The sequence below is a fragment of the Myotis nattereri genome, assembly GCF_964212035.1.
Source record: "Myotis nattereri genome assembly, chromosome: 4".
Taxonomy (NCBI): Eukaryota; Metazoa; Chordata; class Mammalia; order Chiroptera; family Vespertilionidae; genus Myotis; species Myotis nattereri.
The window spans coordinates 3,152,896-3,224,984 of record NC_138079.1 but is presented as its reverse complement, the minus strand read 5'-3'; positions in this window follow the sequence as shown (position 1 = coordinate 3,224,984).

Here is a 72,089-nt window from a genome sequence, read left to right as displayed (position 1 = left end):
ACCAACATTGATAGTTAATCTCAGTGCCATACCATAGGGAGAGATTCATTACTGTGCCCTTTCTCAGGAATTGGATTGACAGGAATGGGGAGGGCAATGTGAAATTGGCAAATTTTAAAATCTGCATCGCTTGTAGCCTTGCCCTAATGAATTTTCAGTCTAATCGGGGCCAGAGTATTTAAACGGGAAAGAGTTAATAACAACCCCAAGTGATGTGTTACACAGCTAAATGTATGATCATGCAAAGTGATTTACAGTAGGATGTCTGTATGTGAAAGGTGCCCATACTTCATCTTTGAACGAATGGGCCCTAGAGGAGGCATCTAGACACATTAGCTAAAGTGACTCCCTCCTGCATTGTCAGGATAAGCAATGTCTAGGAAACTGGATAAATAATGTTTGAAATAGATTGGCACCAGAAGACCCTGGACATCACAGGATTCATTTTCTAAGGATGCATTTCCCATATTTCTCAAAAGTGACAGAGATAAATAGCAGAAGATAGTTGCATAGGATAGAAGCATAAAGTCAAATGCATGTCCTCTCCTTCATGATCCCGGCCTGTGCTCCACCCTCCACAATGCTGGGGTGCCCTCTCCCCTCACCCCCATCTGTTGAAATTCATCCCATCCAGCTCAAATAATAAGTCTTCAAATAAGTCTACCCCAGTCCTCATTTTGACATGACCTCTTTCTCCTCTGGAGGCCACTTATACTTTGTGCTTCTCAAATGGCTCTTATCTTGTCTATTTTGTGTCAAAGTTACTTGCTCACCTACCACTACATAAGTTGAAAGTGTCAAACCTCCTTTTCCCAGCTTCCCTTGCAGCTAAGGCTTTGGCATGTGACAAGCACCTAGCCAATCAGATGTCCTCGCTCTAGATTTTGAGTCAATTAGTCACAAAAAGAAGCAGGAACAGGAGACAATCCACTCTGGGGGTTGGGAAATGGCAGCGGAGGCAGCAGGAACATTGATTTCCAGGGGCAGCATGTTCAGGGGTGGAGATGAGGGTCTGCAGCCAGCGATGTTGGCAGGGCACCCCACATGTTCTGTGCCCAGCAGCAGTGTCTGTTGTCTCCTCACTGTTGTAGCCCCAGTTTTGTGATGTGGTCTGGCTCTAGCACTGGCTTTCCTTAGCTTCCAAGCCCCTTCCACCTTCCAGGTCTCCAGGCTTTCTCCCCACTGCTTGAAAAGTCCCCAGCAAAGCTTCAAGACATTTCTCAACTGCTTCAATCAGCCAGAGGTACTTTCTGTTACTTTCTACTAAGAGCTTTGGCAGGAACATTCACTTAAGCTATTGTTTGCTTGTTCTGCTCTTAGTAAAGAAGGGAACTGTTAACTATTACCTGATGTATGATAACTTCTATAACCACAAGGATCACTGCTATGCTGATTAGCTGTCATTAATGGAAAACTCCATGGGATGTTTGGACAAGAAGGGGATATTTGTTGGAATCAATATACCCATAAATCTACATTATACCTAGCTTGTCTCATGTTTGTGATGCCTCTACATCTAAAAAAAAAAAAAAGAGAGAGGGGGAGGAGCCCTAGCTGGTTTGTCTCAGTGGATAGAGTGTCAGCCTGCGGACTGAAGGGTCCCAGGTTCGACTCTGGTCAAGGGCACATGCCAGGATTGTGGGCTTAATCCCCAGTAGGGGGCATGCAGGAGGCAGCCGATCAATGATTCTCTCTCATCATTGATGTTTCTATCTCTCTCTCTCCCTCTCCCTCTCCCTTCCTCTCTGAAATCAGTAAAAATATATTTTTAAAAAGGGGGGAAATGGTTAAATGATTGTTAAGCCAGCTACTATGATTAGAGTTGGAGAAGAAAGTATGTCATCTTCCTTACTCAAAGTTTGATAATATGGGTGACTTTTTTCTCTTTAGCAAGATTACGCTGAATCTCTTGACACACCAAATTTGTGTATTAAAGCAAGATATTTGCAAATAGTTTGTTGAAAGGATAACTGCCATACCTCACAACAGTGTTTATACCAATAACTTCATGTGTTACATTCATGATAGTATAGCCAAACATTATATCACTATTCTTTTTTTTTAATATAAGCTATCTGTCTTGATCCTTAAAGCCAGCATATAACGTAGTAATTTGTGAATCACAAGTTCAGAAGTCATTGCATTCTCACTTTTAAAAGAGTGTATTTTTAGGTTTAGTAATTAGCTCTAAGTCACCCAAACTAGCTAGTGAAAAGCCAGGACTAGACGGTGGTCTCTTGACCCTGAGCAAGTTGCTCTATCAGATTTAAAGGATTGAAATAAACTCATCAGTCAATCAATGTGTCGGCCAAGTATTTTTTTAAGCCTCTGTGGGGTCCCTAACATTGTCCTAACCCCTGCCACTTGAGATATAGGAAAACCATTTAACATGGTCACTGTTTCTAAATACCTTACTCTTCATATTATCCCCAATGTAAAGAGCCCAAGCACAACATAAAGTAGAGAGAAGAGGGAGAGAAAGAAGAGGAAAAATATCTCATTTCTGTAGAAAAAGTAAGGCTAGAGGTGACTATGGGCAGGTCCCATTCATGTCCTCAGGTGTGTGATCCACAAAACTGAGCTGCAGCAGTGAAGGAGCCCAGACTAAGCAGCATTAGGAATTTAGGAAGATCGGTTTCCACCCCTCTTTTACGATTGTCTTCTCCTTTGGTAGCCTTTTTGTTCTCATCTCCCTCATCTTAGCGCCTAATACTCCCTAGGAGTTCCCTTTCCATCAGACCTTGGGAAACCATTCTCCAACCTTATTTACAGCGAGCTGTTAATGATTGATAATGGTGTAATATGCTACCTGTCCCAGCAGAGCCTTCAAAGCCTTAATGAAGAAGATGAATTACATGGGACCACGAGGCATCTTGTTAGCTAATGAAGGGAATAAGTCGGGGACGAGGATCTTTCATCAGCTTTTAAATTAATACCACTACACTTAGGGTCAACTTTTTTAGCACTTATTTTTTTCACTCATATGGAAAGATCTATTATGTTAAAGATATAGTTCACTTTCCTCTTAGAAAACTGTGGAAGATTACCTTACGGATTAAATGAAGATAATGTTGAAAAGACACTAATAGTAATTAGCAGCAAAAACTAGGGAAAAGTACAATGTGGTGGAAGATAATAGCTGGAGTGTACAGTGAGTTGATGGTGGCCTTTCTCCCAAAATATACATCTGTGTCCTCACCTCAGAACCTGGGGACGTGACCTTACTTGGTAAAAGGCTCTTTTCAGTTGCAATCCAGTCTAGATTTAGATGGGCCCTAAATCCAATGACTGGCATCCTCCTAAGAGACACCCAGAGGACATATACCAGCAAAAGGAAGCCCGTGTGCAGCAGAGCAGAAACTGCAGCCACGTACCCACAAGCCAGAGAAAGCCTGAGACTAGCTCAAGGTGGAAGAGGTGAGAATGTTCTCTCCCCTGAACCCCTGAGAGGGAGCAAAGCTCTGCTGACATCCGTCCTCCAGAGCTCAACAAGAATACAAGTCCCTTGTTTTAAGCCACCAAGCCTGTGGTAACGGATATGGCAGCCTAGGAAATGAGCACAGAATAGAGTCTGGACTCACACACCCCTGTCTGTCACTACTTCTATCTACCATATATGGATCTTTTAACCTTGGTGTCTAGTTCTTCTCCCAGCCTCAGATTTCTTAACTGCTCAATCACAGGGCTGTTCTTCCTCATAGACCAAGTTTTCTTTTAGCCCTAACAATTCTAATGTTCTCCTTGTATACAGTGTTTGATATTTTAATAAGTCCTTTTCCATAAGTGCCCTGTGAGGAATGTGAGGCTCTAGAGAAGAGGGCACTGGGGCACAGAGGAAGTCATCGCTGCATTCAGTTATTCATCCAAAACCTTTCTTGGCACCTCTGCTATGTCCAGGCACTTTCTTGTGTGTGATGGCTATGAAGATAAAGTTAGTTGACCAAAGTTGTTAGCTGGCATAGTAGAGACTCATTAATTATTCCCAGCAATATATCTTCTCTTACTTCCTGGAGGGCACCTGAGGGGGAAATTAAAAATTACCTTTCCTGGCCCCAGAAGTAGCTATGTAGAAAAACCAATTTGTAGGCAATGGGTAGGAAGAAGGGGTAAATATCCCCCAAAGAAGAAAGAAGGTCCTTCTTCAGCCTTTTTCTAAATTCATAGAGTTTTTTTTTCTCAGCAAATGTAATGCCATCAACTATTCAGAACTCTGCCTGCAAGTCACCATCTTTTTAAAAATATATATATTTTATTGATTTTTTACAGAGGGGAAGCGAGAGGGATGGACAGGTAGAATCATCTATGAGAAACACCGATCAGCTGCCTCCTGCACCCCCCCCCCCCCCACACACACACACTGGGGATGTGCCCACAACCAAGGTACATGCCCTTGACCAGAATCAAACCTGGGACCCTTCAGTCCAAAGGCCAATGCTCTATCCACTGAGCCAAACCAGTCAGGGCAAGTCACCATCTTTTGATGATAACATATTTTTTTCTAAAATATGAAGTGAATTATTTAAAAATTGGTATGTCTGTTGACCACATATGCAATAAAGATCTCCATCAGTAGATAATATGTCTTTTTCCTCTCAGCATATACATTAGTTTCCTAACCACTCATTGAATATAGGATACTGGTCATACATGTTTCTCATATATTTCAGAGATCTTAGAGGGGAAAATCTCAACTGGTCAATGAAAAGCCTTTTATTTGTCACATGTAATAGACGTCACTTCACTTCTGGTCTTGGACATATCTCTATATTTCTCTTTTTTTTTAATATATTTTATTGATTTTTTACAGAGAGGAAGGGAGAGAGATAGAGAGCCAGAAACATCAATGAGAGAGAAACATCGATCAGCAGCCTCCTGCACATCTCCCACCGGGGATGTGCCCGCAACCCAGGTACATGCCCTTGACCGGAATCGAACCTGGGACCTTTCAGTCCGCAGGCCGACGCTCTATCCACTGAGCCAAACCGGTTTTGGCTCTATATTTCTCTTAAGTCTATCAAACAATGCTTGTTTTCTACTGCTCTTCCTGCATTTTAGCGTTCTGGTCTCTTATACCTGCTAATGTTCTTTCAACTACTTTTATAAGACCCATTCAGAATGCTTTTAATTAGAGTTTGATATTAGCAGTCCTAATTTTTCTTCATCCTTCTTCTCTCTTGAACAAATATATCTTTATTAACATTTCCTGTTTCATTGTGCCTATTGTCTCTGCACTGACCAATTTTAGTCAATTAGCTTCAACCACATATTACTTAAAATTATGGTGCTCAGGATTGAAAGGAAAACAAAGATAAATCAGGAATAAATCTTGTCTGTAAGAGCTTATGATCAGTTCCTTAGGTACAAATATTTGAGACAAATCATCCACACATAACTCTAACACAAGTGAGAGAGTTCCGAGTACCATAACTCCTTCCAAATCAAATGCTGGGAGGGTTGGACAACCACACAGACCTCCCAGGCAGCAGCCCCCTTCAATGGAGACGGTCAGTGGATTAATAATAAAAACTGTGTGCCCAAAACTCTTGCAGCAGACAGCCCCGAGGTCATCAGATGGAGAAACACTGTCTCTCGCTGCTTGTTTCCTCCTTGGACAGTGAGGCCCACTGACGAATGATTTGCTTTATCATCCTTTGGCTGGTTGATGGGGAGATACCCCAAATCAGGCCACGCCATTTCTTCATAGGCTGGACTCTCACTCTCTCCTTCCTCATCCACCGCGTAATCTCCTGGTTCAAATTCTGTAGTCGGCAGCAACGCTCTCTTTGAATAAGAAAGCAAGAGTGTCAGATCAGTGGAAGTGCATTTCAGAGCCTTGAATGAAACGGCTGGAGCTCTGACAGATGAACTTAGATACAATTGCTCTTAATGAATAACGTATACCTTTAAGGGAATGTGGCCTGAGGTAGTTTTTTTTCTCAAGTCTATGTTGCTCTGGAGGAGAGGCAATGCCCTCCTAAGTAAATTTCTACAAGCGGCATAAATGTTTATTTTTCAGGACCTTGGCACTTTGCAAATACATACGCAAGTCTAAGGTGCAGTCCCAAATGCTAAATAAAAGGCGAGAAGCTCATAAGCAGATTCAGGAATCCCAGCAGAGGCAAAGCTGTCAAAAGGGGGATGAACAGAAGCCAAAGCTGCCGTAACATTTTCCTCCCTGTCTGTGGTTTACACTGAGTACACAGTCCACATTTTTTTTTTTATGGAAATTATAAAGGCTCCAGGGTGTGTAACATCCTGAGGTTCTATTGGATCAAACTGACTATTTTTAGGTCAAGATTGGTATACCTGTTAGTAACAAACGAGCACGACTCTCTTCCCCAGTACTGCTTTTAAATACATAAATTTTACTCAAATCCTGAAGTAGGTAAACTTATGAAACCTTTGGTCTTGTCTTGTGAGAATCATATGAAATTGAATGAAAACGCTCATCACGAATGACAGTAACCAAGCTGGGTTGCAAGGAGAGATGACATATTGCAGAGAAAGACATAAAATGATCATTGAAATGCTTTCTAATGTTTATTTGTTGTATATTTTATTAATAATTTTCATTCAGGTAATTTTTTTTCTGCATGGGGTCAACAAGTGACTATCCATCAAAAGGACATTCTTAGAATCTTGAAGGTCAGAAGGATGCCTGAAGCAGATTGACCTTGACAGTTGACCTTGGCATACAGGGTCATGTAGCTCTTCAATGGAGGGGAGTCAGAAAGCTTTTCTTTCATGGTACGCGAGAGCCATGTTCAGAACAAGCACACCAAAGCATTGATAAACGAGGAATAAAAAAAAAAATAAACGATTTATTTGTGGAGGAGGAGCTTGACTGTCATTAGGAATGATTAAATGGGTCTCAAAATAATTATTCCTTGGTAGTGTTTCCTGGTTGTTTAAAATGAAAAACAGGAAAGTGATCACTAGCTTCTGTGGCATTTAGTTCTCAATCACATAGTATCTTATGACTAGAGGCCCGGTGCACAAAAATTTGTGCATTGGCGGGGGGGGGGGGGGGGGGGGCGGTCCCTCAGCCTGGCCTGTGCCTTCTTGCAGTCTGGGACCCCTCAGAGGATGTCCACCTGCTGCCTTAGGCCAGCTTCCTGAGGGATCGGGCCCAAGCTGGCAGTCAGACATCCCTCTGACAGCCCGGCAGCCCTCGGGGGATGTCCACTTGCCAGCAGGGAGCAGGCCTAAGCTGCAATCAGACATCCTTAGCGCTGCTGAGGAGGCAGGAGAGGCTCCCGCCACCAACGCTGTGCTGGCAGCCATCAGCCTGGCTTGTGGCTGAGCAGAGCTCCCCCTGTGGGAGTGCACTGACCACCAGGGGGCAGCTCCTGCATTGAGCATCTGCCCCCTGTTGGTTAGTGTGTGTCATAGTGACCAGTCATTCCCAGTCATTCTGCTGTTAGGGTCAGTTTGCCTATTACCCTTTTATTATAAAGAATAGAGGCCTGGTGCATGGGTGGGGGCCTACTATTTTGCCCTGAAGGGTGTCCTGGATCAGGGTCGGGGTCCCCACTGGGGTGCCTGGCCAGCCTGGGTGAGGGGCTGAGGGCCATTTTCAGGCTGCCAATACCCCCTTCAGGGTCAGGGTCCCCACTGGGGTGCCTGGCCAGCCTGGGTGAGGGGCTGATGGCTGTTTTCAGACTGACCAAGCCCTCCGGCGACTGACGCTCCCAGCCTTTCCTTTTTGTGTGTGTGTGTTTTTTTTTTATTCGCTCCAGCTCCATGGCCATGGCGACTGGAAGCAGGTATCTGGGGTTTATTTACCTTCTGTAATTGAAACTTTGTTGCCTTGAGAAGAGGCAGCAGCCGGCCGGGAAGCTTGGCTTCCTCCATCATTGGGGCAACAAAGCTTCCTGCTTGCTCCAGCTCCGTGGCTGCCAGCTGCCATCTTGGTTGGGTTAATTTGCATATAGTCGCTCTGAATGGCTGGTGGGTGTGGCTTAAGGCATAGCAAAGGTATGGTCAATTTGCATGTTTGTCTTTTATTAATGTAGATAGTAATATTTCAGTTCAGTTACCTCACGAGATTAGAAATCATTCATCGAACACATCTCATAAAACATTGACTGTGACATGATTTGCCATCTTCTTTCCAAAATGCGTCTTATCTCTTCTGGTCTCTCGGTGGGAGGCATCACTGTCCACAAAGGAACCTGGTGAGTTAGCCACCTGGAAACCATCCCTGCCACACCCCCAGCGCACCACCTGTCACGTGGCTCACCATCAGACTCACACAGCTCTGAGTGCTGCTGTGGCAGGCGCTGTTCCAGGTGATGGGTGTGGAGCCGTGACCAAAAACAGCGTCTCTGTTCTCACGGAGCTTGCATTCTGGAAAGAGAGGATAATATGCCACATGTATACACTCAGCAGAGAGAGGAGCCAGGAAGAAAGATAAATAGGAAAAGGGACCCATCCCCTTTGCCTTGGTTCAGAGAACCTCGTCCCCTCGCAGAGCAGGGCGACAGCAGTTCCATCATGTCTACCCGTGCTGGTGTCTCACAGCCTCTCTAACACAATGTCAGACCTCTTCAGTTCCCTCCGTAAATCCTCAAAGCTTCTCATCTTGAAGACAAAGCCTTCACTCCCTCCCACAGCACCCTGGCCCTCGGCATCTCGCCCTGCCTCTGTCTCCAGCCACAGAGCCTTGTCTCCCGCCTCTGTCTCGAGTGTAACCTCCGACTATGATTTGCAGCCCCTGCAGTAACTGCCAGGGGTTTTGTGCTGCGTCTCTCACTCGCGGCATTAATAATCGCAGCTAATGCGTTCGAGTGTTTACCGCTCCTTGCTGAGCCCACCACCCAGGAGGCAGGCCTCCTTCCTCACCTGCCTGCTACCTCTTTATTCCGGGGCACTCTTACCCGGGAAGGCTCCTGTGATTCCCCCCCCCCCTCCTGCCCTATTAAATGCGTGTCAATTTTATAATCTCCCATAGTGCCTACTTGCTTCTCTCTGCCACTCTATTTGCATATGGTAATGCTCCTTTTGGTCAGTCTTTTCTGCCCGCTGGGAACCCCTTGAGAGAAAGCACCAGCTTCCTCTGCTCTGTCTACTCAGTCGCTGCCTAGCAGGTGCTTGGTCCATACTAAGTATGCAAGACACTTTTGTTAAATGCATGAGAGGATGGATGAATGAGTCAGTGACATTCTAAGATCCCTAATCTCAGCCTGGAGGAAGTAATGAAACACAGAGGTACTGAGCAGGGGGAGGGGGCAGGCCAAGGAGGAGGAAAGCGTTCAGGAATCCTGAGAAGCCAGAAGTAATAGCAGTACCCATGAAAGCCATGCAGTAAAATCAGGAGAAGTAAAAGCTGTGGTGCGAAGCCGTCAGTAGCGCTCCGGTTATTGATGAATAAAAGCATAACTCAGGGAAAGCACTTTACAAATAAGATAATAAATATCCGAGTGATTGCTTGAAAGGTAGAAACATTTAGAGGATGGCACCATATATAAGGCAATCCCTGTGACAGATGCTGAAGGTATTTGTGTGGGAGAAAAACCCAGCCTGCAGTGCAATGGAAGGTGGGGACCGAACCAGGTTTATTTATTTTTTTTAAATATGTTCTTATTGATTATTTTTCGAGAGAGAGGAAGGAAAAGGGAGAGAGATAGAAACGTCAATGATGAGAGAGAATCATGGATCGGCTGCCTCCTGCAGGTCCCCTACTGGGGATCGAGCCCACAACCCGGGCTGTGCCCTGACCGGGAATGGAACTGTGACCTCCTGACGCTCAAGCACTGAGCCACATGGCCGGGCTGAACCGGATGTAGAGGTGGCCGGGCACACAGGCTGAGCCCCAAGGGTGGTTTAGGCCGCAGGGACGACTCTCGACTCTCGTGAGGGATTAAAGGGAGCAGCCAGCAGGAGTTGCAGTTAGGAACCCAAACCAACCCTTTAGTGGCAACTGGCTGCAAACAAGCGTTTCCACTGGAATATTGTCGCGAGGGCCGACCTGCAGGCACGCAGGCTTCCCAGGGACGGCCGAGCAGAGCCGCCGCGGGCTCCCAGGCCGCAGGGGAGAGGATCAGCGCAGTGGCAGGTGCTGCAGACAGTAGCACTGAGTTTCCTGAAACAAAGCTTTTATCATTGGGGGCAGTGAGCACACAGTATGATACGCAGGTGATGCAGCATAGAACTGTACACCTGAAACCTAGTAATTTTATTAACCGATGTCACCCCAATACATTCGACTAAAAACACCTTTGTAATACGACCATGAATGCCTCAGTTTGTATTGCAAGTCTGTTAGGCTTTGTAACCCAAAAACTCTTTTGGCTAAGGTAACACAGATAAAAATGTCTAAGGCTGACATGGTGTAATTTCATATTCATGCAATTCTCTTAGATAATCGTTAGCTCCTAGTTAGGCTCCGGGAATATACGGGTGAAGGGAGCCTGTTAGAAGGACTGGCTCTAAGTCCAGGCCCCACAGCAGAGGGGGCAGTGAGCTGTGGTTTTCCTTCAAGGGGGAGCTAGATAGCACTGGACATGCGCTCCAGCTACTGTCATAAACTCGATGAACCCCAGACACTCAACTGAGGGACACAGAACAAATGATTACAGAGTAACCTCAGCGCCACGCCAGTGATTTAAATGTCCAAACCAAGAGCGCGAGTGAATGCTATTGACAGATGAACACATAAAGAACAGTATGGCGGTCATTGTTAAGAATTAGGCTAGTGGTTACCTTTGGAGGAATGAGGGAGATTCGATAATGGAGAGGATTTAAATTCCAGGGAATAGAAAGGTGCTGGTTACACTCCACCTTAAACCCGGTGGGTGAATAGTATTTATTTGAACTTTCTCTAACTATACATTATATCCATATTGCATGTAATGCATATAATATATAGTGTCTCTAACTACACATTACATCACTATCTTTATATATGGGTGATAGAGCCCATCATTTTTTAAAATGATAACACTTGGTACCTGAGGAACGATTCTGCGTCGGTGGGTGTGTACGTGCGTCAGTGGGTGTGTACGTGCATCAGTGGGTGTGTACGTGCGTCGGTAGGTGTGTACGTGCGTCGGTGGGTGTGTACGTGCGTCAGAAGTGTCACAATGCATGTGACGTCCTCCAAGTCTCCGCCGCACCTGGAGGGCTAAGCGACCTGTCACCAAGCTCACAGCTCATTGCAGGCGCCTGGCAATTGGTACCAATCATCGCAGCCGACTGCCCCCCACCCCAGCAATCTGCGCCAATTGTTAGCACCGGGGAAGCCAGCCACTGGCCCGCGACCAGGCTGCGTTAATTTATATGAAAATGCTGCCTTCCAAAGACAGATTGGGGAATGAAGGCACTAATAAAAAGACACATCAGATACGCCAAAAGGAATTTTGAATACTTTGAAGCCAGCGTTTTCATTTTAAAAACAAACCTTTCTTCAGAGTGATTGGCAATCAAAAGCCTGTTTGAGTGCACATGATTTCTGGCAGTTGTATAATTCATAAATAGACCAATGGCTTATGAAACACGGTGAAAAAAAATGTACCCCCAAGGAGGTATCACCCATGCCAAGTCTACTGCTGAGATCATAAACCAGTGACAATAGGGGTTAATAATAGAAATGGGGGTAGTCCTCTACTTATAATAGAATGAACAGCACTGCTATAATTACAATTTTCTTTTTTTTTCTCCTGTTACAGAGAAATGAATCAATATCCAAGTAGAGAGAGGATGAAAATGTCTGCCATAATTTGTGCTGCTCTTCAAAAAAATTGGCTTCTTAGGTCTGCAAGTCAATTGTATCACTCAAAACGATTACATGGCTATTTATCAAATTGTGTAAATTAAAATTTGTTTTGACCTATCGCAGGCTCTTTTATGTGATTCTTGCTAGAGACTGAATAATCATGCGCCATTTCCTCTCCTTCTCCAAGTTCCGTTCAAAAGGAATCAATATGTTATTCCAGTGGCTGCTCCGGGGCGTCAGCGCTTCACGCGAGCTTTGGCTAAGTTATGCCGACACCAAGATGATTCTGTGCAGACGCTCCTGGCCTGGCTTGTGATTCCTTCGGTCCAGGGGGAACATCTGATTAATGATTGCAAGAACTCAGCTATGTCCCAGGGACTATGATCACTCCCAAGAAAAATAAGAGCCAGTCTGATTGGACTCCCATAGAACTGAGAAAATGAGTAAAACAGGGTGTACACAGTGAAAAATACATGTTTTCCACATGCCTTGGACTTGAAAAAACTAGGGATGTGGTCTAAGTTAAAAACAATAGCAGCTCAAAATGCTGTGCGATGTTCTGTTTCTTCTTGTCCTCGCTTTATCGTCCTGCTCATCTGCGTCTGCGGGAGGAACCTGGCCCGAACGCTGGCCCAGATGGTGCACTAAATGCACCTTTTTGAGAGACCAGTTATATTTGTAAATCAACTTCCACACCTCCATAACGAATTTGATGAAATCAACTTTGAAAATAAAATGAAAAGTTGAAGAAAGACATGAATTCTGGCGTTTGGTGTACTTCTTGTTTTTCCTTCAAGGAGTACGCCATCCCCTTCTTCCGAGGAAGCACCACTTTCTCCGGGGCATAACGCTGATGGTTAGTCCTTGATCTGATTAGCTGAGTTCCTCTTTCGTGTATTAATGTTGTTAGATTTCTGTCCTATGGTTCCCTGGTCATCCTCCTCTTCCTCCTTCTCTGGTTCTATTCACTGTTGGCCACTGACTGTGCTCCCAGGAGCCTGTCTCCCCCTCAACAGCTCCAGGAGCGTAAGCATCAACTCAGTTTCTCTGGAGCTCATGCCCCTCGTTCCTGAGAGCCTCAGGCAAAGGCATGTTTGGAGATCACTGTGAAAACGCTCAAAAGGCCCTAAAATTCCACCTACTCACAAACAGTGCCATCACTGCATGGCTAACAGTACAGAGGGAAGACAGACCAGGCTCTGGAGCACCAGGTAATCTAAGTGGCTCCTGTGTCTCAGCTCTAACCTTCTCATAACCCAGGAAATACATAAATACATCCTCTTTCTCTGCTTACTTCACAGATGTGGAAACTGAGCGCCCCCCCCCCAAACCCCGCCCCACCCCAGAAGCCCAGAATTTTCCCCAAGGGCATGGGGTCTCCAGAGCATGCTCATTTGGCCGCTCTGCCTCTACAAATACTTGTTTATTCGTTTATTAAGACATTCAGTTCAGTGAATGAGAAGAGCCAATGCACGTTTCCCAAACTTCAATACAACTGGCTTTCTTTCTTCCAAACTGCTTGTCCACGTTCAATAACTAACAGCCTTAGCTGCCACATCCTGGTGACGGAGTCATTTCTCCGGATCACGTCCCCTTTCCCTGCTGGCGGCATTCCGTTTGACTGTCCAGCGTGGCATCTGGTGACACATCCTTCTGACGGTTTACCAGAAATTTACTATCTTCCCGCCCTCAAGCTGGACTCTGGAAAGCGTCAGCTGCGTTCTCCTCGGCCTCACTCTTAAGGAATTTCCTCGTGAATAAACGTGGAGGAAGCTGCGAGGCCGCCATGTGGATGCGCCTGTTCTTACCCCTGCCCCTGGAGAAGGGAAGGGTTTCCTTAGCCCATTGTTTTCTACGCCAAAACGCTGTTATTTAATCCTTCTTAAAACAGTGGATATTTCTTTTTTTTTTATTCCTGCTCCCAGAAGTAAATCTATTTGTTAACTTAGTTACAGACTCTTACTCTCTGTATATGTTTATCTAGAACTTTACACTACTTCTTGCATTTATGTGGCTAGATTAAGATTCTTATACTATTAAGAGTATCCTAATTAATACTATGCATATTCTGTTGTGCATAATATCTTGTAATTAATTTTTATGAGATTGAGCCTTATCATACTCTTTACATTTTAGGGTTCTATAGGCAGGTATTGTATCTTCCTAATTTGTATGTATTCTTTGTGCTAAGTGCTATAGAATGTGGATAGTACAGATTGAAGAAGCATTAACAAGAGATCAAATCAATCTCTCTGTTTAACATAAGCAGAAGCTGAGGTGTGAGCTCTAAATGAGAAATCTGGGTTAATAGCATTATTTCCAGTCACATAATTTTAAACATTCACATCATTGAGAACTCAGAATGTCCAAGACTCTTAGAAGACATGGCACTGCATGCCACAGCCGTCACTGGCTGGTCATCGCCCACCATTTGCAGCTAAAGAAACTGCAGCCAAGTTTCACGGCTCGCCCTTGATCACATCAAGTGGCCAAGCTGGGATGCAGAAATATTGTGTCTGGCTCCATAGCCTGGGGCAGCCACTTTCCTTCATCACACTCCCTCTCCAATATACCCGCACATCCACGGCACTAGCAGGCTCCATGGTGTGAGGACCACGCCATATAAGACCCCAGCATTTGCAGCAATCAGCCCTTTCAAGCCACTCCATGAAGCCCAACCAAAATTTAATCCTTTAATTGAGTAATAATAAAAAGAAGAAGAAGAAGAAGTGAGTTATTTCTAATATACTTACCTGTCTTGCAAAACCTCAACTGTGGAAAGTCCCTGCCAGCAGCCCTCTCTGTGCCTGCATGGGAGCAGCTGGCTGGTGCTGGAGAAGTCCCCCTGGTGACACTGGCTGGTTTCCTTTTAGAACTCAAAGATCCAACTGACACTCAGTCATGCACATCCCTCACACGAGGTGTCTATGGTAGGCCTACGTTTCCCTCTCCCTAGAAGCACTACTATACACTCTCCTCTCCACAGACATTCCTCACCCCTAATCTATTCCTATTATCAGGTGAGGGCCTCGTTTCATAGTTTATTAAGAAAATAGAAGCCATTTGATAGGAGATGCCTCCTGTTTTCTCTGCCAAATCTGAAATCCCTCCTACATGGACATCTGCTTTCCCGCTCTGATTGCGCCCAAAGCAAATTCTTTTCTGCTGGGTCTCGTTCCTTCTTGTCACAGCCCTTAGGACTCTTGCTCCCGTGATTATGCCCTCTCTTCCCTTTGACAAAATCATTTCCATCAGCATATGGACATCGTCTAGAATCTCCCAGCATCAATAACAATGCATCCTGTTTCCTCACCTAATAATCCCATTTCTCTGTACCCCTTCAAAGTTAAGCTTCTAGGGGAACTGTATACATTAGCTGTGGACATGTCTTCACCTCCCACACCTCGACCAACTACAGAGTGGTTTTCACCCCATAATTTTCCTGAAACTGTTCTTATCAAGACCACAATGACATCCGAGGGCCTACTTCAATACACCGCTTTCTGATTTATGTTACTTGAACTTGCAGCAATCTTTGCCAAAGTCAACCACTCCCTCCTTGAAATACTGCCCTCTTTTAACTTGCACAGTGCTTTCCTGGTTTTCCTCAACTCAGTGGTCGCTCTATTTCTTATGCTTTTTTCCCCTGTTCCTTTTACCTCTAAATTCTTTAATTCTTGTCCGTGCTCCTTATGGCATCTTACTATTTTTTTCTGCCCCTTATTCTTGGAGATTTGACCCCTTTTTATGAATTTAGGTATATCTTCATGCTAATGACTCTTATAATTGATGGTGGCTGCACATTTCTCCTTTAAGGAAGATTCTAATGAAAGAAAGAATGAAATTTTAGTGCTTGGTAGATGGGTTGAGAAAGAATGTGAGATAAATGAACACTTATTTACAGCGCCTCACATTATACCTCCAAAGGCCCGTTCATGATGGAAGCAGGACCAGCTCTGCTCCGTAGAACTGCCCTCTTGGACCAGACTCTAAGCTGACTCTACCCCCTGCTAGTGCTGTGACCTTACTGAAATTACATAACTTATGTACATCGAGATAATGAAATAAAATATAAATTTTATAGTATAATACCTTCGTTTGAAATATCAATACATCACTATTTTTTGTTTCTATTGTAATAATTTTTTTAATGACAATCTTGTACCTGGACAAAATTAGTATCTTACACCTAAAGAATTAAAACTGGAAATAATGAAAGCATACACTAACTCATAAAAACATATATTTATAATTGCCAGATATAAGATTCCCCCTTATATAGGTAGCTTTCCTTTGGAGATACAGCAGTAGCAGGCTTCTTCAGATCGCGTATACAATGGTCTTTGGTTCAATAAACTGTTCCTAAAAGCATGTTATTCCCTAGTTGCAAATAAAAGAGGAGCATAAAATAGAAATAACTTTAAACAAAATGCAGAAGTTTATTATGGGAACTGCAGCACTGATTTTATTTGCAAATGCACTATTTTTTTTTTCCTTAAAGAATTTCCATACAGGGTTTCCTTAAAGCAGTGTTTCTCAACCTTCCTAATGCTGCGACCCTTTACTACAGTTCCTCATGTTGTGGTGACCCCCAATTTCATTGTTACAAATTGAACATAATTAAAGCATAGTGATTAATCACAAAAACAATATGTGATTATATATGTGTCTTCCGATGGTCTTAGGCGATCCCTGTGAGAGGGTTGTTTGACTCCCAAAGGGGTCGCGACCCATAGGTTGAGAACCGCTACCTTAAAGGATTCCATGAAGGAACTTCCCCAGCAGCCCCCCAACAGCAGAAAGGTTTGAGTCTCTGTGGTAAAAGGTCATTAATGTCACTAACTACTGGATGCCCCAGCCTCTCCTCTTTAAGAACATGCTCTCCCCCCCCCCCCTTTTATTTTTACATCTAGAAATAACCCTAAAATAAGGTACTAGGTCTTGGGTTTTGTTAATTCAGAAGACAATCTTAAACATAGTCTTTTTGTTCTGAATATTCATACTCTGGTATGAAAATCATTTGATTAGTGAAAAATAAGTTTACTTTGTGATATTGCTATGCTACCATTACGGGGATATGCAAATATGGTAATTATGGCATAATGAGCTATTTACTTGAAAGATGGTTCAGTCATTTGCTGTTTTGTTTTTTGTCTTAGTGGATTTGTTGTTTTATTTGTCTTAGTTTGTGTATATTGGTATGAGTTGAGTGGATTTGTTGCCTTATTTTAGCCAACTATTAAACCGTGACATATTTAGTAAACGATTCCTTGGGAGTCAATCCACACAATAGTGCAATTAGTTGAGGTGCGTGAGAGGAGAAGACCATTCTCAGATTCAAGAAATGTGTAGGCGAATGACCACGCAGCGAGGTGAATGAGGCAGGCTGTGCGATGCTTCCTGAAGAGACTAAGGTAGCAATGATCGCAAAATGACACCTGCGAAACGAACACAACCATCACTTGTTGAGGCCACAGTTACCCTTGAGAGGAAGGGTGTTCATTAGGGTAAGTACAGCTTACAGTTGCCACGCCCCTCGCTTGGAGCACAGCTCCAAGTAGAGCAATATGAATTGGCACCCAGGCAGAGAAGAGTTATATTTGAAAATATATAATTTCCCACAAACATGGAAGCGGGGGTGGGGATGAAAATAAGAGAGGAGGTCAAAGATTGGAGAGACACTTGACGCCATCCAATCAGCCAATTTTCACTAGGAAAAGCATTAATTTAAATTTCAATATGGGCTTAGGAGATACTTAAAGGACAATCCAGTTAGGCATTGGGTAGCTAAGGTCTAAGGCAGATTTTTGACAATCTGTGTCTAAGAAAAAGACATGAGTAATGTATCTGTCATCATTTCTTTGGTGTTTGTTTAGTCACATTCACACAAGGGCAAAAGTATCCCTCTTGATTTAGAATCTTTTTTCCAAAGTCATTTATTTTTTCATAAAGTATCTTTGCACTAAAAGTTAGCTACAATTGAAAAAGACATATTAAATGTATCATAATTCTAGAAAATATTATTTATCTTTTTCTGACTTCCTTAAAAATGGGATCTACCATACAAGGAAAAATAGAAACACAAGGAAAACATTATAACTATATTTAACCAGGAATGATATATCGCTTTATTTTCAGTAACAGATTCAATCTTCCTTTTCCCCAGAATAAAAATTCATCTTTTTCATTTTTATGACCCTGCACAGTATTGATTTTAGAGTATTTTAAAATAATATATAATATTAGTGGATGTTTTTATTTTTTATATCTGAAATTATGTCTTTAAATACAAGGCACAGATTATTTATTAAAGGTGTAGTTTTCATTAGTGTGGATATTACTATTTTGGAACATTGATTTTGAAGTCATAATTTTTAGTTGTTCTAAAGTAAGAACATTTTTAATAAAATAGCCTATTGCTAATGCTTTGTATAGTGTGTTGATTAATCAATTAATGTGCCCAATCCATAAAATCTAAAATTTCTAAAAGTATAATTTTAGAGTAAATTACATAATCAAATTTTTTGTTTCATCCAGAAAAATGTCTAGCAAAGAAGTCTAGTAAAGGGGAAAGAAGACTGGATTTTGCTTCTTTGTCTAACCCCATCTCTTACCAACAATTGAAATACTAGTATATAGACATACTAACCAATGTAATAGCAGATTATCCGATAAACCAGAATGACAACCTGTGCATGTACAGGTGGAGCCAAAGACGCACCATCGGCAGAAAATGAGCATCCCTCCTGTGTGGGAGGGTGGGCCATGGTCCGCCTCAGAGCTTCCTGCCCTTCTTCTGAATTTGGAATGAAGGCAAACAGGGTCGGTCACTTCAATGTCCGTTTTCAGAAAGCCACCGTGACCTGCTATTTCCTTTCCTGTGGGAATTCTGCTCTTTAAACATGGAATTCTGCTCTTTAAACATCACAAGCTAATCAAGATCTGAGGTCACGTTCCATGAGCATCGCCTGTGCTCTCCGACAGAAGCATTTCTGGATTCCTTGCCCCTGGAATCCGCAGCTATTGCTTTGCCTAGATCCTCTTCCTCATGGTGAAATATAATCTCCGAGATTACAAACTCTTGTATGTCTTTATATTTACAGACCTTGTTTGTTGATGTCACTCAGAGGGACATGCCATCTTATGAGTAAGCTTTATTAAACTCACCAAGTAGGGTGCTTTGCTATGGCTCATGCCATCCCTGAGGTGTTATTGTGAACGTAGAACAGATATTAGGGAATAAATGAGAAGTAAAGTCTAAGCTAGGTGATGAGGCAATAAGAGGACATCCAGTCATTTAAAATTATTGTTAATTGAGCCCAGCCGGTGTAGCTCAGCGGTTGAGCATCAACCCAGGAACCAAGAGGCCACCAGTTCAATTCCAGTCAGGGCACATACCCAGGTTGCAGGCTTGATCCCCTGTGGGAGGCATGCAGGAGGCAGCCGATCAGTGATTCTCTATCATTGTTGATGTTTCTATCTCTCTCTCTCCCTTCCTTTCTGAAATCATAAGAAAAAGTTGCATACTGTCAAGATCTTTTTGATCTTGACAGACACAAACAAAGCAATTAATAAAGTCCGATATCAATCCTGTAAACTATTACTAATTTACTTTCAATTTTTAGTAGAAGCTTAAACTAGATAAAAGGTATCTGACCCAGAGACTTCACTTGACTTCACAATTATGGCAAAATTTTGAAGGTATCTCCATTAAAGTCAGAAATAGGAAGAGAAGAGCTATAAAATGGCTGCTCTTCATCATGAAAAGATGGTTCTAATAAAAAATTCAGAGAAGATGAGGAAATTAGATATATAAGATTTGGATAGGAAGAAGCAAAGCTGTTATTACATGCTGATACTGTAATTTTCTATCATAGAACATCTAAAATGATCTATAAGCTAATAAAACAAGATTAGTTTAAGTCAACAGAACCCAAGCTGTTTTTACATAACAGCAGCAACCAATAGAAAAATGCAATAAAAAGAATTTGCTATTCAGAATAGCAACGAAACCTCTGTTATCCCTTGGATTAAATAAAACAAAAGAGGCCTAATATATTGAGAAAATGGCAAAATGTTATTGAAGGAAATAAAATAGATCTGAACAAACAGAGTGAGACAAACTATTTTCATAGATGGGGAAGTTCTGAAATTTATCATAAATGTTTGATACAATTTTAATCAAGGCCTCAATGCAATTTTTAGTGAAACTGAGCAAATTCTCAAATTCATGTTGAAGGGTAAACAGCCAAGATAACCAAGACAATTCTAAAAATGGAAGAAGGAAAACAGGGGATTTGTCATATAGAACTGAAGGCTTGTTATAAATACACTAGAGGCCCAGTGCATGAAATCTGTGCACGGGTAGGGTCCCTAGGCATGGCCGGTGATCAGGGCTGATCTGTGGGGTGACGGGTGGGGTGGTCAGGGGGCCCCCGCTTGTACCTGCCTTGACTGGCCTGGCGCCACCTGCTTGCCGGCCCTGTCCCCCCGCTGCTTTCGCTGGTCACCCCCCTCTGCGGGGCGACTGGCTGGGTGATCGGGGGACCCCCGTTGGCACCTGCCTTGGCTGGCCTGGTGCTGCCCACCCCCCGCTCGCACCCGCATTGGCTGGCCTGGGGCCTGCGGGCTGGGGGCAGCTCCTGCGTTGAGCGTCTGCCCCCTGGTGGTCAGTGCACATCATAGTGACCAGTCATTTCGCCAGTCATTCCGCCATTCTGTTGATTTGCATATTTGGCTTTGATTCTATAGGATAATGAAAACAATGTGTTTGATGTTGAGACGGAAAGAAAGGTCTATAAAAAAAAGAGTTTGGGGACAGACTCAAGCATATATATAACAACTTGTATGCCATAGAAGTAGAAACACAACTCTGTGGGAGGAAAGGGAGAAAAGATGGACTATTCAATGATGTAACAATTGTCTTTCTCCTTGGGAAAAGGTGAATCTGACCCTGACACACAACTGTAAGATAAAATAAATTCAAGATGCACCAAATTTCATAATATGGAACAGAATTAAAAAAAAAAAAATTAGATGAATACTAGAGGCCTGGTGCACAAAATTCGTGCATGGGGGGGGGTTCCCCTCAGCCCAGCCTGCACCCTCTCCAATCTGGGAATCCTCGAGGTATGCCGGGACCACTGGCTCCTAACTGCTCACCTGCCTGCCTGCCTGATTGCCCCTAATTGCCCCCCTGCCAGCCTGATTACCCCTAACCGCCTCTGCCTGCCAGCCTGATTGCCCCTAACTGCCCTCCCCCCCGCTCCTGCCGCTGGCTTGGTCACCCCCAACTGCCCCCCTCCCCTGCCGGCCTGATTTCCCCTAACTGCCTCCCCCCTGCTGCCTGGTCACCCCTTACTGTCGCCCTTTCCGGCCTGGTCACCCCCAACTGCCCGCCCCCCCCCCCGCTGGCCTGATTGCCCCTAACTGCCCCCCCACACTGCCTGGTTGCCCCTTACTTCTCCCCCACCCCCGTTGGCCTGGTCACCCCATGCAGCCTGCTGTTCAGTCGTTTGGTCGTCCCTCACTAACCCCCCTGCCGGCCTTGTCGCCCCACGCAGCCTGCTGTTTGGTCGTTACTGTGACAGTGTCCTGGACAATGTGCATATTCCTCTATTATTAGTATAGATTTGGAAGAATGTCTTCTGAAACTTGGGATGAAAATGGATTCTTAAGAAATATACAAGAGGATGACTCATAAGTAAATAGGTTAATAGTCCTAGCCGGTTTGGCTCAGTGGATAGAGTGTCGGCCTGTGGACTGAAAGGTCCCAGGTTCGATTCCGGTCAAGGGCATGTACCTTGGTTGCGGGCACATTCCCAGTAGGGGGTGTGCAGGAGGCAGCTGACCAATGTTTCTCTCTCATCGATGTTTCTAACTCTCTATCCCTCTCCTGTAAAAAATCAATAAAATATATTTTTTAAAAAATAAAAAATAAATAGGTTAATATATTTACTTTTTAGCAAATTTGGACTTCGGTATGACAACTTATACTATAAGCAAAATTAAAAACAAGTCACATGCTGAGAGAAGGTTTTTTAAAGGCTATTATGACAAACCCCTGACAAAAGGAGAGAGAGAAAGAGAGAGAGAGAGGAAACAAAAATAGCAAATAGCCCAGGAGAAAAACGAACAAAGGCCATAAACAGTAATTTAAGACTGAAAAATGTGAATGGTCAACAAAGAAATGAGAAATGCTGAACCTTACTAAAATCAACCAGGGAACTGCAAATTAAATCTATACAATCTATCATATTGGTGGGAAAAAATTAAGCGTGGCTAAGGGCGTGGGACAAAGGAGAGAGGCGCCCATACTCGGCCTGAGGGATATAGAGTGGTACAACCACTTCAGAAAATACCGTGACAATTTCCACCAAAGCTGAATTATCTACACACCCTCTGGCCCAGCGAGTAAACATACTCTTAAACGTGTGTACCAGAACATTCTCTGCAACGTTATTTGTAATGGAGGAACAGTGACAACGTAAATGAGTTTCCATAGGGAAAAATGGGTAAATTGTGATATATTCATACCATGAACAGCAGTTGTAACCTAATCTATATATATCAAGGGAGTTAAAAAAAAATACTGTCAAGCAGTTTGCTGAATTACAAACAGTATTGATGGCATTTATGTCAAAATATTAAAAACACACAAAGCAATATACTAAGTTGTTAGAAGAGACACACACACACGTCTATGTAAAAACATCCGCACAGAGATTGACTGGCAGCAATCAGACCCACATCTTGGCACTGGTTTGGGGATGGGCGGGGGGGCGGGGAGCAAGGGAGTTAGAGAAGGGAGCAAAGGAGACTCTCATCGACCCTGCGCTGCTGGGTAGGAAACAGAGCGTTCCGTGTGTACGTGCGTGTGTGCGTGTGCATCTCTGTGTGTATGTTTCATGCATCTCTGTGTATCTGTCTCTCTATGCATAATCTGAGTTAAAAGTGTCAAAAATAACATTTGCAATACTGCGTGAGTCATTTTACATCAAATTTTGTGTTCTTCCACTTTTTAATGTTAAAAAACAAAACAAAACAAAACCCAGCTGTGAAGCTGAGGCTGAGTTATGCCCCTTGGAGGCCGAAGGGCCAGTGGAGGCCTTGGGACTCTGAGCAGGAAACACCAAGGTCAGACCTGGGAGCTTCCCTGCCCCCAGGAGGAAGTGACCGCAGCGCCCGCCCCATGTGCTGCTGGCTGAGGCGCTCAGGGTGCTGGGAGGAGCTTGGAAGGTGCTGAGCAGAAGTCCTGGGGAAGTGAGGCTCCAAGGTGGACCATGAATGAGAAAGTACATTTTCCCACGGGGGCAGGGGGGTCACCCAAACAAGACAAAAAAACAACCCCCTCGTAAAGCTGAACGCAGAAGCATTTCCTATTTGGAGGCACCTCCAGGCCACAGTCCAACCCCATTTTCCCTCTCCTGTCTTCTCCTCTCCTCTCCTATCTTCTCCCCCTCCTCTCCTCCTTCTCCGCCTTCCCTTCCCTTCCCTTCCCCTCCCTTCCCCTCCCCTCCCCTCCCCTCCCCTCCCCTCCCCTCCCCTCTCCTCTTCTCTTTTCTCTTCTCTCTTTCCCTCTCCCTCCCCCTCTCCCCCTCTCTTCCTTATTTCCTCTTCCTTGCCTTCTCCATTTTATTTATTTATTTATTTATTTATTTATTTAAAAATATTTTTATTGATTTCAGAGAGGAAGGGAGAGGGAGAAAGAGAAATATCAATGATGAGAGAGAATTATTGATCGGCTGCCTCCTGCACGCCTCCCACTGGGGACCGAGCCTGCAACCAGGGCATGTGACCTTGACCCAAATCGAACTTGGCACCCTTCAGTCCACAGGTTGATGCTTTATCCACTGAGCCCCACCGGTCTGGGCTCTCCATTCTATTTAATGAAACCAGGAAAACTTTAATGTTATGGTGTGAGAGAAGGTCATGTGGAGAATTATATTTCATATTTTAATTTGTGTACTTTCCCAAACTCCCCAGTCCTCTCACCTCGCTACTTGCTCTTACCACCCTTTCTTGCTCCAAACTAAATTAAAATAATTGAGTGTCTCTAAGTCTTTGAAACTTTAAGGCCAAGTAAACTTGGTTTTGTGCTTTAAAAGATATCATTTTATGATTTATGTAGAATATGTTGTGGAAGTTGAGAAAATTTGTTTATAAGCAAAAATGGGAGAATTGCCCAACTTTAGATGGGATAGATTAGACTAAGTTTAAGAATTGCATATTCCTTTTTTGAAATGTAAAATGGCCTACACTTTTTTTCTGCATACATATCTAAGGTATTGAAGAGTTCCTTTAAAAATCACCAGCAATATGTAATCAAAAGTGTAGAAAATACTTTCACTGTACGTAGAGACTTGTGCTATGTTCATCTCTGATTATACATTTAAAAGAAGTTGTAATTTTGGTACAGTTATTGAAAAAAACATTTTAAATACAAAGAAAATAACAATTAATTTGTAATCCACCATCATAGAGAAGATAATTCCAACAAATTCATGTGACTTTATTCTAAGGTTTATAATCAAAGGGAGAGCTGAGTTGGCACCAAGTGTTAATTGACTCTGGGCTTTATCTGATCAAAGGTTGTTTTTTGACCCAGGAGGACTCTTCTGAGTCTACCTCATTATCTTCTTGGTTCTGAGCAGAATCTAGAATTTTAAAAGGAGATTTCAAGAGAACTGTTACTCTTTGTGAAGCTCAGGTTTTCCAACTGAAATGGACAGAGAGCGTCCTCTGAGGCTGGGCTCTTGTTGTGCCAGGCAGCCATCAGCATCTCTTGGACGGTGCTGTGATGTTTCTTCTTGTCCAACATGTCTCTCCAGCATCTTCTGTGCTAACAATTCCTTTATTGCCATGGTGACGTCTACACCATTTCTCTCCCTACTAAATCTCACGAGAAGACTACATGAGTGCCAGGATTCCTCTGTCTTTTGAAACACATGGTTGCAATTTCCGGACTGACAGGACAGCCATCACGGTTTGCAAATTCTAGCATAAACACATATGTGGATGCACCTGCCAATAAGAATGAAACTACCTTTTTTACTCCCTAATGAAAATACAAGCGAGATATGTATTTGAAAATCTGCCATTAGATCCACTAAATACACACACACACACACACATGCACACATGCACACCATAACACACACACGCACACACACGCACACACGCACACACACCATAACACACACACACCATAACACACACACACACCATAACACACACACACACCATAACACACACACACACCATAACACACACACACACCATAACACACACACAGAGCCAGCACCTCAGAGCGTGTGACTTAGGATAAAAGTATTGACTCTGTTAATACCAGCTTGAGATAGACTATTGACCACATTTATTAAAACTATGAAAGAAAAGGCCAATCCCTTATAGTTTATTTCGGATTTTCTGGAATAGCTGATACTATCAACCACTGCAAGTTCTTTATTTAGTTCAGAAATAAATCTCTGTTACTGTCTCTGAAAGATTAATCAATGCAGGCTTAATGCCATAAACATACGTTTAGTAGGAGTTTAAAATGTTCTCTAAAGCAAGAATCTTTTTACATTAATTAAACAGTTTAGGTTGGTAATGATTCTTATGCAAGGAAGTACCGGTAGTGTTCTGACACATTATCATTCAAGTTCCAGGATCACGAAGTGGTCCAGCTGAAATTTGAACTTGGATTTCTTTGCTCTTAAAACTGATGTTCTTTCCATTACCAAGAAGGTTGAAGAAGGGGAGCAGGACTTCCTCCAGTAACAGCGTTGGGGAGACCTGAAACAGTGCCTTGTGTGGAGGACACTCAAGTGGTTAGTGCGATGCCAGGGTTGGCTCCGCAGGCAGGAGGGACAGCTGGCAGAAGCACCGCCCTAATGAGGAAAGGAAGCACAGAGCCAACAGTGTGTCAAGCAGACAGGACCGACGGTAATATTTGCCTTTTAAGTACCAGTAGTTGAAAAGGGGATGCATTTTAGGGGATTATTGAAATAACCCTGGTTTTCACCCCAAATCCTGCAGGAGCTCATGGGTGGAAGAACGATTTGGGAGTGAGGATCTGGGGGATATTTGTAAGGTGGCCTGTGAAGGATCTGGCGGGAGACCTGTTACTGGGAAGAAGCGGAAGAGAAGAGAATGAGCCGTGAATCACTTCCAGGGGTCAGGCTGGGGTGACCGGAAACTGGAGAGGCCAACTGTGAACAGGGTGGGGGGGTGGTGTGTGTGGCGGGGGAGGGGGGGAGGGTGTGGGGGGGGGGCGGGGCTGAAGGGAAGGACAGTTCCAGGGGGAGCTGAGGTGGATTTGGTTGGAGGAAAAATGCTGGCTGTGTGGACATGTCCACGGAGAGAGTGGACGTGTGCCTGGAGGTCAGGGAAAGCGGCTGGAATTGTGTAGATAAAGCCCTAGAGAGGGATCAATGTGAGGAAGGAGAGACAGGAACAGCAGAAAGGTCACAGGAACAAGCTGACTATGGAGACTATGGAAGGAGCACAGTGAGGAGCAAATTCGACTAGAAAAGTCATCAAAGGAAAGAGTATTGTATGTGGAAAGAGTAAAGAATTTCATTTCAGTAAAGAGGACTAGTAGGACCTATTTTGGGATGAGTATATCTTTGCAGTTACATAAAGAACTATGATTTTATCTATATATGTATCCATTACACAGGGGTAGGCAAAAGTAGGTCTACAGTTGTGAGTATGTGAAACATAGGAGTTTATACTCATATTATTATTTATTAATTATTGTGTCATTTTCCATACGAACAACCATAAACCTGCTTTTGCCCACTTCTTTTTCTTTTCTATTCTTTTCTTTTCTTTCTCCTTTCTTTCTTTCTTTCTTCCTTTCTTTCTTTCTTTCTTTCTTTCTTTCTTTCTTTCTCTCTCTCTTTCTTTCTTCCTTTCTCTCTTTCATCTTTCTATTTATCTTTCTTTCTTTTTATATATTTTTATTGATTTCAGAGAGGAAGGAAGAGGGAGAGAGAGATAGAAATATCAACGATGAGAGAGAATCATTGATTGGCTACCTTCTGCACACTCCCCCAGTAAGGATCGAGTCCGCAACCCGAGCATGTGCCCTTGACCGGAATCGATTCTGGGACCCTTCAGTCCACAGGCCAACGCTCCATCCATTGAGCCAAACCAGCTAGGGCTGCCCACTTCTGTATGTGTTTGTATACACCTACAAATCTTTTGTGTATATACACATAGGTGCTGTATACATATGCATAAAACCATATGGCTTTATGTGCCTTTATAAATGCAAATACAACTTATATATGTTTACCTATAAATTTGTACATACAAAAAGTTTATATATATCCATCATAGGTGTTATTACAGATGTATAATACACAAGTACATATATGTATAGACACACATAACGGATATATTGTCATTCATTTTACATATAGTATATGTATACTTATAGAAAGGGTTGCTCTGCTATAATCTATACTAATAAAAGCATAATATGCTAATTAGACCAGAAAGTTGAACTACCTTTGGAGATCTGGACGTGTGGGCACGAGGCAGAGGCAGTTAGGGGCAATCAAGCAGGCAGGCAGAGTGGTTAGGGGTGATCAGGTAGGCAGGGGAGCAGTTAGGGGTGATCTGGCAGGCAGGCAGAGTGGTTAGGAGCCAGCGGTCCCAGATTGTAAGAGGGATGTCCCAGATTGGAGAGGGTGCAGGTTGGGCTGAGGGATCCCCGCCCCATGCACGAATTTTGTGCACCAGGCCTCTAGTCCTAGATAATAAAAGCCTAATATACAAATTGTCCCCTTAACTGGGAATTCGACCAGTCAGCCAATCGTGGGAAGGAGGCTCTGGCCAGCAGGCAGCAGCTGCTAGGGACCCTACCTGAATTTCATGCACTGGGTCTCTAGTCTTACTATGATGATCATCTGTTACACACACACACACACACACACACACACACACACTAAAGAGAAAGAATTGAGTTGAATTTTTGTTTGAATGTTAATAGCCACAAGAAATAGAATAAACAAGAATTCATTTAAGGCTGGGAAATCTTTCAGCAGCTTATCTGAGATTTTAGCTTTTAATATTAGCATTCCCCAAACTCATAATTTGCTCACAAAAAATTGACATGTTGTAGGTTAAAAAGATTAATAAATTACATTCCGTTCTCCAAGGTTATTGTATTTCTCACTTTCATTCAGATGTCAGTTCAATCTAATAGACTAATTTATACACATATTATTAACTAAGCATTTGAATTGTACTGAGACAAACAGTCTCAGTAATATTAATAAGACATAGATCACACACTAAAATAGTATATTGTCCTGTGTGAATGGCAGACATGTAAATACAAACAAATGGTGATAAAAGCAATAATAGAAAAAAATGTGCAATATCCAGTAGGAACTTAGAGGAGAGGATGAATTTATCAATTGTTCATTTATTCCTCATTCATTCAAGACTAGATTTAAAGTGGCTCACAACAGCATGAAATAAAAGGAAAATGAGTAATGAAATCAGAGAAAAAATAAGTTTAAATAATTTTAAGTCAACAGCAAATGGATATACAGACACATCGTTAAGGTTTAGAAAATGCTAGAATAGGCCACCCGTTAACGCCAAGGCTTTCTGGAAAAGAGGCAAAAATGAGAACAAATTGCACTCTCCATATTACCAGCAAAGAAAAGGAAAAGGAACATAACCTAAGCCTTGGGCCAAAAAAAAAGAGTTTTTCCTCATAGGTAGTCAAAAAGAGAACAATACACCATCATCGACAACATCTGTATGATAAATGATTTCGCAGGGCTGTTTCTTACAGTGGCTCTTAGCATGGGCCAATGATTACGTAATGTCAAATTGCATTGAATAAAAACAGTTTCACCAGAGAACACATGGTCCATGTAGTCCAGATGTGTGGATTCTGTTTGCGTGCTTTATCCCAAGAATGGATTTTCGTGTGTCTACAAGAACACACAGACTATATTTCACTCAGTCGATCCTTTGCAAACCTATGTTATCCAAGCAAGTATCTGAGGAGTATCACGAGTGAGTTCCAGGTTATAGTCCCTGACAATCACTTAGGGTGCTATTAGTTCAATCTACTGATTAAATAATGAACATGCCCACCTCCCTCTTTGGGATTGAGATGGATACAGATTTTATAAAATTCTAGTAAAATGCACGAAACAAAATGTACTGTATGAGGCAATTTTAAGTGTAGAGTTCAGAGGTATTAAGAGTGGTTGAACATCACCATCATCCCTTCACAAAACTCAACTTGCAAAACTGATCGGACACTCTATACCTACTAAACAATAGCTACCCGTCCGCTTCTCAGCCTCACCACTGTCTACATGGTGTCTGTGAACCTGACTGACTACCTCAGGTTCGTCAGCCATGTGTTGCTGACATAGCACTTTAGCTGGTTTTTGAGGGGAGCACAGGAGAGCATCAGAATTACAATGGGGAGACTCCTGTACAAGGCAGGTTGGACTAATATTGTTCTCTGTGCAGTTTGTTAACGTAAAAACAAACAAACAAACATTCAAACTTGTAAAGAATTTTTGTGAGGTGACTTGAGCCAAACTGTTGACAATTGCCGGAAAGCAGAACCTCAACAAATTGAGATAGTGCTCTGGAGAATGGCGGGTTACATCTATATTTATATACTAGAGGCCTGGTGCACAAATTCATGCACGGGTAGGCTCTGGCTGGCCTTCCCCAATTGGGGCTGATGGGGTGCCAGGGTCCAACCCCAGCGGGTCCAGGGGTCCCCAAAGGTGTGGACGGAGTCGGCGAAGAAGGAATGACATGGAGACAGCGTTCAGTTGATCAGCAGCCTAGCCAGGATCTCCAGCCAAGTTCTGGTCTCGATCTCCAGAGAGGTTCTGCTTTGGATCTCCAGCCAGGTTCTGTGTCCATGTTCTCTTGCTAGGTTCTCCAGCCAGGTTCTGTAGCCATCCATGTTCCCTCGCTAGGTTCTTCAGCCAGGTTCTGTCCAGGTTCTCCAGCCAGGTTCAGTCACCAGGTTCTAGTCAGGTTCTCTTGCCAATTTCTGTAGTCAGGTTCAGTCCAGGATCTTTTGCCATGTTCTCTCCAGCGAAGTTCTTCTGTCTGTAGGTTCTGTGTAGGTTCTCTCTCCTAAGTTCTGTGTTCTTACATCTGTATTTATACCAGTTGATTCAAATCCTATCAATCTCTATTTCAAAGGTTAGGGCGTTTCTTATCTCCATTCCAGGGAGTAAAGATTATGTAGCTTAAGCATGATTGTTCGTAGTTAAAGTGATTAATTACCCGCCTGGCACTTAGTTGAGGGGTTTTATTCCCTCCCTAACTTCAGGGGAAAATCCCTACCTGGGGAAACAACCTTTCTCAGAGACCTTGGTTAAAACACATAGTGCCAAGAAGGTGAGCAAACATATTAAGAACAGTATGCCATATATGCCAGGTCCCTTGAAACAGCAAGCATGGACCGGCTCCCGGCAATGGGGGCCGTCTGGGGAGGGGCCGCAGGAGGTTGGTTGGCTGGCCCTGCCCCCATCAGCTGGCCCCACCCCCATCGGGCCGGCTGGCCGGCCACAGTGCATGTCATAGTGACTGGTCGTTCCGGTCGTTCTTGTTAGTCTGGTTGCTTGGCTTTTATATATATAGATTGAAATCAAAGGAGGGAACAAGGTGGGTTACATGAAATCCATTGGTGATAGACTAGAGAGGTGGGAGAAAGCAAAGCGGAGTGGGAGGGGAGGGAACCCCTGGGATTGGATGAAAAGTAAAATGATAAACTGATAGATACATACTTAGGTGAGTGCAGGAACAATGAACATGATAATAATGAAGGAATTTGTGGTATCTGTCTTGGCGCCCAGGCACATTAGATTGTGCCCCAAGGGGTCCAGAAAAAGGGAAGTTACAAGTTACCCAGACATTTCAAGGCTATGTTATCATAGATGCAAAAAGACAGACAGGCTCAGTTAAGCTAAAGGTTGACCTTGTCTGTGAAGATACCAGCCTAGGAGGTGACTACCCACTATAACTGCTTTTAGTTAAAGTTTAATTTCAGACCATCCTTTGTGGTTACTTTAGGTCTCTGAGTTTGCAAGACCGCCATGCAGGCCTTCCCTGAGCCTGTCAGGTTAGCATGTGGCCCCTTTTGATCACAAGTGAAAGATGGAGGTGGGAGGGATGCTGAAAGAGAAGAGGGGAAAGAGCCAGGTGCCTCAGAGCTTCCTAAGTCCTGGGGAAGAGCTTGGCTTTCCATGCAATGAGAAGGGTATGGGATATTTAAAGTTTGCATGTTAGAAAAATTAATTCCAGAGAAAGGGGAGGCCTGGCAGAGCATGCAATGGAGGCAGCAGGACCATGTGGAGGGCAATGGCCACGGTCTAAGGAGGTTTCTCCTCCCTGTTTATGTGTGCACCTCACTGGCAGCAGCGTGGGTCTCACAGAACTATGGGTGGGCAGGAAATGTGTCTGTGCACACAAGCTTCCTCTCCACGCTTAGAAGAGAACTTTTGATGTTTTCAAAAACTTTTCATGTTAGCGAAGAATCCAGAGAAGCCCAATCCAAGCTTAAACCTGCACTGTAACCCAGGAGAGCACTTGGGGTGCCATTTCCCCACGGGCCAGCATCTTCTTCCTCCTCACATGGTTTGTGCAGCGCGTTAGCTGTATAAGTCATTAACTGCATGATTTTTCTATAGTCCTTTGTGAATTGTTTAATTTTCACATTAAGATATAACTGATATAATATTGTGCGGGAAGCCATCCATTGTCAATACTATCATGAGAGTGCATCAAGGAACTCAGAAGGCTGATGAACCTTGAGCTTTAGCAGGGCTGAAACTATGCACCGATTGTTCTGTGCTGAGATAGTGGTGGCTCGAAGCAATTTCCTGACCTGATAGCCTCAAAGTAAATCTTTACTGACCTTTGAGACTGTCTGTCTGCTCCCTGTTTGCCGTGCTTTACTGAGGGCAAGATGTGTCACTAAAAGTGAATAAAAAGCGGACCGGCCAGAGTTTCGTTGTGCGCTCTTCACGAAAGAGACACCCCTGGCCCCCAATGCCTTCTAAATTCATATTTCTTGTATAGCATTTTCATTTGTGTGTGGCCCCTTCTTCAGATCCTGAACCCTAGCTGTCAAAGGTTGTGGCAATATTGCATATGTTTAAGGTAGGTGAGGTGTTGATTTGATACATTTCCAAATTGCCATATAATTACCATAGTATTAGCTAATGCCTCTATCACATCACATAATCATCTCTTATTTGTGCTGGTGAGACTATTTAATAACTTTTAGTTTTCTATGATGCTATGAATGGTAAAGTGAAGCCCAAAAATGTTCAAACATCTCTTTTTTTTATGTAATTGAGCTTATTGGGATTACATTGGTTAATAAAATTATGTAGATGTCAGGTATACAAACAGATACCAGAATTGTATACCAAACTTATTTCTTAAATTAAGTGGTGAGGTATATTTTGGTCGCTAATATCAAAATGAATTTAGACTTGGATATACTATAACTCAACTTATTTATTGTCGATTTCAGTAACGAAAGGACCAAAACACGGCCTTGAAAATCTTCGCTATTCTCTTCAGTCTCCCTCACAGCCAGACAGAGCAGCCTGACACTAACGCTGGCTGCTTGAAAGATCTGAAAACACGGAATTCACCCCGGCGCGTGTTCTGAACTGCTCCTGCTTCTCCCTTTCAGGACAGTTGTTAAAGGGAAAATAACCAGGCAGCCTGGTCTGAGGTGAGCCTGCCTCGGCCTGGAAATAAACAAAGCTCTCTGGATGAGCTGGGCTCATCTCATATTTGTGTAATACCCTGGAAGAAATTAGGTTTCAATAAAGTCCATTTTTGTCCCTGCATGTAGCAATGAATATCACACCCAGCGGGGCACAGAGGCACCTGGCGGTCGGGGCCGCGGAGCAGAAACCATCTGGGGGTAATTACAGCAAGGTATTCTTCCCGGCCAGATGGGACCGCGACCAGCCCCCGCCCTCCCCGTCATTTACAACATAATTCCTTTCAATGATATACTTAATCCTCCCACCAGCTATGCTTTTCAGCTCGCTGTTGTCACTGTTCCTTTATGTTAATTCAGCCGCAGGAAGGAGAAAAGGAGGGGACGGGGGAGGGGGGGGAGCAAGAAAAACAAGGGGAAGGGGGAGAGAGAGCCACCGGCGCCTCTGGGGACCGAGGGGAATTATTCATCCCTAAATTGTTTCCAGCACAGCAAGTACAGTAACAAATTTTTTTAAAAAGAGGTCTGAAATTACCCTAAAGGAGGTCAATGCGACGGCCCCGTGGCACCAGCTGAGGCCCCTCGCCACCTGTTAGCTGAGGGCGCAGGCCGCCACGCGCTGCGGTGCATTTACCCGCTTCCAGCCGCTATGGACGGGGCGGCCGCCCATTCAGCGCCGGCCACAGGCCCGCTCGGAGGTCCTGCGTGGGGCGCGGCCCTGATGCAATGAGGCCCCAGCCTCCCCCGCCCGCCTGCCCCGGCTCTGCACTGGGGCCATTTGTCTGGTGAAGCCTCTCGTTTGAAGGGGGACGGGCACCCTCCACCCCGGTTGCTGTGCTCTTTCTTCGTGGAAGGTGGTGCGCAGGTGGGCGCTACCTTTCAGCTCCGACGTGTATTCATCGTGAGGGTCTGGGGGGGCGGGGGGGGGCATCCCTTACTGTTTGGTGACCTGTTTCCCCGCGGGGCTGGGCTTTGTGATTTATTTTTTAATGAGGTGTGTGCTCAACTCTCCACCAGACCCACCTCGTCTCTGCCCTCGAGAACTGAAAATTCAAAGGAAAGGACGAACATAAAAGAGATGAAAATGACAAGTAACTTTGTTCTACCTTGTTTTTTTTTTTTTAAGAAATGCATGTCTTAGAAAATCTGAATTTAAAGTGTCGGTTTTCCTTGAGTGTCTGACCCACAAAATATGTCAGTTTGTGCGAATGAGGCCGTGGAAGCTTTACTGCCTGCAGACTGTAAGCTCCAGATGCGCTCGCCAACTACGTGAGTCTGTTCCCGTTGCTCTGTGTGCGGTGCTGCCCGAGTCCCCCGCATTGGGGCAGTGACATTTTCATAATAATCGTGGACAATAAAGGCAGGAAGAGGCTAGCTCAGTCAGGGATCTGATGTTTATTTCCATAATCGTGTTTTTCTTAAGTGGATGGCGTGTCTCTTTTAAATACGCTCTGTACAGCATTCTTAGAAGCAACCAAGCCCCACCCCTGGGGTGAGTATCCACGCGAAGGGTGCGCCTCATTCCACGTCAAAGTTCCCCCAAATCATTCAGAGACTTGTGGCCGGAGTGTGAAGGGACTTCAAGAAGGGAGGCGAAAATCTTCTTCGCTGTCTTATGTCTCTTTCCACCCAAGTCAAGGAGAGGCCAGCAGTTACGTTATTGAATGTGTGCGTGTCACCCGTGCTACTCACCGCGCTCACACAGCTGTGCTGTTAACCCCCAGATTGTGCCCTTAGCCCGACAGCCTCACAAATGCCAGGAGTGAGGCATGTGAGACAGGTAACGCGTGGGTGCCGTGCTCATGGCGCCTGCATTTGCCCGTTCTCCCTCCCGCCCTGTAATTCTGACCCTGGTTCGAAGTGGTCAGGGCATCTGGACGTTGTTTCTGGGGGAAGGCCTGGGAACAAGGGTGTGGACGATGACGCCCAGTTAGAAGCTGCCCGCCCCGGATTCTCTCAGCCTTGGGCGTTCCAGTTGGTACTCTGACTGCCTGAGGCCTGGTTTCCCGTCTGTCTCCCCCCGCAGCCAGACAGCCTTCTCCTCATCGCTCTCCTGTCGCTGCAGGTCACAGTATCGCCCTGGCCTTCACGCCCTGGTACCCCCTCTGCTTGATGCACTTCTTCCCGCAGCCCCTTTTCCCTTCCAGTTCTCCAGTAAGCCTTCCTCCAGGAAGCCTTCTCGGATTGCCCCTAGATTCTGTTCGATGCCCCTCCTGGGTGCTCCCAGGCACCCACTGTGTCCCCATCACAGCAGGTGCTGCCTAGTCCCTGTTCTGCTGCCCCCACCAGACTGACTGCTGCGTGGCGGCCACGTCTCCGGAGAACGGGCTGCAGAGATATTCCTCGGATGAGCAGGTGTCCTGGGGCAGCTGCCTGCTCCCTTCTGGCAGCAGGGAGGCCAGGGGGAGGGGAGAGCTGGCAGGAGGGGGGGGGGAGGAGGAGGAGGGGAGAGGTGGTGGGAGGGTGGGGTGGAGGTGCTGTCAGCTCACGGACACCATCAGTTCAAGCCATTCCACCACGTGGGCACCGTCCAGCGTGGGCCCTGCGTGGTGACCTGGTTGGAGGAGGCTGCCAGGACCCGCCCGGCAAGGCCCTTCCCAGGCATCGCAGTGCCCGTGGGCGTCCCGGACTGAACGTCCTGTCCGAGGGGTTCAGCGCCAGCCTCTCCTTTCGCGGGGGAAGTGCCTCGTGGAATCTGTCTGGTCCCTGGGAAGCCGCGTCCCCCAGCGGGGTGGTCAGATGACTGCTTCCCCTTGTCTCGGCCGTGGACCCTGCAGGACGAGGCCGTGCCTTCGGGCCTCGCGGTCTGGGCTCAGCTGGGTGGGCAGGGCCACCCTCGCTGGCCGTGGCCTGGCTTCACTGCGTCCCAAGCAGCGCGACTCCCTGTGAGCTCTGCCTCGCGCTCCTCCTGACTTCACTCCCTGGTCTACAGCCAGGCCCGCGGCCCCAGCAGGACCTGCACCTGCATCCTGAGGGCAGTGTCACAAGAACGAACACCTTTGGAGCGCGGTCATCATCGCAGGGGCGCCCAGGAAGGAGGAGAGCCTGGGCGGGTGACTGCAGCTCGCCTGCCTCCATGGCCCCCTCCGCTGGAATCGGGGTGACAGGACAGCACCTGGCCTGTGGCCCTGTGGCGTGGATGACAGATGCTAACATGTGGCCCGGGCCGGCGGGGCTCGGTGGTTGAGCATCAACCTATGAACCAGGAGGTCACGGTTCGATTCCCAGTCAGGATGCAGCCCATCCATGATTCTCTTTCATCACTGATGCTTCTCTCTCTCTCCCTTCCTCTCGGAAATCAATAAAAATATATTTTTTTAAAGAGAACAAAACGATGCTAATGTGTGGACGCTAGGATGGGGCCAGGCGCCCAGAGAGCACCAAGTTAGCGACTAGGCATAGCGGTCAGACGCCGAAACCGCCCTGCTCCTGTCCACGGAGGCCTGGTGTCCTGTTTTGCCATTTGGTTTCTAGGTTACTCCAACCCCTGCCCAAAAAGCTGCTTTTCAGCGGACATCGGCCTTGGTCGGCGTGTGTGGCTGCTGCCAGGAAACGCTCAGGCGGCTTCTGCTCAGGCGGCAGCCTCTCTCCCTGAGTGTTTACGGCCCCACGAGGGCAACAACCATCTATTATTCATCACCGCCTCTTCTCCAACTGCCCGAGGAGCGCTTTGTATGTAAAAATACTCACGTTAGCGGCTGGGCGAGCCAACCCTGTGTGATCGCGCTGACCCCTTTCTTCAGGCTTCGTCACCATCCCTCTCAGCACTAGCAGCAGGGCCCAGCGCTGGGGATCCCGCACAGCTCCCGGCGTGGCCACCGCCGAACCCAGAGCTTTCCGGGGGGGGGGGGGCAGCTGGGTGCAGGGAAGAGCGCTGGGCTCCAGGCCCTGGGTGGCCACTCGCCACCTGTCCCCCCAGGTGACCCCAGGTGAGCAACTGAGGCTCGGGTCGCAGGATATGGACTCGGGTCGCCAGGGAATGTTCAAGAAAAGGGGGCGTGGGTGCAACTGTCTCGAAGTAGGAAAGAGGGGGCCTTGCTGAGAACTGCAGGTGTCTCCTGGGGATCGAGCGCGCAGGGTGGGGCGGGGCGTGGCCGGCAGAGGGAGGCACACAGGAGGGAGCCAAGGCCTGTGTGAATGCTTAGTTAGTGCTCAGGAAGCTCGTTGCCGGGACGTAGTGTGTTTACTCTCCAATGTGTGTTGACCGCGGACTAGTGGATGTGCCAGGTGTGCCGGAGCACACAGAAACAGACACAAGCGTCATCCTTGCGGAAATGACAACTCGATGGAGAAGGCAGAGGTTAATTTCTCAACTAACCACACAAATGAAAGGAAACCACACATGTGATGCTCCGAGTGTGTGGCGAGGAGGACCGGGCCATTCTGAGAGCTCAAGAAACAGACAGAAACATTGTAGGCGGATAAGCAAGAGTGGACTAAACCATGGGAGAGGGGGGAGCACTCCACGTGGATAAAATCGCATGTACAAAGGTCCTGGGGCGAGCACAGTGAATAACAACGGAAAAGGAGCCACGGGGCCCAGAGGGCAGCGCTGGCATGTGGCAGAACATACACTGGGACCGTATGAAGAAGCGTGTCCGTGTATTAAGAGCAAACGGACATTGAAGAGTTCTAAGTCGAGTTCTGACACGGCCAGGTATGCATTTTGTAAACATTCCTCTGGCTGCAGTGTAGAAAACAGGTTTAAAGTCTGACAGTTTATCTTCCATGACGATCCAGAAGAGGGGTTTAGCCTCTTCGATTGGAGGAGTAGAAATGGCTAGGGAACAATTTGGCTGGAAGGAGCGACAAATCACCCCAGAACAAACAAATGAAAAATAAATGTTAATTTTGTGATTTCAAAGGCATTCGAAGAAGAGTGATGTGTGGTGGGAAGGGGGAATAGTGCCCCTTGCCTCTCTGGGACATTGTATGTATGTTTGTGTATATACATGCTTACGTATATATCAACTGGAAATATTATTCATGCCATACCCTCTTGCATGGAAATGGCTTAATAGATAAAAAAAGAGTATCTTAGCAGCCCTCTGTAAACCTTGGCTATATGCTACAGTTACTTAACTGCTGATATTTATTCATCTATGTTAGGTGTCACACTTTCATTCAGATGCTTGGAGATTCTCACCGTGGAGAATTATCTTAAGAAAGAATAAGATGTTGCTGTTATTATTCAAGAATATCCTCTTTAAGCATGGTGTGGTATTTCTAGTAGTGGAACACACACGTGTGTGTGCACGTGCACACAAACACCCACACGCACTCACACTCAGCAGTCTGAAATCAAAAGGCAATGCTAACACTAATCCAGAAAAAACCACAGGCACGATGTAGTTTTAAATATTGAAAGTGATCATGTGATTAGTGTAATTATTATGACAGCCTTCTGCCGTGTGTATGTCTACTTGACCCAGAAGATGGTTTCTGTTTTAAAAAGCGGATGATTTCTGAAATACGGACAATAAGACAGAGGAATGCAGAACGGACGTGTAGACATTGCTCACAGTGCCAACCAACTTCTCTTTGTCACACATACTTTTGGCAACTTCAGAAATACTCTGTTTCCATGGCGTGTTCTGATTTCCTGACGACATGGATAGGCTGTCGAGCACCCCTGTGAACAGGGACGAACGCGGGAACCAGGAGAGCGTGATGTAGTCATTCCTGTGGCTCAGGGTCTGCTCAGACCTGCTCCCTCTTCCAGTGGCTGCGCCTCGGCTGCAGCTGGATGCTCTGCTCCATGCTGGTGAGTCAATGGCACGTGAAGATGCATCAGAGGCGACCCTCCCACTGCGCCTGTCTCACAGCAACGGCCCAGGACCCTCGCCGACACAGGCTCTGCTCCAAGGAGGCCTCGCGCCAGGGCGGGTACAGCCAGGAAGCTGGGGTTCAGTCCCCCGAGTCCTGCTTCCAGGCCTGTGGACATCTATGGGAACTGGCGTCACTGCGCCTCTTGTTTTCAATTGGGTGACAGATGCAGAGTGACACTGAGTGTGATTATTTTTCTTGATTCGCCTACTTGATTTGTGAGTTGCTATCCATCGCCTTCTTGCCTAGCCTGCCCACGCCTTCCACGCAAGGAGGTGTTGACCATGGAGATCTTCAGAATATGCCCACGCGGTGACCAGTCTGCACCCCACTTACCTCTCCCCCCACGCTCCAGGCCACCGTGTCTGTTCGAGTGCTCCTCTCTGCTTCTTTCTGTCTGCGAGGATGTAGGGCCATTCTCTCCCCTTTGTGCTCCGAGGACCCAGCCGGAGGCCGTGCGCGGGCCACGGCCCCGTCGCCCTCCCCGCCCGCCTTCCTGGCCTTCTCTGGCGGCTGATGGAGGACCGTGCTCCCAGCCAGCCCCGCAGAGCAGGGGGTAGGACACAGCGGCTGCCCTTTGTCCCCATCTGCCAGGAGCCTGTCCTTCCTCACGTGCAGGCCCTGGGAGCCACGAGGTGCCCCTGGCTGGCATCAAGGGCTTTAACAAGGGAGGGGGGTGCATTCTTCCCTTTGCCCACGGGTATGAAAGTTAGAAATAAACCGGAGCGTGGTCGCCTCGACTCAGACAAATAGACTTGGTAACACTGAGACAGTCACAGAAAAGAAAACTCCCAGAGACAGGTTTTCTTGTCGTGTCGATGAGTATGTCAAACTCCACCCACAGAACGCGGCCACGGGCACCTCTCGGCGACGCTGGCTGGCTGTCCTCCTCTCCCGGCTTCGTGGGCCCGGAGGACAGGCCGCTGCCCCAGGAAAGGCTGTGAGAGGCGGGAGGACGGCGGCCACACATGACCGCCGTAACGACACGCTAATTAAAACTTCGCTTGTAACCCGCGGACGTGTGTGAAGCCCAGCAAATTTCTCTTTTCATTTGTGAAGTGCGGAGGTAAATTGCCCGGTGACAGTGGGACATCGCTAACAAGTACAAATTGAATAACACGCTCTCTGGCTCCGTGAGCCCTGCCAGGCCTGTCTGAATTAGACGCGCGGCACGCTCCCCCCCGGAGGCCTGATTGATAAATGCTACGGGGAATTTGTCAAAACAACAGGGGCTACGCCCGGTGGGACGTCAATATGCTCCATTTAGTCACCCGCGCGGCGCTTCCTCCATGGGAGTGTCACCGCCATGAAGACCAGCCGCCCCCGGCCAGCAGCCCCGTCCCGCATGCAGATGAGCCACAGGCCTCCGATGGGGACAGAGGCCGCGGGGACGGTGACCTCTGGAGCCGGGGCTGGGTTCGCAGCTCCACCGCAACCTCACGCTCAGCTGTTCCAGCTCTGGCCGTGTCCTGCCAGATCCCAGCACAGATGCAGCGCCCTGAGCGATCATCTGCGGCCGCCTCCCAGTGACGGATGGCGCTGGGGAGCTGATTGCATTATACATTAAGTGCCACAAGTCTGTAAATTATAAGGAAACTGCTGCTCAGACTGTCTCCTCCCGCTTCCAGGATACGTTCCTCTCCATTCTCTCTTTTTAAATAAACTTAATAAATATTGGGTGAGCCAAGAGATCAAAGCCCAGAGTCTGAATTAGCCATCTCCATTGCTAATTAGCAGCTTGGCTCCCCAGCAGTCTGGGCCCCCTGTAATTGAATCAGCCAGGATGGAGCTGGCCTGGATCTGTTTCCCCGCGGACAACCCCCCTCAGGTGCTCCTGGCCCGGATCTGAGGGCTCTGGGTGAGAGGTGGTGCTTAGCTTTCCCCTTGTAAACACAATGAGCCATAAATACAGAGGGGCAACGAGAAGCTTCGTCCTGGCCTAACAGAGTCTGACACGGCGTCTGTCTCACGGCTCCGGCAGGATGTGGAAGCCCTTTGCACACGAAGTTGTCTGCTCCCTGAATGAAAGCATAAAACATAATAATGTCATCGGTCTGAAATAAAACGTATTTTCTGCAAAACTGAAACGCGTGTCCTTCTCTCATTTAGATTCTGCTGTTGCTCATGGAAGCTAGGGTAATATTTTAAAGTACATTGCTTAAGCCTTCTTTTACCAATAGTCTAATAAAACGTATTGCATGATAAATTGAACAGAACACATCAAATACCTGTTGTTTTTGAAAGTCATGTGTCTGTTGAAACTCAAGGGAAACCGTCCTAACTTGAACTTTTAAACACCTGACACTGATCACTAGTCTGCCCATACAGGGTTCCCCCCCACTCCACACCCCCCCCTCAAAAAAAAATGTATACACACTTAGCAGCTGATAATAGCTCAACTGACGTTTCTTTCATTTCAGATTTAACCCACTGGACTTAATAATTAGTCAAAGTGTGTATACATTTTGGGGGACACCCTGTATTTTGGAATTCTTGCCTTTGTTCTGAGACCTGAAGCAGAATTACCCACCGAACATTAGAAATACATTTTATGTGGCACTTCTGTAGAATGCAATCAGTATACGAAATACGATGGAAAACCCTACTGGACTCGAACAGTATTTCTCTCTAGGACATAAAAACACCTGCTACTAGTGTTGTGTAGTTTCCATTTCAGAGATAACATGTGAGGAAAATCTTGCCTTTGACACCTTCTGGATTTGATATATGCGGGAGTTTTAAAATTTGTAGATTTTTGATGCTTCTTCACGGTAGTACCGTTTATAACTATATGACGAATCTAATCATAGGACTTCTTCCATAAAATAATTGTTCGCCACGGGAAGAAAAGCTATCAGGTTCCTTACCATTTATAAAGTAAACATTTGATTTCAAAACAAAAAACAAAAAACGGTGAGCTACAAAATGCTTGTTAATTCACCTTAAAGTGCAGTAAATCCAAGTGGGAGGGTGGATATTGAACCTAAAACAAAATTTGCTCCATGTGGTTCAAGTGACAACCCAAACGGTGAGGAAGGTTGGCTAGACCCCACCACGTTGCTGGGGGCACCCCCAGGCACTGGGGGAGGGGGGGGCGGGGCGGGGCAAGGGGAAGTGGTAGAACATGTGGTGGTGTTCATCCGATGGCTGCCTCTGGACAGATACAAACCCTTTCTCTTCAAATATGTTTTCCGTTGAGAACAAGCCCAGTGGTGTGGGGTATCTCACATGTATTAAAGCTAGAAAAGCAACCAACTCCCTTTTTAAAGAAAGATCACTTTAATTCTTCAACAATGTTTTGCTTACAATTTTTGTTCTGGGTTTTAGAAATTCTCCTTTTGCTCCCATCTCTCCTCAACCTCCCGGTAGGAACAGGACGACAAAGGGCAGCAGAGCCCCTTTGCCTCGGGCTACAGTCTGCTGGTGGAGCTGTGGCAGCTGACTGCTCCCCATTCACATTCCAAACCCTTTCTCCTCACTGTCATCAGTATCATCAGTGTCACCGAGGGAGCCGGCCACACTCCCCCAGCCCTTCCCAGCCCCACGCCCTGGGCTCTCTCCCCTGGGGCTTGCTCCCGGCCTGGTGCATCTGTGGGACCACTTAGCACAGGATCCGCGCTGACTTATAACTGGTACCAGATGAGGCGCCCAGACCGCTCGCCTGGTTTTATGTCCTTCTGGCTGGTGCGCCTGCTGCTGCCGCGTGTGCCCAGAGGTCAGGGGACAGATGATGCTCCCGCTACCGTGTCCATGGTTGGTGGGAATGAACTCAGTGCCACCCGAGAAAGCCCCGGCATGGAAAGGAAGCTGTCCTTACCTCTTGAGGGCTGAACACATTCCTTATTGAACCTGGCCCGGAATCCTCACGAAGCACGCGTGGGTCCATGTAATTGAGGAAATGGATAGAACCACCTCTCTCTTTCCACTCATTTCCTTCTTCTTTCTGCCTCGTCCTCACAATTTATAAAAGTTAATGAAAAATTATTCCGACTGGCAAGTTGTCCGTGAGGATTTGGAAAGAAGCTACTCTCAAGCGGCTGTTTTTTTATAATAACAGGTTTTATTAATAGTAATGTTCTCACGATGAGAAAAATAATTTCTCTTCCCAGAAATTTATATTGAGTAGTTTTCCGTAAGGGTCAAACTTGACTTAAAGCTCATCCATAAATTTATATATACAAACACAACTTAAGATAAAGTGTATTGTCTATGTAATGGTTATATATCTCTCTCAATAAACCAATAAAAATTGGATATATATAGGGTGTCCCCCAAAATGTATACACATTTTAACAGCTGATAACTCACTTAATTTTGAAAATGAACTGTATGTTAATAAACACTGACTTGATAATCCTTCAAAATGTGTATACATTTTTGGGGACACCCTGTATATATAAGAGAATATTCACTTCTCATGTGTTATAAATATAACTTCACAAAATAGGCCAGCAACTAAAATAACCATCAGTGAAACAGGTCGTGCATGACGTTTTCTATAGCAGAACTTCCATGATGTCAGCTACCCATTTTCCATTCTTGTTGCGATCGTGTTATTAATTACTCTTTTCTTCTGTAAACTCCACGAGAGGGCTCATGTCCCCTTTTCACTCACCTCTGTATCCACCGAGCCTAAAAAGATGCCCGCTCATGGTGCTAGTAAGAGCATGGTGCGCTTTGGCTGATGATGGCTGTGTGAGTGGATGGGTGAGTCTATGACATGACGGGTCTCGCTGGGAGTAGCTAGTGCTTGAGAGAGAAGCATGGAGCAGGAGGCTCCATGAGCGTTGCTCACCCGCTCAGGAGTGGGTGGCTCACAGCGCTGGAGTGCCCATCGCCTCCTGTGTCCCCTGAAGACTCAAGCCCACCCAGGCGCGGGGTCCCCGCACTTTCAGAGGGAACCACTGCGGGGGAGCTGTTTGGACCCTCGACAAAACGAGAGCATTCGCAGGAGAACGTCCTCTCCAGGACGGATTCGGACAATCCCTCTCCCACCCCAGGAAGGGCCCTGCCCTGCGGCGGCCTGTGAGCGGGAGGAAGCCGGCATCTTCCCGAGCTGAGCACAGGGAGTGGAGTCAGGCGGGCGCCCTGCGCTCCGAGCGCTGCCAGCTCTGTCCCACCCGTGGACGGGCTGGTGCCAGGCCGCGTGCCTCCCTGCCCGCCACGGTGACTGGCTGGAGGGATTGGGTTTCAGAGATGCTTGTGGCCTGAGGTTTCCCCTGAGGACCACCCACAAGCTGTCCCCACTGCAAATGGGAACAGGCTGTGACGTGAGTGGGTTGTTTGCCGAGCACAGGGCGCCTGTGAAATATAAGGGACCTCTGCCCTGCAGCTCACCCGTGATGGAATCAATCACTGGGAATCACTCCCCGCTTTTCCAGCAAGTTAGGCCGTGTGATCCTGAGGAGACCTATGTGCCCGTGTGTTGATGTGTGTGTGTAAGTGTGTGTCTGTGTGTGTCTGGGTCTGTGTGTCTGTGTGTGTCTCTGTGTGTGTCTCTGTGTGTCTGTGTGTGTCTGTGTGTGTCTCTGTGTGTCTGTATGTGTCTCTATGTGTCTGTGTGTGTCTGGGTCTGTGTGTCTGTGTGTGTCTCTGTGTGTCTGTATGTGTCTGTGTGTGTCTCTGTGTGTGTCAGTGTGTGTCTGTGTGTGTCTCTGTGTGTCTGTGTGTGTCTCTGTGTGTCTGTATGTGTCTCTATGTGTCTGTGTGTGTCTGGGTCTGTGTGTCTGTGTGTGTTTGCAAGTCTTTAGCTCAGGGTGCATCACAGTCATCTCCTGGTTAAAACAGGACACCAGTTAATGACAATTTGTCTTATTCCATGTGTAAGAAGGGACTTTTCTAGGGTCACGAATCTAATGTGTTATTGTAATATTACATCTTATATACTAATCCTTTCTTGTAAGAACGAATTTAAAATGGTTTTAAACTGGAGCCCATAAATGTTCTGTAAAGTTAGAAACAATGCAATATATCAGCAGAAGTGGGGTTTCATGATATTTGCTATGTACTATGTTTATTTTCAGTCATAATACACGCTAAAAATAAATAGCAAATATATAAACTTTCAATACAAAAATCATATGCACACACACAGCTTGATTCTGTATGGGAAAGCATAGGGGCTACATAACAGAATTATGGTTTCTGCTAGAGACAGCAAATTAACTTAATTCCAAAATTGAAATCCATATGAGATTATTACATTGGTCCAAATAATGAGGTAATTATCCCCAATTCACTTCACTTTGGGCATATGTATTGATACGACTCTGATAAAGAAACTTGTATTCCCCAACATGATTTTTATGACTCTGTGCCTGAAATAAAACTTGTGCTTTCTCTGTACAAAGTAGTCAACAGGGAAAGCTGACACAGGGAACAGAGCCAATCACGTTGGAATCACTACGTTTGGGGCCAGGTGGGCACTGGCAATACTGGGGGGGACACTTTGTAAAGTATGTGATTGCCTACTATACTGCACACCTGAAACGAATAGAAAATATTGCTGAGTGTCAACTGTAACTGAAGAATTAAAATTAATTAAAAAATTTCCCTCTTCCGACTTCCCTGCTGTTCCACGGTCACCTCTGTTCCAGGTCCTGTCGCTTCCACCTGGAGCCCCCCTGAGCGGCCTCCTCCGTGCTCCCACCTCCCACACTCAGATCTTTATGCTCAGATCCCAGGCGACTCTGTTTAAAAATTGCTCATTTTGTTACTAATCTCATCGGAAGTATTTAATGGCTGCCCCTGGCAAACTGGGTGATTCCAACTGCTTTGCTAGAATTCAGGGCCCTTGTAACCAAGCTTCCCCTCCATCTCCCTTCTGTCCTTCTCTCCACTCATCACTCAGGCTGGCCCGCTCCGTGTGGCCTCTGAATACCCCTGCTCCGTTCTTGTCTCTCCTACTTGAAACGGCCTCACTTCTACCCACCGAGAGGCCCCTCAGCCAGCCTTCCTCGGCCCCAGCTCCTGTCGCCCGAGGCCCGGTGCCTGCTCTCAGCGCGCACGGAGCCTGGCGCTGCGTTTCACTGCATTATTCCCACATTTCTGATTGCACGCGCTTCAGTCTCATGGTCTTGAGAGCAAGGCCTCTATTTCCTCTCCCCCCACAGCGGGCAGCATACAGGCGACACCCCAAACGACTCACGGATAGAATGAGACACTCCACACCAACAGGAAGCTGTTCTGACTATAGGACATATTTACCTGATATTCCGTATAAAATACATCTCCCATGCGGAGGGTATGAAATTTCAGCAAAACTTAGGAAACCTGAAGTTTACCCTCAATCAAAATGCATCTTTCTCATAAATAAGAGGATAAAATTTAAAAATATATTTACATGCACATACATGAAAATTATTAAGAAAAGCAACCCAGGCGAACCGTATTCATGTATGTTACTCAGGCACTAGCAGGGTGCCCTGCACATAATGTTGATTTAAAATAATATGCCTCTGGAGACAGAGGGGATATAAATGCCCAAGGTCTCACCCACGCTCAGAGTTTGTCCAGGTTCCTGCAGGAAGAGAAATTCCAGCTCCCTCCCATACCACAGCGCTTTAACTGCCGTAGCCAACGTAATATCATCACCGATTTAACAATTTAAATATTGCCTTTGCTTCTGTGTGTGCCACTCTTCAAGAATCCTTATCTCCAAGAGCGCCTTCTACCCCGAACTTAGCAGCCACAGCAGCGTGTATATATTTGGGGTGATCCTGGTAAGCCCCAAGTGCGCCTGCTCCTTTTGCAGACTTGTGCGGAGAAGTGTCATCATTCAGGAGAAGGTCAACAGGAGGCGTCCGCTTGCAGAAGCAGGGGCACCAGAGAACAGCACTCTTCTCTCCACGACTCGGGCCTGTCCTTAGTGGGTAAATATGTTTTCAGTTATTGCTCAGTTTCTAAATTCTCCCTGCAAGGCTCAGCAGAGCTGTTCCGTCAGCGTGGGATCAACATGAGATGCCTGATTCCCCAACTCAGCGGGTAGACTTCCTCGGTTGCATAATCACAAATAAACTTGCCATGCCGTTGAACTTGCAAATGTGTGCTGCCAATCACAGCAGGGTGAAGGATTACTAGGAGGCCCGTCCACTGGAAAATCAATCCTTTAACGATGAGGAGGGCCAGCACCCACTTTGTCATCAGTATATATATATATATATATATTGGACTTTATTAAATGTGCTTTAAATCAAAATATCTAATAGTTAGTACTTGGTACAACACTATATATAATTATATGCTCTATGTTTTATGAATAATATGATGCAAAACATAACTCAGGCAGGCATACTTTTGTATATGTGAAAATATGATATATATATTGTATTTATATCTAAATCTATGATAATTCTGGCTGAAATTACCACACAAGCAATCTAAGTATGAGGTTTTCTTTACTTAGAATTCAGACCCACATATCTTTGTTAATAGACTTAACCTTACTTTCCTGGCATATTGATTATATAATTTGCCTAAGACTTTACAAGATGAATTGGCTTATTGTTCTGCATTCCTTGTCAGTGTATTCTGTTTGGCATCCCTCGTAAATTCACACGCCTTGTTACTGCATTTGCTCTGAAGGGTATCTGGTCCTTATTGACACTAAAATTCATTCTTGAAGAATCAAGTTTCACTATTATTGAGTCATCAAACTAAGAAATTCAGAAATATGTGACAACAGATTGCATCATTATTGGGATACGTGTGTGTCCTCCCAAGTTCAACTGCTCCTATATCTTTGTCAAGATGAACATGTTCACTGGGAATCATCTGCCGTGTGTTTGAGTGTGTGTGAGTGTGTGTGTGTGTGTGTGACGTGTGTGTGTGAGTGTGTGTATGTGAGTGTGTGTGTGAGTGTGTGTGTGTGTGACGTGTGTGTGTGAGTGTGTGTGTGTGAGAGTGTGTGTGTGTGTGTGACGCGCGTGTGTGTGTGTGTGTGACGTGTATAGATGTACATATGGATATATATTTCAAATAAAAAGTCCAAGACAATTTTTTAAAGATTAATAGTACTGCCTACATTTTGTGTTTTTGTAGGGAAAAGTTCCAATTTTACATCATTATCTCGATATTAGTTGTCATAAAAGATCCTGTGAATTGTTATGAAATAATGGTGGATTCATTAAGCTAGGTATAAGATTCTATTTATTTTACTATCTATCTCTCCTCATACATTCTTAGTAATCTGAGTGATATGAAACATGATCTAGACTGGGCTCAACTTTCTGTTGGCTGTATGCACTTGAGAAGTCTTTGAAGTAGTTTATTCATTTTCAAAATGGGTAATATTTGGCCCTGGCCAGGTGGCTCAGTTGGTGAGAGTATCATCCCAATGTGCCAAGGTTAGGGGTCCCATTCCCAGTCAGGGTTCATACAAGAATAAACCAGTAAATGGGTAAACAAGTGGAATAGCAAATCTCTCTCTCTCTCTCTCTCTTCCCCTCCTCTTTCTCTCCCTCTTCCTCTAAAATCAATAATAGATAAAAAAAAATAAAGATAAAAATGGGTAACATTTACTTATAGGATTTTTAAGTATAGAGTAATTGTTTTATTAGTGAACATTTTTATGAAGAAAAAGCACTAGATAAAAATCTATGATTAAGAAACAGTGAAATTCAAGAGGGAAAAAATCAAAGAGACAGGAATACATTATCACTAATTGATGATAATACACAAAAATCCAACCCTTTTCATTTTAAAAGTGTGCTATCCTATTGGTTAAGAAAATATTTTTGTCCTGATCAACATATTAACATACGATGGAATAGTCAACTACGCCTTGTTTTCCATACTGCAGAAGAGGTCTGTGGCGGGTGGAAAATTAACTAAAGGTAATGAGGGATCATACCTCTAAAAGACATATTGCTGTTGAAAAATATGGTTGAATCACGCTGGTTGACTTTTTCTGTAAATGGGTTAAAATTTACACACCACTGGAGATCTGTTTAAGAGCATGTGGGTTAAACACACTGAATCTCCATCCCAAACACAGTCAGGGAGCTGCAAGTCAAACATAATGACAGTGCTGATTAATTAGACACTCCTACCCCCAGCACTTCAGCGTGATTTATGGAGACACATCTCCAGCCTGATCCATTGTGCTGACTGGATTAATGGAGTGAGCTAGAAAAATTCACTGGCAACAGGATCTGGCGGCCCAGCAAAACATTAACCCTTGGAGTTTTCTTATCTAGCCTATTGACAGAATATTAATTATGACAAAACATGTATGTCTCACTTAATTATCTTTTGATAGCTTGGTTTATATTGGCTATATAAATATAGATGCACATAGTGTTGGATATTTGGATATATTGAAATTCCTTGCATGAGAAAGAAATTGTACATAAACATGTAAGAAGAGCAGAATTAGATTAAACTGTGTATCCATTATGGAGCGGAAACTGTGAGAGCAAATCTTTTCCACGTCAGCATATGCTTAGAGGCATCGAAATTTCTTACAGAGTGAAGACAACGCAAAAATTCTTTAAAAAAATATTTCCTTTGCATTCAGAAATTATCAATGTGTGGATTGCCTGGTGGTAGTGATTCTGGAATAAAGAGAAATTCTGCTTTGGGGAGAAAAGGACATCATTGACATATGGGCAATTAGATTAGACATATCCTTAAGTGTGCCCAGTCAGAAGTGAGTGAATTAGCACATAGATTGCTTTCGGTGTATATAAATGAAGTATCGTATATATCTGTATCTCAAAATGAAAAAGCTTCACGGAGCTATTTTGGCACAGTATTTAAAACTATGCAACATTGACATTGAACCTTCCCCAAAGTGTCTAGAATCATTCTGAGACATATCAATAAGTTCAACTTTAATTATTCTTGTGGTATTAGATCCATCCCAGCCACATTCTAAATGTGTTATATTAAACAGATGTAGGTATGACTTTTAAGTAGACTTGGTTTAAAGGTCTCTGGGTAAAAATGTGTCTTTTTATTATGAGTGAAAGACAGAACAAAATAGTGAACTACTAACCAAGCAGCTCTACCTTACACTGAAACCAAACGAATGCAAAGTTAATGAATTACAGTGTCTGAGTTGCCATTAAGGTGTAGTCAGCATGATAGAAGGAAGGTTGCAGAACTTGGGACAATTTAAAGAATGCTCCTTCCCCTCTAGTGATTCAAGGCTCAGACTTTGAGAGATTCGATGGTTTGCTGTGGATTTTCTTCATTCTCCTGATGGCACACAAGAAAGGCAATGCAAAACGGACCAAATCGGAGCTCATGCGTTATTGCTGCAGCCATCCAGCAAGGGAAGCTCGCCCGCAGGCTTCCATGCCCGCAGGGGCCATGCCTCCTGAGACCAGTATGTCCCATCTAAGCCACCCTCTTGAGTCTGCTGCGTTGAGCTTCTCATGGTTCTGCAAGGGGAGCCGCACCCAGTGGTTCTCCGGGGCCCAGCCCAGTGTCCAGAGGCCTCACTGCTGTCCCAGGCAGGGAAGCGCCACCGACGGCCTGCGGTGGGCAAGCTCTGTGCACAGGGAGCCCAGCCCGTCAGCAGTGCTGGGGAGCAGCCCTGCTCAGGCAGAGCACATCCAAACACATTATTTGGTTTTCAAGTAAAATTATTAATGCTGAGAATCTCATCTATGAGTAGAGGTTAAGACTTGCTGATCACTTATTACAAAAGGCATCCTTATCCAGGTAAGAATACACGAGTATCAAAAAATTAGTTCCGGGTCAGGTGTCAGGTCCGGACGTTCCTCTGAGTACCCAGCCCACTTCCCATCCCTTCCTCCTGAGGCACACCCTGCTCCAGCGAGGTTGCCTGCCTGGCTAGTGTGTGCACACCACGCTCCAAAGAGATTGTGTACATGGCTAGTGTGTGCACACCACGCTCCGAAGAGACTGTGTACATGGCTAGTGTGTGCACACCACGCTCCGAAGAGACTGTGTACATGGCTAGTGTGTGCACACCACACTCCAAAGAGATTGTGTACATGGCTAGTGTGTGCACACCACGCTCCGAAGAGACTGTGTACATGGCTAGTGTGTGCACACCACGCTCCGAAGAGACTGTGTACATGGCTAGTGTGTGCACACCACGCTCAGAAGAGACTGTGTACATGGCTAGTGTGTGCACACCACGCTCCAGGGAGATTGTGTACATGGCTAGTGTGTGCACACCACACTCCAGGGAGATCCCTGGAAGAACAGTAAGGAAGGAAAGACTAAAACCCAGAGAAAATAGGCCTTGCGACATGTTTAAAGGATCCTTTGTCAGTGATCTTTGCTCATGCGGGTTGCAGCTGTCTTATAATTTAATCTAATTGCCTTCCATTCTAGCCCGTCTCAGCCTGCACTTATGGACGCAGAACTAAGTTACTATTCTCTAAGAAATACCAAGCAGCTCTCATTTCCTACAGATGCAGGAAGGGGCAGCCCCGATTCCAGCAATGGAGGGGGAGGCTGCAGCCAGTCTCTGGAACTCACTACATGGGTCTGAGTCCTGGCTCCCCTGCTCATCAATTGTGTGAAAGTGGGGAGTCAGGATGTCCACTCTGTCATATGGGAATATTAGCAGTGCCCGGTCCGGTGGCTGTTCCGATGACTAGACGAGGGACTGTGGAGGGGTAGGACGGTGCAGGCAAGGATGAGGGCTCAGGCAATGTTAAGGCAGCCTCATTACGAAGAGCACAACTTAATCCTGTGATCCCTCAGATCTTATCTGTTAACATGACCTTAGATCCAAGATCTTCAAATCATCGCAGCATTTCAAACATGCTGTAATGTCTTTTAAATGAAATAATCTTCATTCCCGGTTCCTCGGGAAGTAATATTCGTTGTGCTTCATGTTGGGCAGGTTCACATCGTTTTAAAATCCATTTTACATTTTTAAATCTATCTAACCTAAATATCTAAAATAAAGAATAAAAAATGTTCCTAATCTCACAAACTATAAATCTGCTTTTGTGTGTTCGTAAACACCGGGTTCATGGTGAAATAAATTAGCGCTGTAAAGTACACATGTGTCAACAATTACGGAGTGCCATAATTTAAGGCCCGATTCACTAAACTTTCCTTTGTCCAATAGGAACTTTTGCACAAGAAATGTGATTTAGGAGCAAAGGGGACTGAGTATAAATATCCCCTGACTCCATCTTTCATATTCCAAAGGGCTGTAAGTTTCCGAGTACTATTCCCTGCACCGATGGCATGCCAATTAGCTCCCTCCCACCAACATTTATTTATGTCATCATTTTCCCTGGATTAGTTCGGATTTATAAATAAGCATGCTTGTTGAAAGCCCAGTGGAAGTGTGATTTAACCCCCGGTAAGAAAAATGTGGAGGTTTCGTTTATCAAAACTTGTAATAGGCACTGGTGAAAAGAGTTCCACCTACTCAATAAATGGCGGACTGTTAGGCGTCACCTGCTTGCAGAAGGGTAATTAATTCAGCACCCATTCTTCTGGTTTTCAAACGCGAAACTTTAATGGACAAATACTGACTTCCAGGGCTGTGACACAGACCTCATCGGTGTGGCTGGAATCCCCGACTTCCTAATATTTCACCTGGATGACTGACTTTTTTTTATTTATTTATGGAAACCATTTTAAAAGCATGACTCTAAGAGGAAGCAGGTATATGCTGAGACTAATAGTGCATTGTGAGTTTCTGCATATTATAAAAGGGAGGAGAGAAGGTCACTATGTTATTCCACGTGTAATACTTTCAACAATAACATCTAAAAAAAGAGAATATTCAATAAATCCCGTGAAACAACAACAACAACAACAACAAAAGACTGCTTGAGGTAAGCAATAGGCTTGTCTAAGTCAACAGCCTATGGGCTTCCTTCGCCCCTCACCACAAATTAACATACAACAAGCAAATAAACACACAGCAACAGGAACAAACCCAGAAAATGGGATGGTTGAAATGCATGGTATTTGTTGTGATAGTTCCATCCTACAAAGAGAATTGAAAAGTCTAGCTTGGTACTCTAACCAGACCAGCCACTGTACATGAATTCATGTCTGTTACTGTAATCAATAGAATTTGATAAAATATATTGAGTCGTCTGATAATGACCTGCTACAGAGCTCCTTTTCCCCAATTCCCCTAACACCAATGATCTTCCTCCTATTTGCAGATTAGTTTTCTTAAACAATGTCCCTAAGGGTGTCACTCCTCTATATAAAAACTTTCCATGATTGTAAATTGCTTAATAAATTAGGACAAATTCTTACCAATTCATGTCCCTCTACAATACAATCCAGCCGCACTGGCCGGCTCCTCACCACAGCTTCCAATAGTTAGAGCCAAATGCGACCCCAGGCTGCCCTCAATATTCTCAATGTTTTGCTGCCTTTGCTTATATTCCTTCCTGTCTGCCATTTGGACTTGAGGAAATTCTACTGAGTCGATCTCGCAATAACTATTTGATGAATTGAATAAAAATTAATGAATTTACCATAACTTGTTCTCCAAGTCTACAAGATTATGTGCTCTTAAACATTTACAACCAATTGACTCTGAGTTAAACACAAGTTTAGTGCGGAAAAAATAGTGCAGAGTTTATTTTGGGGGGCGATTGAACATTTTACTTTTCAGCCAGTTGAGCCTATGTCAGAAAGACACAACTAATGCTTTACTTCTCTCACACACTTGTAGACTTGTCTTGGAGGCCATTCACTGCTATTAATAAGTGTAAAATATAGAAAGTGTGTAGCACATTTTCATTGAGACTTGGGACACTGGAGGCAAACAACACACAGATCTGAGCAAACTAGTAATTTTATTAAAGCCACTTGCAAATGTCTTCTTTCTAAATTTGGATGCTAAAATGACTAAAGAAGCAAGAAAACAGTATACATATTTTTAATATTCAAAATGAGAGTGAGAAAGGCAGAAGTCTGGTGTGAAGGTCACATCTGGGTAGTTGCACTGATGTGCTGTGACATGATTTGTCCATGGAGACCACAAATTGAAAATTGACCTTAAACTGGGAATTAATCTAAAAGTACTACTCCTAGAATTCACAGACAGGAATTCTGGCCTGTCCAAAGAAGACTGCATGTGCAAGAGTTTGATCGCATTTAATAATGGTTATTTAGGTTAAGTCAACCCCACTATCTCTTATGTGGCCTGATTGCTTTTTGGCAAGTCTTTTTTTTTCTTTTAAATATATCTTTATTGATTTCAGAGAGGAAGGGAGAGGGAAAGAGAGATAGAAACATCAATGATGAGAGAGAATCACTGATGGGCTGCTCCTGCACGTCCCCTAATGGGGATCAAGCCTGCAACCCAGGCCTGTGCCTTTGACTGGAATTGAACCTGGGACTCTTCAGTCCGCAGGCCGACGTTCTATCCACTGAGCCAAAGCAGCTAGGACTTTGGCAAGTCTTTTACATATAAGTTCAGAATGTGTTCGTTGAAGGAACAAGTAAGTTCATGAACATTCTGGACTGTAGTGATTTAAAGATCCTACTCTTACTTATCGCTCCAGATTATTTGTAATTGCATCCAAAGATCTATTTTTTTTAATAGGACTAACTTTATGAATTCAACCCCTACCTAGTGCCAGACATAATGCTAAGCACCAAGGATGGAAATACGACAAAGTCCTTGCCTAAAGGAGCTTATAGTCAAGTGGAAAAGAAAATGCAAAGTTTACGATTTATAGGGGAGTTGTCTGAGGAAGTCATCAGTCAAGGTAAATGTTGTGCTGAAGTTTAGAAGACACAGATACAGGAGTATTGTTTGAGGAAAATGTGAAGACTCTGGCCACGGAAACATCTCCACGAAGATCTATGAATGTAAATGTTACTTCTGTTGGCAATTTTTTATTTTTTCTCAAATCATCCTTATTCCCAATTCTAATTTTTGAATACCCATCTACATAAAAAAGATCTGAATTTCAGAAGCAGCAGTCTCCTTGTCCTAATGTACTATTAAAACTGATGATCTAAGATTGGTGTAAGTGGGACCTTAACATTTTGCACTTATTTTCATATTGAGGGTTAACTTTTGTCAGAAATGTTACTAATAAAAAAAATATTTCAGACTGGAAGGAATATTAAATCCCTCCCTCTGAGGGATTTAAGGGGATAAAGAGAAGGGAAATCTCACTTCTTATTTTACCTACTTCTGTATATTTAAATGACTCTATAAACTTTTGTGATTAAAAATAAATTAGAAAGTGCACATAACCCAAAAGGTAGGGAACATTTATTAGTTTGAGGCCACACTCAGAAAACTGAGCCAACTTAAGAACACAGATCCTAACTCCTCTCATCAGAAAGCAGAATGCCGTGGTGCCTTGGCAAGTACAGAGAAAACGCAGTAGGAACTTCTGGCCAAACAGTAGGTAGTGGAAGAAATGGTTGCGCATGGTCTACACAACCAATGGATAAAACTCCCACCAGGATAACCAAGTGGCTGGATAAATTTAATTATGTTTTCTCGATGTTTGAATATACACACACATTTTACAAGTTTATATTTAATGCTTAAAGAGTTATTGGAAAAGGAGGATATATACTATGAACATTATCCATGTTCTTCAGACTCCCCGCAGGGTCATGGTAGCTAAACATGTGATAAGGTCATTGCTCATTTACAGTGTCAATTGGATCTCTAAGATGGTCGTGTTGATATTGCTTCTTCGTAATGCACATTGCCTAAATCTGGCTCAATTAAAAACATTTTAACTAGATTACTAAAACAGAACATGCTCCCAATGTATAAGGATTCCGAGGAGAATAAAACTGAAGTGATGCAAGTCCTGCATTTCCCTCTGCCTGTAGCTGAACCAGCTTAACTGTGAAAGGTGTAGGCCACGGTCCAGGAGGGCGGAAGACATGGTGAGAGGTGACTGCAGAGCCTCTGAAACATTGACCTCATAATTCCCTCAGGCTTGGAAAGTTCTGCTCCATTCTCTCGCTCTTTTTCTAACACTCGATTATCTGTACATTATAATTTTTCGCCTGGCTTCACATTTCTTTTATGCTTCTTTTTACATTTTTCATCATTTTTTGTCTAGCTTGATCCTGTATACATGTAGCTGACCTATCTTTCTGGTCACCAAGCCGCTTCTCTGTTCTAATTTACTGCCATACCCATCCATTGAGTTCTCAGTTTTAGATATTGATGTGCGTGTTTTTTCAAGAATCTAGAATTTATTTTTATTTTATTTTTTTAATGGATTCCAGGGCTCTGGTAACATTTTCCATGTAGGCACACCTATTTCCTTAAGCATATTAATCATAGTTATTTTAAATCTGTATCTGATCACTTCAAATACCTGGGCTAGAGGTTCTTATCCTTTTTATTCACTGGGTTTGGGTATCTTCTTCTCTTAATAGCTGTCTTCTGTGCTCATGTGTAGTGACTTAGAATGTGTACAAGCACAGTAGAGTTGCAGGATAAATTAATCACACACCTTATAGCTTTTCTAGAAACTGACATTCCCCGCAAGCATGTGCCATTTTCCCATAATCTCAGCAACATATGCTACTGCCAGACTTTTAAATTTTCTGATGTGTCATATATTTTATAATTATTTTCCCTCAAATTATGTTATACTTTTAATAATTATTATGTTCCTGAAGATTGTGTTTCTGTTTCAGATAGCTCATCTTGGCTAATGTAATAAAATGAGCAAGCATTATTTAAATGAATATATTTTATGTCATTTGTTCATAGTTGTAAACATTATTAAATTTGCTCATTTTTTAATTATTGACTTGTATTCGTTTCTCAATTCATGAAAATAAATCAATGGCTCAAAAATGGTTTATTGGAGGGTAAAGTGACATCAAAAATCATAAAAATACTATTTCAAACTAACATTGAAAAGACAAATAGAGAACAGATAGATAGTGGGACTATAGAATATGACTCAGTATATGATGGAGTAAATAAATGCAAAATGTAATGATTTACATGAATGGCCAAAAGGGAGAAAAATTACTAACAGGAATCATAAGCTTCTGAATGTTGGGTTTTATAGGGTTGTTTCATTTTCTCCTTTCCTCCCTGGCGTTGTCTGATGGGAACATGGCATCAGGATTTTTGAACAGTGGTACAAATGGATAAAATGTCAAGAATTTTACTTTTCCCTTATCTTGTTTTATTCTATATTCACTTTTCCCAACTAAGTTGGTAATTTATTTTATAGATGCAATTATCACTAAGATTGTGAATCAAAGAGAGAGCAATGGTTTTAAATCAACTGTCTTTTTGAGTAATTATGCTCCATGGATTATCGAGTCTAGCCTACAAAATGATCAGACTATTTTGATGCAAGTGAAAGAAATTAGTTCACATATTTCTTCTTTGTGCACCTTTTTCTAAGTTTACTTCTATAGAAACAATGGGTTGATTATAATACTCTTTCATTTGAATTTATTCCAAGGGCTCTAACTGGGTATGAAGTGAAAAAAACAAAACAAAACCAGGCCTGCAATGTTATTTTGCATTTAAGTCTATTTTAGGTGATTTACCTGTTCTGGGCAGTCTTTACAGGCCTGTAGCAAGTACACAGTCATTTCCCCTCCTCCCAAGCAGTCAGTGCTGAGTAACGTTGGAAGATTGCTCAGAAACATGCAATGTTGCATGTTGAAACCTACTCTCCGTTTCATGCTCCCTGACTTCACCTGATGTGCTCCTTGGCCTTCCTTTCAAGCATTTGTGTTGGGCAGGAAGCCAGCGGTATTAGCGCAGGGAAACCAGGTAGCTGTCAGAGCGACTGCGCGGCGTGTCTAATTTTGCTATATTAGACCTGTCACAAAACGTTAAGTAAGAGATTACAGGAAGTATGCATCGAGCACATGCTAATAACGTAATAAACCTGCAGTGTAGGGAACAAGCTAAGACCTCTCTCTTTCATCTTCCTTTCCATTTGGCTGCACCAATCTCTTTAAACCACTGTTAGAAGAATGGGAGAAACTATAAAATGTTTTCACAACCACAAGAAAGCTTGCTCCCAAGCAACAGCCAGAAATACTTGAGAAGCTAACAAGGATTTTCTTTTCAATCCACACACATATCTATTTCATACGCCATGGAAGGAATATGAATCCTCTTAATTGCTGGTCTAACTCTATATTCAATTTCCTAGAAATTGGGTTATTTGGATAGCTGGCAGTTTCTGTTGTAGAAACCAAGGACACCCCAATAAAAAACATCTTTTTTAAGGACAGAAACTATTGAGCTTAGAACAAGGTAGAACTTGTTGATTATTTTCTTAATTAGCACAGGCAGATCTAAGTGTGGTATGCCTGGGGCGAATACACGTTCAAGGCACTGTTTAAGAAACAAACAAACAAAGAAATTTACTAGTTTAAAATTAGGTAAGTATTTTGAGTGTGAAAGGAATGACAATATATAAAGTGTAAAAGCTAAAAATACCATGGAAATTGCTAAAACATCATCATACTTTTATGAAGCAGTTAGCTCATCCACCCGTGGCCATGCACTTTGTGGTTGCTATTCCTCGGGCTCTATATAATGGGCTGCGGACGGCCAAGGGTCAACGGTTACCTCCAATCCTTTCAGGGGTCCTCCTCACCATTGGGTGTCTCTAGCACATAATAGGCACCAAGAAATATATATTTTTAAAAGTGGCCTAAGAAATTACTGTACGAGAAGACTCTTCCTGCCCCTGCCTTCTAAAATCACAGGTTCCACAAAGAACTTCGGACACAACCCACGCATGTGAGTTGGATGAATACGCAACCCTCTGAGTGATGGAAGGAGGAATTTTCCTGCGCTGGGAAAACAAAACCTAATGAAGACATGTGGAAGCCATTTAAAGTCACTTAGTCTATGAAGAAAAAATAACGCAAAAGGAAAGTGATTGTATGACCCCACCCCTCTCAATAAATGTGCTTGCTTCTTTAAAAATGCGCGTGAGGCCAGAGCTCGCATCCTCTGATGTCAGACAGAGCAATTAGGAGCCATCATCCAGGCTGTATTCAGAAGGCAGAAATCACAGGAGAATGCTGGAGTGGGGGAACTCAGCTAAAATGCGGTCAGGTCAGCTGGACGCTCACATAGGCTGCCTCAAAGGAGAACAAAGGCAGGGATGCACCAAGGTCAGATGTAGAGGAAACAAGAGGCGAAGGAAGCAGATGGGCAGAGAAAGGGCTGGGTAACCACGTAGCCCTGAGAGCAGAGAGCTGTGGGGGCAGGTGGGCATCTTTCAACAAGCCAACGCCTCTGGACTGGTTCTGAGCGAACTGGGAGCCAGGAAAGCCCAGTCCCCGGACTGCAGGGAGGGGGGGGGGGCACGGCCTCCCGTCCAGCCTTGCACTTTCTCTGGGGGTAACGTGAGGGTCCTCCAGGAGTCCAGGATGACATGAAGGCCCCAGTGGAGCAGTGCATTACTGTTGAAGCCATTCCTCTCCCCACCCGAAGGACAAAGCACCCGTCCCTCCCAATGCTGCCCCCTCCTGCCCCCCCCCCCCCCCGCCCCAGAGTGGCGGGGACTTCAAGGGTTCCTCAGGGCCGGGCTCTCAGTTTTAAAATGAGGGCTGTCCCGTCAAACCAGGATGCCTTGCTAACCCTACCTGTGGGCACACAGCCCTACAGCTCACCTCTGATTCACTGCAGAGCGTGGGCCGGCGAACCCCCATCCTGAACACAGACTCCCACCCAGGGCGCCTCTCATTTTATTTGTTCTTATGATGATTATAAAGCCCCTTTTAGAAGGTATTGACTTAGTAAATGTGCTGGACTTTACTTTCATATTTACATCTGTCATGTTTATGCAAAGTCCTTGGCTGATAGCAAAAACACATGCTTTTGAAAGAAAGATTTGGAATGATAACAGAGATTTTTGTTTTTGTTTCACGAGAGAGAGGGATTGAGAGAAAGAGAGAGAGAGAGAGAGAGAGAGAGAGAGAGAGAGAGAGGATTGCAGTGCTCTGACGGGGCAGGATGAAGTTCATCACCAGATGCTCAGACTCCATGGAACAAGAACCCTCCTCCTACTGACAGCTCCGCTTGCTTGGAGCCGGAGCTCCCGGCAGGAACTGTGTCTGAGCTCTAAAGCCGGGAGGTCTTAGGAAGCCCGTAAGTCCACAGGTGGAATGAGCGTGGGGACCATCACCTCCCTCCACGTCACACAGACACACGGGAGCAACCAGGGGCCTCCAACACCCCGCGCCCCTCAGGAACGCCGAGCCCGTGCTGTTGGTGTGGCCCCAGCATTTACGTCCGCGCGTGGGCGCAGCGTGGGCGGGCCGGCCGGTGGACGGATGTCAGCTTAGTCCTGCAGCGTAGGAAGCAAGCGTGTATTCGGAGTCTGCGTGGACGCCCGGGAGAGACGGGCTCAGCACTGGGGGGTCGCAGCGTTTCAGTGTGAACTCGCTGCGCTGGGGTTCCACTGAGGAGCCCCCTCACCCTCCTCTGTCCGTCACGTTTAGCCTGGGGGGGTGGGGGGGGGGGTCACCCCGCGCCGTGGAAGCTGCCAACGCATTTCCGAGAGAACGGGGGCGGTGAAGTCATCATGACTATGACCTTGTCCGCCCGCGGCCCCTTGCGCAGGAGCGACGGACAGTCAGGCGCGCCTTCCTCCCTGCGTGGACCGGAGAGTTGGACGGGCAGCCGGAGACCCGCCTGCCGGGCCGTTCACACCCCCGGAGAGCTTGCCCCTGAGACAGCGTTCCGAGTGCCTTTATGTTCATCAGTTTAGTCCATCCCACAACAGCGCGGTGAGAGGCTCCCGCCCACGGAGGGGGACACAGGGCGACGAGTTTAAAGGACAGGCCCGAGGGCACGGGGGCTGAGCCAGAGTTCCAGCCCCGGCCACAGAGCCCGTGAGAATCTTCCAGCCAGGGGCCCTGAGCACACGCGGCGGGCACACGGCGGCTGGCCTACCACCCCCTCCCAGCCACACGCAGGCAAGGCCCACTAACACTGCGTGCCGGAGGGGAATTATTTTATTTTATTTTAAACCGTTGTTCTTGAAAGGATTACACATGTCCCCCTTCCCCCATTGGAATCATTTTAAATGTCCAATGTATTTAATCGAAACTTTAAAAGGCATATGAATGAAGTGATGTTGGAATTAATTTAATGATGTTTAGCATTGCGTACGTAAAGCTGATGGTTTATAGGTTGTTATACATGTTATATTTGCCAAGCTTTGTGTTTTTTTGCATTTTAATTGTTTAAAAAGCACACTGGGAAGATAAAATTTCAACACACACACACACTCACACACACACTCACACACACACTCACACACACACACTCACACACTCTCACACACACACTCACACACACACACACTCACACACACACACACACTCACACACACTCACACACACACACACACACACTCTCACACACACACACTCACACACACACTCACACACACACTCACACACACTCACACACACACACACACACACACACACACACACTTGAAGGGACACACCAACACCCTTGGTTTGGAACAGGAACTACCATGTTGGCTGTCTCATCCTTCAGCCAGTGTCACTGGCAGCTTGCTGTGTTGGCTGCTCCTCAGGAAACCCACAAAGTATGTGATGCAGCCTCTCTCTAGTTCACAGCCTGTCTCCGAGAGATTAAAAATAGGTAAAAGAGCGAGTAACGTTATGAAGATGACGGTTAATAAAATGTCCAATGGGAGCTTCCAACAATAGTTACCGCAGGCATTCAGGAGAAGGGAAGACCCTAGAGTTGCTCTCATTGGGAAACCCTGACCAAGAAACAGGACTAAACTGGGTCTTTATGATCGTGTGCGATTCGATATCAGCTTTGCTTTACTTGTGCAGGAGTCTGAGGGTGGCCAATATGCTGGAGAAACGACAGGCAAATCCTATGCGTGCTGGTGTGGCCGCCGGAGTTCCCTGTGTTACCGCTTCTTGCAGGCAACCCCTCATTTCCCTAAACGCAACTTCCCCAGAGGGTGCTGCCACCCACGGGCACTGGGCACTGACATCGGTCAAAAGGCAGGCGCCCCGGGGGGCGGGACCCACCGGGCGCTGCTCCCAGACACACGGGAAAGGCCCGCACGCGGGTCGCTGCTGCGTGGGGTTGACGGACCGGAGGTTTGGGTTTGTTCCCACGCGGCTCCTCTCCCCACTTGGCCCCATTTCCTGCGCTTGGCTGGCGGGTGAGGAGCCGGGGACCATCGCCACTGCTGGGAAGTGGGGCGCAGCCTGCCCTTACACCCCCATGGCTGCTGGCGGCAGTGTCCCGAGAAGCCTTGACTCGGGGAGCCCCCTGGCTTGAGGGGCGCACCTTCCCGGGGGATGGACGCTTAGTAAGGAGAAGGCGCGGAGCAAGCTGATGCTGCCTGACTGAGCGCTGCCTCAGTTTCCCGGAGGCTGCGCCAGGAGGGCGGGCTGATGACCTATGGGAGCTGAGAGGGAGACAGACGGTGGACAGCCTGCAGCCAGCGCCCAGAAAGCAGGCCCTGCTGCTCCCCCCCCGCCCCACCCTGTGCTGGGGCAAGGGCTGGGGCTGGGGCAGGGGCTGGGGCTGGGGCAGCGGCTGGGGCAGGGGCAGGGGCAGGGGCTGGGGCTGGGCCTGGGGCTGTGCTGGGGCTGGAGCTGGGCTGGAGCTGGGGCTGGGGCTGGGGCTGGGGCTGGGCTGGGGCTGGGACAGGGGCTGGGGCTGGGCTGGGGCTGGGACAGGGGCTGGGGCTGGGCTGGGGCTGGGGCTGGGGCTGGGGCTGGGGCTGGGGCTGGGCTGGGGCTGGGACAGGGGCTGGGGCTGGGGCTGGGGCTGGGCTGGGGCTGGGCTGGGGCTGGGGCTGGGGCTGGGGCTGGGCTGGGGCTGGGGCAGGGGCAGGGGCAGGGGCTGGGGCTGGGGCTGGAGCTGGGCTGGAGCTGGGCTGGGGCTGGGGCTGGGGCTGGGGCTGGGCTGTGTTTCCTGGGCTCAGAGTATAAACAGGTCCGCAAGGTGCGGTGTCAGGAGGGGTGGGTGGTGGCTTTTCTCTCCCCGAGACGGAGAACAGACTCCGGGGAGAGGGCGCATCACACACTCTCGGGCTCCCGCCGAGCAGCAGCACCGCCGCGGCCCGCCCTGAGCACCGGCCGGAGGAGAGAGAACAGGCCGAGACCGGGCGGAGAGCCTGGTGGTCAGGGCAGCGCAGAGGGAAGGGCAGCCCGAGGCCGTCTGACCGGAGGGGGCGCCGGCGGGTCCCCCCCAAGGCCCGGGACCAGGGACTGAGCAGAGCCGCTGCCGCCCAGGGAAGGGGACCGGCTGCGCGCCCGGCCTGGCGCTTGGCGGCCTGCGGGGGGGGGACCCCAAGTTCCTGGGCAGCCCCCCCCCCCCGCACCCCCCCAGCCAGTGCGGGCTGGAATGCCAGGTATGTGCCGGGCGCGGGGCTGACGCCGGGGAGGCGGGCAGGTGCCTCTCGGGTTACGGCTCCCCCGCGTCTAATCCGCGTAACGGAGCCGGCGGCGGGGAGTCGGGGAGCGGCCCTGCGCCCCGTTAACCCGTTGGCGGCCGGCGCCCAGCCTGGACGCCACGCAGCCCCTCGCCGCCCGCCCGGGGTGCTCTGCGCGGCGGCTCAGGGGCGGCTGGTGGTGCAGGAAACACCCGAGCGGGACCTGCTGAGCCCCCCCTTCCTCCGCCCGGACGCGCGGGCCCGGGGCTGCGTGACGCGCTCCCCTGGAACGTGTCTGACACTGGGTCGTCGCGCACGGCCACTATGGGCATCTATATTTTATGTGCATTTCTGCATGTGCTGCCTTTGTTAGGAACATTTTAAACGCCAACGGTACTTATTAGTATTGAAAGGCATCTACTTAAAGGAAACATTTCCCCCTGGAGCGTCTTCGTTAATCATCATAATAAATGGATGGCACACTCATTAAAGGAAGGAATTCAGGATGGCCAAAGCAAACAGGAAAGAAGCCCAGGGACTAGAGGTGCAGAATTCATGGTGCCGGCATCTGCTCTCCTCCCTCATCAGCTACCCCGCCTCTTTGGAAAGTGGGTGAAGGAAGCGAAAGCACTGATTCTGTACTTAATACATGGGCCTAAGAATTCCCCAAATCAAGCTTGGAAGATGAAAAATGATCAGTCTTCAGCTACCCCATACTCACACAAAGATAAGAAAATCAAGACAATAAATTCTTTATTGCTATAATTGTGATAAAACTCCAACCATGCCCTGACTGGTTTGGCTCAGTGGATAGAGTGTTGGCCTGTGGACTGAAGGGTCCCAGGTTCAATTCCGGTCAGGGGCATGTACCTTGGTTGCAGGCACATCCCCAGTAGGGGGTGTGCAGGAGGCAGCTGATCGATGTTTCTCATTGATGTTTCTAACTCTCCATCCCTCTCCCTTCCTCTCTGTAAAAAATCAATAAAATATATTAAAAAAACAACAAAACTCCAACCATAATCCCAAACTTTACATTACAAAATATTCTTACACTGGTTCACTAATAAACTTTAATCTCAAACACATCCTACCTTGTGTTTCTTACTTCTCTCCACATGTTATGCTCATCACCGTATTGAGACGCCTGGAATACATCTGCAACATCTACTTGTAGAGTTTTATTCAACCCAGAGCTACCAAAATCGAGGATTTAAGAGTCTGTGTATGCTGCTAGAAGAATTAATATTTGTTCAAGGTCTTCTGTGGTCTGTGTAGTCTAACAGGTCCTTTGGGAATGTTCACTTATCTATATATATATATAAAAGGCTTGTGACTGACTGTACAGCTAGTGACTGACTGTACAGCTATCCAACTGTCCAACTGGCTGGTACATATAACACACACTGGCATTTTAAAAATAAACATTACATCTACACAATGGAATACTATGCTGTGGTAAAAAAGAAGGAATTCTTATCATTTGCAACAGCATGGATGGAACTGGAGAGCATTATGCTAAGCGAAATAAGCCAGGCAGAGAAAGATAAATATCACATGATCTCACTCACTTGTGGAATATAATGAACAACATAAACTGATGAACAAAAACAGATCCAGAGACAGAGAAGCATCGATCAGACCCTCAAACCTCAGAGGGAAAGTAGGGCAGGGTGGGGGTAAGGGGGAGAGATCAACCAAAGGACTTGTATGCATGCATATGAGCCTAACCAATGGACACAGACACCAGGGGGGTGAGTGCAGGGGGGTGAGGGGGGCAATGGGGGTGGTAAGGACACATATGTAATACCTTAATCAATAAAGAGAGAGAGAGAAAAGCATTGACTTGCGCATGCCTGATACCTATTAAGCTCTCACTGGTGCCAACTGCACACATGTTTCAATTTTATAATACTATATTATAAATACTATTTTGACATGTAGTTTTTTGCAGAAACATAATTACTGCATGAATCTTTCTTCTAATTAATTTCCTTTCAATGTGGATGAATCCATGCACTGGGCCACTAGTTTATACATATTTATGATTCCTACTTTTCAGATAAGAAATAATGAGGCTCAAATTAAAGCAGCCAGTGAGAAACAGAGGCAGAATCTAACCCAGGCCTGGTTGCCTCAAAGTCCAGTTAGAGTGGAACTCAATGTGGAAGACCACAGAGCACCCCCCAGGGAAGACGGAAGAGTAAGGGCGGGGAGACCTTAGCTTTGCTAACTGGAGGCCTGAGTTGACAAGTGGTTTTGCTGCCCCCTTGTTTCTGAATGGCCATACAGGGCTGAATTTCTATGGCCTAAATGTTCTCACCTCTAAATAGGGTTAGATGAGTGCCATCACCCTGAGGACGGAGGTAACGCTGCTGACGACAGTGTGTGGAAGGTGTGTGGTGGGAAATGTTACGATTAGCTAAGCTTTGAAACATACCATGAAAGTCTGTCTATGAGTCCTGAACCGTGTCCTGCTCTATACAGCATTCCACATGTAAACCTGGCTTTCTATGTGGAACGCGGGTGGGAGGCGAGAGATGAAAATCAGGCCATCCGCTCCTGGCTGACCTGCGAGGCTCAGGCCGGGTTTACCGAAGGAGGCTGCTCCTGGACAAGGGCGAACGTTGGCTTTTCTGTTGCTTTGTGACACCAAAGCCAACCCTGTCCTAAATTTGTTCACTCCTCTCCATGGATTGCTTCTTTCAAGCTATTGCCAATTTTACCCCTCTTTAAACTTTGTGGTAGATAAGCAGGTGCTATTAAATCTTGGACCACTGAGTAGCTCTCTTGAAAACAGCAGTCAGCATTTGACAAAAGAATGGAGAGCAATATTCCAAGCAATATTTTTTAAAGCAAAAAGCATTGATTAAAACAAATTTTGGACATTTGCAAAAATATCATCCTTTTGGTGGTGCTCCTAATCCCCAAGTTATTAATATCTATAACATTTGATAAAGATAAGAATTCTTGCAATGAGAACAAGTGATTTTACTGGGTGATAATATCTAATATTAATTGCTGCTTTGATTTTGGTTTTAAAATGGCATTAAACTTTATTTTTTTCTTTGGGCCAGACACTTATCTGAAATACCAAATGCATCTTTATAATTAGGTATCTTTCTATATTTTATAGATGCTACATTTAAAATTTCCAAAGAAAATGTTGTGTAGAAGAATTCATTTCTATAGTAAGCAAAGCAGAATAAATGCATGTAAATTAATTTTTAAATAAATGTTACAAAGTGAAGATCAAAACATCTTAGTAATAAGTGGGATCTAAATATGAATTGTTTAAAATTCAGTTTCTTGATAAATATTCCTTGTGCATTTCAAAATATGTATATTCCACTTCAATTGGGCAGGGTGCTTTATAAATATTAATTGGGCTAAGTTGGTTGGTAGTGTTGCTTAAATTTACATATATTTGTTAACTTTCTGTCTCCTTGCTGTATCAATTATTGAGAGATTGGTGTTGTCATCTATTATTACAATTGTGAATTTACTTATAGTATCTTGTGGTTTTATCAGTTTTTGCTGCATATATTTTGTAACTTTTATTAGGTGCATACTTGTTTAAGATTATGAATTTATTCCCTTTTCATTTTTAAATGACCATCTTAATTATGGAAAGATTCTTTGTTCTGAAATCTACTCTGTCTTGTATAGCCACTCTGGCTTTCATTTTACTAATCTGGGAATATGTATAATGTTTTCCACCTTTTAACCTATTTCTTTATATTTTAAGTACATTTCATATAGGCAGCATATAGTTATGTCTTAATGTGTTTTTTTCCAATCTGATCATATCTTCTGCTCAATTATTTAGGCCATTTATAGTTAATACTAGAGGCCTGGTGCACAAAATTCATGCACAGGGAGCGAGGTGGGTCTTTCAGCCTGGCCTGCACCCTCTCCAATCTGGGATCCCTCTCACAATTCGGAACCACTGGCTCCTAACCACTCACCTGTCTGCCTGCCTGATGCCCCTAACTGCTCCCCTACTGGCCTGATGGACCTAACTGCTCTCCTCTGCTGGCCTGATCCCCCTAACTGCCTATCTGCTCTCCCCTCCTGGCCTGATCGCCCTAACTGCCTATCTGCTCTCCCTTCCTCTCTACACCCTTCGGACCCCCGGTGCAGGCATGCTGAGAGCTCTCCACTGTGGCCCCGCCCCCGTCCTGATTGGTCGTTATGTGCCAGCATCCCAGACAATTTGCATATTCCTCTATTATTAGTATAGATAGTTAGGCTTATATACATCACAGTCTTTTAACTTTTTACAGGTCCCATCTCTTCTTTATTTGCTTCCCCCCCCCCACCTTTTCTACTTCTTTTATATTGGGTATTTTGATGATGGCATTTTATCTTCTTTGTTGGTTTATTAAACCCTATTTTGGTTATTTTGTTAGGCTGTATAGTATATACTCTATTTAAGGTGTCACAGTTTACTTTTAAGTGATACTATCTCACTTCATGTGTAGCTTATTTATATTTCTCTTGCTGTCATACATTGTATCTTTACCTATATTACAAACTCCAAAATATATTATCTTTGGTTAAAAGTTGATTATGTTTTAACCATTTGTATGCCATAAGCATCTATAGACACAAGCAGTGGACCCTTTTTAATTAATTTCAAAATATCGTGGCAGTTAACTGGTTAAAAGTGATTTCAGTAAAAAGAAAACAGCCCTAAGTTATACTTATCTAGTTATTTCCAATATTCTTCATTCCTTTGTGTCGATACAGAAGAGATTTCATCTAGTGTTATTCATCTAGCATATTTTGTTACTATTGTTTCATTTTGGAAGGTGCATCCAGTTACTGTTTCTCCATTTTAGCCAGACACGGGTGAAACTCAATTTCTAAACCAGAGAGAGAAGTTTATTGATTCTAGTAACTAGAAACATCCTAGTCTTACAGTTGAAGGTATTAATGCACAAGAATGAAGTAATTTTTTGTCATATGACTAGTTATGTTGCTATTAGTATCATTATCTTATAGTATCAAATTTTTATGTCTTCCTATACCTGTGTCCTAGAATTTATCTGTATATGTTTTAGTGATTGATAAATTTAAAGGAAATCATAAAAGTCATCTTTTCCCACGTCTACTTCTTAATTTTCACATCAGGAAACTGAGAACCAGAGAGGGTGTCATAGCATGTGGCCAGCAGAGACGAGTGTGAATCTGGGTGAAGAAGAAGATGAATCCAACTGCCAGTTGTTTCCTCCTTCCGGTTCCTCATCTGCCCCAAACAGAAAGCTGAGCCCCAGAGGGCAGCCTTGGAAATGGCCCACTGCGCTGATCCTGGCTTAGTCATAGTTCAAAAACTAAAACAAAATGAGGAACCTGCCATGTAAAGAGAAGTCCCATGAGACCATTTAGCCTAAGAGAACCAGGAAGTTACAGAGTGAATATGGACTTGCAAAAAACAGGTCAATTATCAGTGGCATCGCCTAAGATAATCAATAGTTCCCCAAGGAAAGACCCATGCTAACCACACAAAAGAGGTTAAGGAGAGATGGAAGTCGAACAAGTGAATAAGAAATGTATAGACCACGTTCATGCTCCAGAGCTAGTCTTGCTATTGCTAGTCTTTGCTATTCCTCCAGTTCTTTCTTCTAGAAAACCACCTATAAAAACTCAGAGATACTGATTCATAGTACAGATTAAATCTCTGATGGACAAACACGGGTATTTTTCCTACCCAAGATATTTATAGTTTAAAGCAATAATCTTGAGAATTCTAAGGCAGCATTTTCAAAAGCATACTCTTGGTGGTCATGAAATAGAAAACTTTCTGAGTAAAATAGTTGGCTTCTCAAAGTTAAGCGGCTTTCTCTATTGTGGGATTTTCAGTCTTTAAGTCACGATGGCCAAGTGTGAAGTGAAATATTCATTATTTCCCTACGACAGGAAATGGAATATTCATCACTTCCTAAATTTGCCCATAGATCCATGGCCTTGCATGTTCTATGAAAAAGATGCTGGAAAATGTTAAGCTAAGAAATTCATTCCGTGGTTACAATTTAAGGTGCCCTAGTAGTTTGGCGGGAAAGTAGTTTTGAGGCTAAGAACTATTTTTGAGATCCACAGAGGCTGAACAACGTCAATCCTTCCAAAGTTGACCTTATAGATTTTTCAAATGAATATTTTGAATGCTTCCTTTTCTAGAAGGCTTGCATGGACTCCACACTTGAATAAATGAAGTTAATAAGAAAATGTCTACTCCTCACATTTCTCAAGCAGGAACCTTCACCCCTCAATTACAGGACATTAAAAGTGTACTTTGGGGAAACAAAGAGGGAAAGCCTGTGATGGGTGGCCCACGGAGGAGGAATTAGGGTTCATTTTCATTTCCTTCCACACGAATTGCCTGGGAGCTTTTTCTTTCATCAGGAAGTACACTAACAAATGGCCTTCTTGACTTTTGCTAAATGTTTTATTAATGCGTTAGCCAGATTTTAAAGCGGGCAGTGGTATGAATATCTGAGGAGAAAAACCTTTATTGTGCATAAATGGCAAATTTACTGTCTCGATTGCGCTGGGGTTTTAATGTTTCTTTCCAGAACAGCCCTGGTGCATGCTCTGCAGGGAGCCATTCTGACTCTTAGGGGAATGGACTGAGTGACCTGCTAGGCCCTTCCATCTTTAATTTCGGTAATTCAGGAAAGACTCATAAAACACAAGCTTCCCCTGTGAATTAAATTTCCTCTGGAAGTACTGAAGCCACTTTCATGTTCTCCTTGGAAGTATTTGGAAATGGTTAACAATATTAGAAATATTTACTGGACCCGCATTGAAAAATATCAGCTAAGTTATTCTTAATGGTTCAAGTGTGATTCTTCTTCTGAAAGATACAATATATAGCACGTGACCTCTTCACTCCCTTTCCAGTTATAAGAAGCCACCCATTCACATCAACAAAAATGATTTTAAGGAGGACAAAATCAAATCAAACTAATAAGTAATCATGGAGTATTGTGTATGCAAAAAATATGGTGCCAGAGTATCTTTGTTAAAAGGGCAATGGCATTTGTGGAAACTCAAAACAGGTATTGCATCTCCGTGTGAAACTCCCTAGTAAATGTAATAAAATATAAATAATAATTTTTATTGAAGATACAACGTGTGCTGGAAAGCATGAAAATTTTAGCAGAAATATAAGCTAGGGCTGTTTCCCAGAAATGACTGCAATTTAGGAAGGAAAAGAAAGCCTACTGGGATAGGATAATAGGTCAAAACAAAATGAGTCATAATTTTAAGCACATGAGGATTCTGTTGGCGCTATAAGAATGGATAAAAAAAAAAAAAAAAAAAAAAAAGAATGAGTTGAGGGATCATTTGCAACTCTTATCTCTACCTCCCACCCGGAACTTTTGGTCAAATAGCTATCCATCAAAATTAAAACTATACCTGGAAATTCAAGTCTTGAAAGGGCTTGGTGGGGTCCTATGAACCACAATATCATCTGCAAAATTTTGTGTGTGTGCCTTTGTGTTAGTGAATTTTATGACATACTATTCACAGGTATTTGTGACAATGGCATGTTTAAAGAGAGTAGCTATTGTCTTTCTGTGGGGAAAGGGAGTTACTACTTAATACACACAGAATTTCATTTGGGGATGAGGAGAGAGTTTTAGAAATAGTGGCGATGCTTGCACAAATTATGAATGCAATCAATGCCACTGAGTTGTACACTTAAAAAAGCTTAACATGGCAAAATTTTATATTATACATATTTTACAATGAAGATGTTCCAAAAATAACTGACAGCACTTTCTTTCCTCCCCTTCCATATGAGCACCATTCCAATTTAATTTCCTCACCCTGATCACGTAGGGATTATCCAGCATGAAAGCCGCCTACTCTGCCCGTGGTGGCGCTGAGAGGAACTTGCTTGGTTAGTAGGCTACATTTTGGAAAGATAAGAAGAAATAATCATCAAGATTGTGGCCCCTGCCTGTGTGACTCAGTGGTTAGAGTATCTGCGCAGGTACTGAAGGGTTGTGGGTCCCATTCCTGGGTTGCAGGTTTGATCCCGGCCTCAGTCAGGGCATGTGAGGAGGGCAACCAATCGATGTGTCTCTCTCACATTGATATTTCTCTATCTCTCTCACTTCCTCTCTCTCCCTCCCTCCCCTCCGTTCTCTCTAAAAAAATGAATGGAAAAAAATATCCTCCAGTGAGGATTAACAAAAACAAAACAAACCAGAAAAAACACATGTGAGCATTGGTGGGAGATGATAGAAGACAAGCAAGCGAAGACCTTTGGCTCATGTCAACTCTTCTGGAAAGAAGAGACATGATGTGGTTGATGAAAAAGAAAGGGCTCTAGGCTACAAATCAGATTCACATTCCACTCTTGATTCTGCTGCTTTCTACACAAAGTAATTCTGGAAGCTTCCTTCTCCAGGTCTTCCTTCTCGTACTTGTAAAATAAAAGGGCGAGATGAATACTTTTAGGTCTCCCTCTAGCTGTGAAACTAAATGGGCAGTTAATTCAAGCATTGCAATTCAGGGATAGGTTATTGTTGAGGCCAGTTTTTTAAAATCAAATTTTAATAAAATTCTAATTATCTTATTGATCACTGTCAGACTAAGAATGGGACATTGTTATTTGAATCTGATGAGTTAATTTTTGTGCATGGATACATTTCAAAATTTAAAACATGAATTGATGATTCTATCAAGATGCTCTTGTAAAATGCTCTATCAACATATTTTTCTAAGAACAGGGTGTGACATTTAAGCTTGGAGACTACAGAATATAACCAAACTATGTATCGTATGTAAAATTTGTATTTTTGACACTATTACTAATCATTTATTTTAAAACTCACTGACAATATCTATAGTCTGGTAAGGTTAATTAAAGACCCTTCTCATCAATTTTCTGCTTCCTCACCAAAGGCTCTCAAAAGTATTTTGGACTTTACAAATAATATTTCCTTTGACGAGGCCATCCATTCTGTGTAGCTACTGTGCCTAATGCTCCTTCAGATCCATCTAACAACCCTCCCCTAGAAAACTGTCAAAACTCTGACCAAACTAGACACTTGCAGAAGGTCGCAGGTAGGAAGTGTTCTCAAGTCCGTGGGATCTTTACAAAGCCTTGTTGTTTCGAGGTTGAAAGTGTCAATGACAAGAACAATAATCCCATAAAATTCTAAGCACATTTTTTAAAGTTCGTTCTTTAAGTGCACATCTCTAACATGCAAAATTGGTTAGTACCATGTGAAATGCTTTGCCTCCTTTAGATGATGAATTGGTTTGTTTAGCTGTTGGATTCTCTAACAATATTTCTAAAGGAAGGAAATCTTGTCTTCGATGTATTATTTTGACCCCCACCTGAATATAGTGGCTATTAAATCATACAGTGGCCATTCATTTTTGTTGTTTCATCTCTTTTATTCCTGGAAGCTTATTTCTCTGTCTTTGTTTTCCTTCGCTGTTT